Source organism: Lygodium microphyllum, chromosome 25 (genome assembly GCF_053477565.2).
Source record: "Lygodium microphyllum isolate KBCC chromosome 25, Lygodium_microphyllum_v1.1.10, whole genome shotgun sequence".
Taxonomy (NCBI): Eukaryota; Viridiplantae; Streptophyta; class Polypodiopsida; order Schizaeales; family Lygodiaceae; genus Lygodium; species Lygodium microphyllum.
Window position 1 is genome coordinate 41,316,643 of NC_141159.1, and position 72,089 is coordinate 41,388,731.

General features: G+C 40.5%; 1 protein-coding gene and 2 pseudogenes across 2 annotated transcripts; 1 reads left to right on the forward strand and 2 right to left on the reverse strand.

The window, feature by feature from the left end:
• Positions 1–7,624: 7,624 nt before the first annotated feature.
• LOC148014128 (uncharacterized) lies at positions 7,625–11,025 on the reverse strand. Of its 2 annotated transcripts, XM_087666841.1 has the most exons (4): positions 10,423–11,025; positions 9,687–10,176; positions 8,208–8,290; positions 7,625–8,116 (listed from the first exon to the last, which is right to left on the reverse strand). In XM_087666841.1, the coding sequence occupies exons 1-4, from the start codon at positions 10,921–10,923 to the stop codon at positions 7,988–7,990; spliced, it is 1,203 nt and encodes a 400-aa protein (XP_087522967.1). In that variant the 5' UTR covers positions 10,924–11,025; the 3' UTR covers positions 7,625–7,987. The 2 variants fall into 2 exon arrangements, with proteins under 2 accessions (XP_087522967.1, XP_087522968.1); XM_087666842.1 differs by lacking the exons at positions 7,625–8,116; positions 8,208–8,290 and adding an exon at positions 9,326–9,479 and having other exon boundaries at positions 10,423–11,024.
• A 7,004-nt stretch (positions 11,026–18,029) lies between these two features.
• LOC148014129 (peroxisomal acyl-coenzyme A oxidase 1-like) lies at positions 18,030–20,489 on the reverse strand (annotated as a pseudogene).
• Positions 20,490–55,669: 35,180 nt separating this feature from the next.
• Positions 55,670–56,276, forward strand: LOC148014130 (uncharacterized; annotated as a pseudogene).
• The last annotated feature ends 15,813 nt before the right edge of the window (positions 56,277–72,089 follow it).

The following is a 72,089-nucleotide window of genomic DNA, read 5'->3' on the forward strand; positions in this document are numbered from 1 at the left end:
TGGGATGGAAGAAAATTCTGCAAAATTTTCTTTTGGAAAATCTCCCAAGTAGTATGACAATCAATGCTTTTGCGAACAACAGTCCACTATAGGGATGCTCGGTCCACTAGATGATTAGTGACACACTTAATTTTGTATTTCTCAACATACTGTTCTTCATGGATATAATCATCAAATTGACTGATAAAAGCAAGTACAGTCTTTCCATCGTGTGACCCATTGAAAGTATAAAATTTGAAATTTCTTTTAGCACATTTATTGTGCCACCTCTTCTTTCCTAGCAGGTTCACACTTGGTGACCGTGTATACATATATTGTGGTACTTTTCATATTAGTCTTCAATCATATTGTAGACTTAGTTCTTTTGTGTGGACGAAAAAGAAAGAAAAAGGAGAAGATTTCAGTCATGCACTTCTTGTGTTCCATTGTATCTAGTGCCTAAGAATGCAGCCTTGATGCGATAATGTGTAGTATGTAAATTCAATTCTTTGACCAATTTTGCAAAAATAAAGTCGTGTGTGCTCCCATCATCATGTAAAATAGTCTTTTCTTTACCATGCACAAGACATTTCATCGTTAATAAAGAATGGGGATTTGGCATACCTGGTAAAGTATCTGAAGTAGTACCGATGTCGTCATCGTCTTCCATGAAATCTGACATTTCTTCATGTTCTTCATCTTCTGTTGCTCCCAAATAATTGATATGAATAGTTGGATTTTTGGATTGACAATTCGCCGCTAGATGTCCAGGTTGATGACATTTGTAACAAACTATGGGTTTGGCTTTAGATACATTATTGATAATAGCGAGAAGTTTAGGAATGTTGGGATTTGGCTGGAGAGATGGCTTAGGGTTTGGATTTGTGTTTGATGGTAAAGCAGGTGGTCGTGTCCAGGATTTACGGAATGAAGATGGAAGGAAATGGTTTTGATTGAATCTTCGAAAATTTGAATTGAATTGTTTTGAACCAAAGTTACCATTAGTTTGAAATTGTTGTGGTCGCTTCTCTCGTCCTCGAATTTTGTCTTCAGTGTCATGGGCCAAGGAAATTGCATCTTCGAGAGTCATTGGCTTGAACATGTTGACCTTCGTATTGTCCAAGTAAGCCAGACATAAGCTTGCATTTATGGGTTGTCTCAGGTACATCTTTAAGCATTCGTAGTTGTAATAAAGCATTCCAAAAACGCTCGATATATTGTGAAATAGGCTCACGATCCCTCTGTGCAGAATATCCAATTGTTTGATTGCTTTTTTGTGGAATTGGGGTGGAAGGAAATTCTGCAAATAAAAAAATTGAAAAGTCTCCCAAGTAGTAGGACAATCAATGCTTTTGCGGACAACAGTCCACCATAGGGATGCTCGGTCCACTAGATGATTAGTGACATACTTAATTTTGTCTCTCTCAACATACTATTCTTCATGAAAATAATCATCAGATTGACTGATAAAAGTAAGTACAATCTTTCCATTGTGTGACCCATTGAAAGTACGAAATTTGAAATTTCTTTTACTTATCTTTGTTTCTTTCCGAATAGATTGCGCTTTAAGTGTTGCATCGATTGTACGTCGTATAAGCTCTTCAGATTGCAATCCATCTTGGTTGGCGGTAGATCGTTGCAGATTGGTCAATTGAGCTTGCAAAGTTTGACATGCTCTTCGTTCCTCTTGAAGCTGCATTATAATCAAATCCAGTTTTTGCTCCATCATTGGTTCGGGTAGGTCACCTTCAGCCATAAAATCTTCCATGGTTTGATCGGACATCCTGTAAAATTTCAAAAGACCTCACACACTCGAAATCTTGTTAGCGGGATGAGCGTAGCTCAAATTCGGGTTTACAAGGCTTATTGCTCTTTTTTTTAAAAATGGCTTTTTGTAGTATTTCTCCTTTGCGGATGCAGAATTTGATGTCACAGTCGTCTTCCAAGAAGATAATTCATGCGTATAGACTGCGTGTTGCAAACTGTTTGCTAGAATTGAATTTTGTCATAGTGCAGGGTGAACAATGGCTTGCAGAGAGGGTAAAAACCAATTCAGAGTTAACCAGTGTGAACGCAAGTAATTGGAAGCTTCAAACCGGTTCAGGAATCCAAGTAGTGTGAACACCCATGATGGAAGGAATAATTAGTGACTTTTGTGACTAAGCTTTTCAAGCTTAGTAAAGATTATAGGCCGTCAAAATTGTTAAGAGCTTTAAGCTCTTATAAGCTTTTTAAAGCTTATCACATTAAACAACAATAATAAACTCCTCCTATCTGTGAATAGGTGACTTGATGTAGAAGCTTGTCTGCTGGTCCTCCGCCTGTAGAGGCCGGTCCTTCGCGATCTGACAACACAACAGGGGGTTTTTCACCGCCAAGGAATACGCTGGTATTGACGGATTGCCACAAGACTGACTGTAGAGCTCGATCATTCCAGGAGCTCCGCCTTCACGCAAGATGGTAAGCGATTGGAAGCTCTTGATCTCAGCTTTGCTCTGATACCACTAGTGCACAGATCGGATATTGTATGTGCACGTAGTGAGCGCCGAAATGTCCCCAAGAGCAAAAGAACTCTACTTTTGCACAAAAAACAAGAGACAAGACTTGCACGACATGAAGCAAAAGACCAATTGGGTACAATCTCCCCCCATGCCTTGTATGAGCGCTCCACAAAGCATGTATTTGATATATTATTCATCTCCAAGCTCAAAAAATAGCCCAATTTACAATTAGCACACTTTAGCTTTTGTGTTTGCTTTTGTCCCACTAAAGAATTAAAGCTATTGGGCGCCCAAAGAGTCGGGCGGTGCCCAAATACAATGTCCAATAACAAATATTTAAATCGTGCGTCCATGCGCCTATAAAATAATAAATAAATATCAAGCGCTTCAATAAATAAGCGTGTCAAAATAAATAGTGGCGCCATATCTAAGATGTGCGCCCAATATAAAAAATGATAATTTCTTCTAAATAATTTGAATACACGCTATCGCCCAGTGCTTTCCAATGCCACCGCTGCTTGCTCTACATATCAACTGAAGCATTTACAATTGTTAGAAAATATTAAAATTAAACCGATAAAAGTGAATACCTAGCAGTCTTCAGCTACAAAATAAATAAATTAATTAGAACTCAATCCTAATCTTAATTTATTACGAGTGCGCACTCTAAACTCATAAACATCTATTAATTTAAATATGTATTTTGCGGAATCACCCGCTATGGAATCACCCACTTGCACATTAAATTAACAAGATGCCCGAAAAGGACAGGCGTCCCCATTGGCTTTTTGCACAAGGAATCCACCTTGTGTATGAGCCCCGGCAACAAATATAATTTTACGGAATCCATCGCAAAACCTCATGGAATCCATCGTGGAATATGCCTCCTGACATCATTTTCATTCCTCACCGAGGAAAATTCGCCTTTAAGTGGGATTTTGTTAAGGGTAAAGGCACCTCCGCTACCTAGCCGCCCGTGTATTACTATACTAACACTACCCGCACCACCTGCACATTGCAAGCGGCAAGCGCCCATCACTATTACTTCATTCTTTATTCTTTCAATGACATTTGAATAAAGGGTGGTCACACATTGCGACTGTTGGAGTTCCCACACTGTATGTGTCTCTCTCTCTCTTGCTCTTGCTCCTGCTTATGCTTCCACTTCAGGGCTCACCTCCCTTCAAGAGACTCTTAGAAGTTTCATTCTTAGTCCCATGGACAGTCTCGTAGTAAGTCTATGAGTCTATGGCCATAAGTGTGTATTAACTTGTCACTACTGTGAAAAGTAGTGTCATATTCAGCCACAATGCCATAAAATGTGTGATAATACAAGCACAAAGAAAAGGGGAATGATAAAATGTAAGAAAAGAATGACAATCATATCATTATCCATATTAAGTTTAGTGTCAATAATTGAAGAGATTAATATTATGTAGAATAATTCTAATAATGACTACATACTTGTGCTTCCTCTCTTGATGTTTAGCAATTAATTGATGTCTTATCTATCTATGCTCAATATTGGCTATTTGATGCAAGAAGTTCATTTCATGTCACCCCTCATTAAGAGTGGTTCCACTCCTATTTGATGCAATATTGGCTATTTGATACATTGGCTATTTGATGCAAGAAGTTCATTTCATGTCACCCCTCAATAAGAGTAGTTCCACTCCAATCATAGCATGATAAGATTTTTCAAATTGAATAATGAACTGGCATTGGATATTGTTGGTATTGGAGATGTCCAACTGCAGTTTCCTTTAGGCAATATGTTTATATTACATGATGTACGCCATGTTTCAACATTCACTAAAGAATAATGCAAGTTATGCTATCTCTTTTATTTATTCCTCATGGAATCTTACCCATCAAAATCTTTTCTTGACACAAGGTGCCCTTACTTGTATGTAGGTATATCAACCATATTTTGGCAGTGCCTATAGTACCACATGTATCATTATGGCATCATCGCCTTGGGCACATGCTATTAAAGGGAATAAAAATGCTTACCTATTTTGGCAATACCTTTCACCCCGTGACTATAAGTGTTTTAATTCTTGTGATCATTGTCTTCATAGTAGGCAGACTCATAATTTACGTAAGAAGTTTGGTATTATGTGCATGGGTGAGCCTCTAGCTCTTATTCATTTTGATGTTTGTGGCCCTATGCCCTACAAGTTGTTAGGTATGCGAAGTATTTTATTTCTTTCATTAACAATTACTCACCAAGGTCTAGACATATCTTAGAAAGCAAAAATTAGAAGTCTTGGCTGCCTTTTAGCATTGACTTGCTTTTGTTGAGAACCAGTCTGAGTATAGGCTAAAATGCCTATGATTTGATAATGGAGGAAAATATGTATCTAATGCACATTAAGGTATACTATCACCTCATTAGGGAGGTGATAGAGAATAAATCTGTTGAACTTGTCTCAACTAACGAGAATCTTGCATATCTGCTCACTAAAAATCCCTCAATGGAATATTTTGCCTTACTTAGGAAAATGATGGGCATAGGATAAGATGACATCAATTCCTCATCCTTTTGTTCTTTATGTACATTTGTACTTTGTCACTTTTTCCTTATTCTCTTGTCATTAGGGGTACATTTACCTTTAAGTGAGAGGTCGTTAGGGATAAAGGCACATGTGCCTAACCGCCCATGTATTTATTACACAGATAATACCTACATACCTATACACTACGACAGGCAGGCACCCATCACTATCACTTCATTATTATTCTTTCAATGATATTTGAATAACAGAAGGCCATCCACACATCGTGACTATTGAAGTTCCCATATATGGTGTCACTCTCACCTGCTTTCTTACTCCATCCCCACCATAGCTCTCGCTTTGCTTTTGCTTTTGCTTCTATGTTTTCCCTCAGGCTCTACCTTTCAAGATTTAAAAATCATTAACAATCTTTCAAAGGATCTCATGGAAACACATCTCTAATTTATTAAGTTAATCCATATTACTATAGTATAAATAGGTTGATTATATCATGAATGTATAAATTCTTTGTTTACATATGAAGAAGCTTATAAAGTATTTCATTTTCTAGATAGAATACACCAACATAAGAAAGCACTTACGGGTTATGTATCATATTATGCTAGTTTTCTTACATAGGAAAGGAATATTATATATCAAATGATTCTATTAACTTAGGGAAATACAAAATTTTATATGGTAAAAGATAGTATAGGAAAGTTATATGAAAGAAATGGTTGGTTTTATATTGTTATATATCTAATTTTAGTGACTTGAGTTGGTATCAAAAATTGCACATTCTAACTAGGAAAAATGTACAAATGTACCAATATATAGCCATTTTTTAATGTAGCACAAGGTTATCAGCTTCTTATCAAAGGGATATAGAAAGTGGATTCAAGCTACTTCATTTTTCAAATTTTTGCTAGAAATTCTAATTATTGCCAATGAGTTTTTACAAACTTGGCCACCACTAGACTCACTAAGGATTGACAAAATGTTTTGTAGACTATGTAAAGATTGTCATGTATCCATTGTGCACGAGATATTCATTAGAATATATGTAGATCTTAGGGGGTTCACTATTTGTAGACCCTCTATATCACATGCGTTCAAGGCTTATTTTTAAATAATCTAATGTGTGAAATTTTATTGAATAAAACACACCCCTTTTCTATTCAATTTATAAATAACCCCTTAATGTGTAAAAATGGTATTTGAAAAATCCCTGATGTTGAACCCATGTGATTTGCATATACATCTATGAGTGCTCCTTAGATGCAAATATACCAAATGAGTTGGATTACTCAATATGAAATTTAGAACACATACACAAAAACATGTAATAAGTGTCAATTCGAATCCTTTTTAAGAGTACAAAGAAGAAACTTCAATCATAGAGTTTTACTTTAGAAAATTTCTTATATTTTGATCAGTCTAGATACCCTCAAAAGACATACGGTGTGAATCATTTTCAATTATTTCACACTCAATAAGCCTATTGAGCTATATAGGCTTCTTATTCATCATTTTTTTCTTACCAAGGAACATTACTCCTAACCTCTTGTTTTGTATCAAGGGCCTCAGATATGTAATGAACATGATCTTATAGAAAGTGAGCCATGAACTTGCAAAAATTGTACCCACCATGCCTCTAGCGAGCACTTGAGGGGATGCATGATAACGTTCCTTAACTCATGACCATGTATACTACACATATCACATAGTTGAAGAGAGCCCCATGTCTTGACTTTCAATAGGAAATTAAGATACCATGTATGCTACAATCAAAGTAGGAGGCCCATTAAAGCCCATTTGGTTTCGCTTCATTATACCATGGATGCAAAAATCTTTATTTTCATATAAAGAAGCTTATATAGCAAGATAGTATATTTACTAGATAGAATACACCCATATTTACTAGATAGTATTAACTAGATAGAATGCACCCATAGTAAAAAGAAATTATAGTCTATGTATGGGATTTTGCTACCTTTCTTACATAGGAAATGAGTACTATATAGAAAATGATTCTATTAACTTAAAGAAAACCCAAATTACTATATAGTAAATGATCGTAAAGAAAAATTATAGGAGAAATGGTTAGCTTGATATAGTTATATGTTTGATTTTTGGCCAAAAAACTTGCTAGCTGTAACTAGGAAACATATATAAATGTACTAGTATATAGCCATATTTAAATGTAGCACAAGGTTTGCAACATCTTGTCAAGGGGATATAGAAGTGGATTCAAGTTATTTCATTGTTCATATTTTTGCTAGAAAATCTAATGATGAGATCCAACTATATATTGCCAATGTGTGTTGCATACACTTGGCCATTAGATCACTTTAAGGATTGACAAAACGTTTTGTAGATTTTGTAAAGATCGTCATGTAGCCATTGTGCATGAGATGTTCATTAGGATATATGTAAAGCTTTTTAAAAAACGACACACAATATTAGTGAGTTTGGGAATCTCCCAATTTCCATTTTTGGAATACTAAATAGGTGGCACTTGGATAACATGCCCATAAGTTTCTCAAAACCATATGATGTGACCTATCATTGGAGAGCACTTGAAAAATGAAATCTATTGAGCTATAGAGTGCTTGATTTGGAATTATAGTGTTCAAGGGTATTACAAATCCAAAGATTTGACCACGTGTCCCAAACTTATGGGAAATTCCCATATTCCCCAAAATGGTGTTCGAGTTGGATTGCTCAACATGAAATTTAGAATACATGTGACAAAGGCATGTAATAAGTGTCAACTCAAATCCTTTTTTGGGGTATAAAGAATAGACTTTAAGTTCATGGTGTTTTGCTTAAGAAAATTTCCTACATTTTGAGTCTATATATCCCAAAAATGCATATGGTGTGAATGGTTTCAATTATTTTACACTCATTAAGCCTATGGAGCTATATAGGCTTGTTGTTCATCAAAGCACCATTTAGTCCTTTATATCATGCCAAGGAACATTAGTCCTAATCTCTTGTTTTATAATATCAATGAAGATATGTCATAAACATGACCTTATAGCAAGCTAGCCATGTACTTGCAAAAATTGTGCCCACCATGCCGCCAACGAGCACTTGAGCAGATGTGTGATAACCTTCCTTGACTCGTGACCATGCCTAAAATTGAAAAACATGCAAAGGTATTGTAAGCTAATAATATAGTTGAAGAGAGTCTCATGTCCTAAATCTCAATAGGAAATTAACATACCATGTATAGTACAATGCAAAGTAGGAGGGCCATTGAAGCCCATTTTGTTACTCTAGAATTAAAAGCTTCAAAGAGTTCTGTACCTGATTCAACCATTAAAAGAAAAAGACAAATAAGAAAACATTAAATTGAAATATGATGTATGCAAAATCTCAAAGGCCATTGAAGTCCATTTTTTCATATCAAATGTTGACACTTATTCCTGTGTCCTATTTGAGCAAACAAACATTCAAATACATGAAAATCAAAATAATGACATGTTGCATGGCCCTTGAAGGCAATTGTAGCAAACTAGATGCTATCCATCAAAAGCATGAAGATGACTACACTCACACACACACTTGCACACAATATGTACACGCATACATGTTTGCCCAATTTAAGACACATTATAGATAGCCATTCCTAACTCATTTCCTATCACATCCTAAAGCTCATTAGGTGATAAATGGGCTATTCTGTATGTGGACGTGTGTGTGTCATACGTGTGTGTGCACACACATCCTATTCTGTATGTGGACGCGTGTGTGTCATACGCGCGTGCGCACACACATCCTCAAGCTCATTAGGAGACATGAGGAGGCGCCTTATTTGTTCTCTATGTGGATGTGTGTGTGTCATGTGCGTGCACACACATCCTAAAGCTCATTATGAGACATGAGTATCTATAAGAAAGACATGAGGAGAAAAGCCTTATCTTAGATAGCCTACAAGAGAGATATAAGGGGGATCTACATTAGGGGCAATAATTTTTTGGCATTTTGAATTTGTGATAGGCATGAAGGATGAGGTTTTTCGGCTATTTTTGAATTTCACATACATTTCTTTTTGTTGTCACATAGCCTACATTTGGTATGAGTAATGTAAATCTTTTGGCTTGCACATGCGTGATGATCTTAGTAGTGAGTCTTACTTGTGCCTATCAATTTGGTTAAGGGGATAGAACTCCTTACATATGATACAATAAATTAAAATTCAATTATTTGATTCAATGTCATGAACCAAATACAAGGGGGGGCATTCAATGATTAAAATCAACGTTGTAAGGTCATATCAAATTGATCACACATATTTGTTACGAAACGAAATATTTTCTTGTAGAATAGATAGATCTTTTCCATCCTCTATGAATTCTTGTTGTGATCTAGTTCAATTTTCTAATTACAAAGATGTGCTCCTCTTTTACACCTAGAGTAAAATAAGTAGGTGCTTGCACATGCAGCTAACTCTCCGACTTTCTATGGCGACACAGCCTCTTTAGCTGAGAAGGATCTGTTGCCAAGAAATTAGATTATAATCTCAATGTGAGCTCGGTATGTCAATGCTGTATATCTATATTATGCATGTTTCACAGATTGTAGCGCATAGAGCAGGTGAGACGTTGTACAATTGATCTGTGGAGAGGATGATCAGCACGTTTAACAAAAGACAGTGCGCATTGCACTATTTCAATCTCGCAAGGAAAGTTTGAATGCGTACCGATGGTGAAGCACCAGTAGGTATACAAGAAAGCGAGGCTCTGAGCATGGGACGATGGCATCCCTAAATTGTGAACCTCACGAATGCTTCTTTGTGGGGAGGGAAGATCAGTAACCTGACTGTAAAAATATACACCCCGCGGGCGATGATCGAGTGCATCTTTGCTGGGATGATGAATGTTTTGGCGACCAACCGAAGAATTATAAGTGGGCGCTGACTGATCAGGAGGATTAATTATAGAGCAATTAGTGTTGTAATCAGCATGCAGATGATGGTGATCATGAAAATCCGGCCTGGGCTGCTTAATCACGACCTTAAGAGAGATGGATAGTATGTGGTTGATGAAGGCACCAGCCAAACCCCACACAGCAATATTATTGATCATGCCTAATTGATCGTGAGTACTCCCCATGCCGCTCACACCATAGTAAACGCCGATTGAATACAGCACCACCATGCTTGTCCAGGATGCACTGATGAGAAATTTGGACTGCATATTATAAATGATGAGATTGCAGATGATTAGTGGATTTAGCCATCGAATCAAGAATGATTAAATGATCAAGCGACAGATGTGTAGATAATCGAGCGGGGAACCAAATTAGTCTTATAATTCCAGCTAATTCAATGGTGGCAGTGTGATCAGCAATTAGAAGGTTTTAATCGTATAATCGTGAATATCAGAGTGACTGCTAACGGCGATTAACTCGAGATGATAAGAATCAGAGATCTATACCCAGTTGTTGATGGCCTTGGTAAGGGCGTCGGCATGCAAGAACACGGACCGCAATACGTGGGGCATAATTGGATTTTTACTCATGGGCGTGGGAACGGGCGCCGGATGGTCTGATGAGCATTCGTGGGAGGGCCTGCCGTAATGCCTGGCCGATACGGGGCCGTGCGACGAAACGATGGCATCCACAACCCGCAACCGGACGGTCACACGAGCGAATGATGAGCCCCTTAATATCACGACTGTCGACAAAGAATCATAGCAATCACAACAAGAGCCGGCCGCATCACGTAATAGGGCAATTAGACCGCGCGATTTCTTCTGCAAGCCGCTGCTACTCAGACTTATGCTCATGTGGCGATGATGGTAATGATGATGATGATGATGATGATGATGATGATGATGATGATCTGGTCTTAATAACATGAGCTTGCTCATTTCTGTGGATCCTGCAGCAGCTGCAGCAGCAGGAGTCGCTGCAATGGCGGTTCGCCCTCTCAGCATAGCATTAAGAAGAGACCATATTCTGTTACACTTGCTCCGTATACGTAGCTCATCGGCATTATCGGATAAGATATTGTAACTTGTAAGCCGTTGGCCGGGAACAGAGAGATGCTTTGTCGACATCATATGAGAGAGAGAGAGAGAGAGAGAGAGAGAGAGAGGAATTTTTACGAAAAGAGAGAGAGAGAGGAATATAGGGTTTGCTTGTCTACGTGCTCTTGGCACAAACCCATTCCACTAAAGACCAAAAGGGCACCCCTTAACAAGGTGCCACTCTTGGTTGACAATGTCCTTTATTCACAAACTTATGCCTTAAGATTGAGCAGTTCTCACATTTAGCCATTTGGGAATGCATCCTTAATCCTTATTTGCATTTTGACTTATCATAGAAAAGACTCGTGCCAAAAAGAAATCAATTCTATTCGTCCTTGTCATTATCATCATAAAATTAACTTAAACATACATTCAAAGAGAGTCATCTCCTTTATGTATCCTAGCACTACTATTGTACTAAATGAAGAAGTGATAATTAAGCTTTGCTTTGATTCATGCACCATGACTAGAGTACAAATAATTCCTTTTGGTAGGCCACACTTGTGGGAAGTGGTTTTCCTTCGTCATATTGGGGGAATGTTGCTCCTTCAAAACTAATCATGAAATGGGGTGTGTTTATTTCTGTGGTTCAAAGTCTTCTTACACAATCTAGTATTTTTGGTAGAGCTATGGATCCTCTATGGATCATCATTATCATTTGGCTTTGTCCCTTTCAAGTCTTAAGAAGCAAAACTCACTTTGAAAATGATGAAGTATCTTTTGCAATACAAAGTGCTATGTTGATGGGTATTATCTATAGGCCAGAAATTGCTATAAGTCTGGCCAATGTGGAGTTGATTTGGTGGGTTCTAATTCTAAATGCTAATTATCTATAGGCCAGAAATTGCTATAAGTCTAGCCAATGTGGAGTTGATTTGGTAGGCTCTAATTCTAAATGTTAAACTCGGGGGGTTCATTGAAAAATAACCAAGTCTTCATTAGCTCCACTCCCACCACGACTCATTGCCATGTTCACACTTAGTCCTACCTAATGGTAAATATTGGGACGGCATAGATAATCTATGATAATGATAAATAATTCTTGGTCTTTAGTTTTTAGTGATAAGGTTGTTGGTGACAAGAGAGTGGCCACATCACGATGTGGTTGTTTTCCTTCACTCACCAAAAATGTGAAGCGAGTGAAGCTCGGGGAAGTTACTATATGTATATCCTTTACATCACGTGTGTTCAAGGCCTATTTATAAATATCCTTATTTGTGAATTTTTCTTGAATAAAACATAACCCTTTTCTATTCAATCTGTAAATAATCCCTTTATATTACACCCTTGTATATGTAAAAAATGTATAAAAATGGTATTTTAAAAATATCTTATTTCGAACCCACGTGATGCACACATATTCATGAGCAACTTACCCGAGGAGTGGAGGCATAGCCTTGCAAGATTTGCAATGATGCCAATTGTGCAAAGCGCGGTAGCGAGCATGGCTAGTGTTAGTGGCCTACAACACCAGCCACGCCAGCTAGTATATATTCATGAGTGACGCCCCCCCATTCCCCCCCCCCCCCCCCCCCCCCCCTCCCCCCTCTTGAGATGCTAAAGAATTGTGTCTATTCTTAGATCCCATGCATGGTGCATTCTTAAGACCTTTTGAGGATTTGGCTATTCCTATCTAGCAATTTACGAAAATCTTTCCTAATTATTTCTAGGCTCTAGAATGTCATCTTATCTTTTCATATCCATGGACATAGTGATTAGTCTATTATCATATATTTTCCTATTAACACATCTAGTGCTTTGTCTTTTAGATTAGACATAGCCTTTCTAAATCTTTCTGGAAACTTCCATTGTTAGGATTGGTAAAATGCAAGACTTTGAAGCAAAGGTCTAGTCTTGTGTAGTTTATTATGAGCCTAGATAAGGCCTACTTTTAACCCCAAACAATGACAATTATGGATGACAGACAAGGCAAGGAAGAAGTGGCCAAAGAGTCGTGGTGCTAGAAGCATTAGATGTAACTTTTTGGAGCTAGATTTAATTAAGTCATTGCAAATCTACGTCTAGATAGAACACTTGGGTTTTTCTCATCTACCATTTGTGAATATGAAGCTCTACATAAGAGCTACATAAGTTGGCAAAAAATGAGAGTTGGACTCACATTGATAAAAATTGCAATAATCCCTACATTTAAGGTTAGAAGACTTGCAACTATTATAGAGGTTGTGAGCAAGGCCTATTCATTTTAAAAAGAATGGGACCACAAGTTCACCACTTGTAGACCGCAAGCTAAAGGGTAATATAAAGGAGAGGAGAACTGAGAGAAATGATTAAGGATGCCCAACAAAATAAACCCTGTGTATATTATGTGTAAAAATGAATGGAAGCTCTCATTCTTGTGCTCCAAACATTTGAGAACCTCTCCTTCTTTATCTCTCTTCTTTCTTACTTCACCATAGCTTCAATGTGAGGAACTCAAAGAGCTAAACTCAACATGAAGCTACCCATCATTCTTCTTCCTCCTTCTTCTTCTTTCTGACTTGGTGTGAGAGCATGAGAGTAAGGGATTGAGTGAGGGAGATAGTAAGAAAAATTCTGAGTGAAGGATTGGTGGGGAGAAGCTCCATTCACCATCCTCTAGTTGTTCTTCTTCTTTTTCTTACAAATTTTCTTCTTTTTCTACATCCAACATGTGTCACAATGGCAATACCCCACTAAATGAACTAGTAGTGATACATGGTTCTAGAGTGCAATCTAAAATTCTTCTAATCACAAAGCTTTGGACAAGTACAAAGCTATTAATGATCCCAACATCTGGGTTGAACTCAAGTAGGTATTTGAAACTAAGAACCTCGCACATGATGCCAAGAAGACCTAAGCCTTTGGGATTTGCTTAGGCAAGAAGGGTAGAATGCAGTCTATTAGCTTGGAAGCCGTAAAAAAAAGGATGTGTTCTCCACCCATAAAGATCTTTTTATCATGCACTTCATAGAAGATGGATATGGGGACAATCTTATGATTTGATTAATGAATGTTGACAATAGGAAGGAGAGATATTGAGTGAATATGTTTCAAATAAGAACAATCTAGTATATTTAAAAAAATTACTAGTGGGAAGATCAAATGTTGAGATTGTGACCAAAGCATTTATCAAAGGGATCAAAGGCAAAAGGATCTATGAGGCTATAGCTAGTAATTTAGTTCCTGATATATCCAACATGGCATCCTTGATGAAGCCATATGCATTGATGATCTTCATCTTGAGAGAAATAAGCAAGGCATGGGAACACAAGAGCTTATGCCAAGAAGGATTAGCTTAGTGCAGTGTAATGCACTAGCTACCTTCAGATAGTAGCAATAGAAACTCTCCAAGCTCCTTGATGCTCTAAAGCATCCCTAAACTTATTAGAAAAATATAATGGTCCTAAGTGACTACCTAATAAAGTGGACTAAGACTAAGACTATATAAAATAATTATACCCATACAATGACCAAGCTCTTGTGGGAGCCAGTCATCTCCCAAGAGTCTCTCAAATCACATTTAGGTTGTGAGTGACCAAGGAACATGTTCCATCAACCAAATGATTGAATATGTACTTTTAGTACCCTTGGTCATCCATTGAACATTGATACTCTACTAGCCTAAAAAACATGGCCAAGTGAAATTTACAAATAAGGTATTGATCAATGTTCTTAGAAAAACTATCTCAATCTCTAGGAGTGACTACAATTACAAAATCATGGCAACTTTATAGATGTATCACACTGCCTACAAGGCTATAATAAGTAGTGGCCCCAAATGCTAGACTTCCAATAGGGCTAGCGAAAAGTGGTCTATTCCAACCCCAAATCTATGCTGAATGCATAATAGGACAGAATTGCCTCAAACACGAATAGAGTAAACTACATTAGGTAGTGCAAAAAATACCTAATACTTCATCAAGTAACTAGTAAGAAAATAAAAAATAATGACATAGAGACATAGAACTACACTCTACAACACTCATAATGGCAAATCAAAGATGGAAATTAGAATGTATGCTAGAAATAAGATAGAAATAGAGATATAATGGCAAATAAGAGATAGAAATTAGAATATATGCTAGAAATAAGATAGAAATAGAGATATGAATCATGGCACCCACTATCATATTGCATTGCTAATCAAGAAACTCTATTATATAACTAGTCATGATCAAGAATAATGATCCATACATGAGAAAGACACACAATATCTCTTCAAGTCATGTTTTACAACACTGCCTACAAATTGCACTTCATGAAGCATATAGCTTCATGGGGCATTTTAAGACTGCTTTATACATAGAACTACTATGAGTAAAGTTCTAAACCATGCTAAGGGTAAACATAGTGTGTCAAGTAAATGCCTCACACCTAGCACAACCCAATGGTGGATAGCTGGTACAGCCATGACCCAAACCCTTACATTTCATATCATAGTGTCAAATGCCTTATCCAAAATTGATATACCAAATGAGAAAAAATATGTCTTACTCACATCCTTGCACCATGAAGTAAGCCACAAAGAGTGTGGGAGCCTTCACTTGACCGCCAACACCCATGGACCACTTATTGCTTCAAGTGTTTCAAGCCGAATGCTATGGCTACCTCTCACATAGCCATTTGACCTCTCAATCCTATGAGTGTAGTGAGCTTACCTTGATGCCCGATTGGTAGCTCCACGATTTGAGATGTGAGCTCAAACAAGCTCAATCCTCTACCTCCAAGCTCCATCCTCCATACTTGCAAAGAAGATCAAATACCTCTTTAACACCCTCTCTTCCTACCTATCTCAAGCACCATTTCGGGAAAAACCCTACTTCAATGCTCGATTTGGAGTGCACAAGCACTCAAAACTTGAATCCATTGGTCCCAATGACAACGGAACCAAAATGTGGGAGCCTTGGCTCGACCACCAAGACCCATGGACCACTTATTGCTTCAAGTATTTCAAGTCGAATGTTATGGCTACCTCTCACATAGCCATACAAGCTCTTGATCCTACTAGTGTAGTGAGATTACCTTGATGCCCGATTGAGTAGCCTTCTCCCTCAAGCACTCCAATAGCTCCATGATCCAATATGCGAGCTCAAGCAAGCTAAATCCTCTACCTCCAAGCTCCATCCTCCATAGCTGCGTGTGCAAGACAAGAGAAGAGAAGAGAAGAGAAGAAGAGAGGAGAAGATGGAAAGCTTCTCCACCACAATCCCTCACCCTCACTCACTCACTCCCTCAGACTCTCACACTCCCTCTCTCAAACACAAGCATAAGCACAAGTAAGGAGAAGAAAATAAGAGAAGAAGGGAGCACTTTAGCCACACACCAAGAATGAGATTTTTCATTCACTTTTTTACTTTTATACATGTCCTCATCCCTTTGGGCACCCATCCCCTTTTTTACATGACCGGCCATCTTAGCCAAATTGTTATTTTCTCATGTCTTCCTTCTTTTCACAATTCTTTTGCTCTTGCAGTTCTACATTTACAATTTGCACACAAGGGAGCTTGATGCTCTTTTATAAAATGAATTACATTGTGCCTTGTGCTTTCCTTGCTTCTCCACATCTCCATCATCAATCACTTGGTAATCTGTAGTCTCCAAGCTTAAGTCTGATCTAAGGTATGAAAGACGTATATCTCTCACTGTAACGGTACTCATGATAATCTTCTCTATCATGATAGTCATAATAACTAGTTGATCCTATGAGGTTATACTAATGTTTCTGTTGTACTATAATCTCATTGGTGCAGCTGTAATTTCACACAGTGTGATTAGGCACAAGAGTCAAGACATTATAAATTCAATCCATCACCATTAGTACAACCACTCCTTAATAGCTCAGGTACTATTTTACGAGAAACTTCAAGATTCTTCTTTAACTGTTTTTAAAATATAGTATGGTTGTAAGAATGTCATGTCCTCATAAGCATAGCCGGGCATTTAGAAACTTACAATCTCAGAAATTGAAGGCTACAAAAATATGGTGCATCTACTAACACATAATTAATATACATTACAAAAAATGTATCAAAAGAAGTATTTATTGTTATCCTTCACAGCACAAGCATCTAATCCTAAGTTTGAACTTGCCCATAGTCATCTAGGATTAAGATCAGTTACCTGGACAATGTACCTAAGTCCAGCATTTGCACTACAGCATTTGATGCAGATTTCTTTAGGTTTGTTCTGAGGGAGTGAGATACCAGTCTTGGGATTGACTATTTTCACAACCGCATTCTGCACAACTGTTCCACTAGACCCTGCTTTAATAGGAAATGGATGCTTTGCAAATGCAAGTGTGAAATGGCTAGCACAGGTCTTGCCTCAATCATCACATAGCCCTGCACAATGTAATCACCCCTCTATTGTTGTGTCATCACCCCTCTAACTTCAAGGTTGTAAACTCTGAGCAGACTTGCTATCTCAAGCTGTATCTCTGAGCAGACTTGCTTGGAACAGCTTATCAATGTATGAATGTTATATATAGATAAGCTTATCAATGTATGAATGATATATATAGATAAGCTTATCAATGTTTGAATGATATATATAGATAAGCTGACTTGAGGGTTGTAAACTCTGAGCAGACTTGCTTGGAATAGCTTATCAATGTATGAATGATATATATAGATAAGCTGCAAGGCAAGCTCCAACTATGTCTACCAACAATATCTTCACATGAATTTTCACATGAATCTAGGCTCTTGAACATTCAAGAGAAAGATCAGCACTGACAAGCAAGGTAGCTGGTAGAGTCTTATATAGATACCCCTCTTTTGCACATCATTATGATTACCTCAGCCCCATTCACACCCTACAAGCTGGCAAGGCATGTATGAAGAATATGTTTCTTCACAGACAACAGGGAAAGGCATCAAAATTGTTAATGTTAAGTACATACCTGCCCAATGATTGCATGGGGGACTCTGGCCTTGAATGCATCTTCAAGATCTTTGCCAAGGGGAGTAGACCCTGACATGAGCATTTTGATGCTGCAGACTCTGATCAACACATTCAATGCAGTGATGTGGATGTTACATTGCCACCACAGCAACCAAAGCCTCATCAGAGTATCTTTGTAGAAGACTAATGCCACCTGTAGTAATCTGAAGATGGTGAGTATCTCTGCAGAAGACTAATGCCACCTGCAGTAATCTGAAAACTGTGAGAGCTGGTTTGTCCATTTCTGTTGCTAGCCAAGGGTTGTGTGATTCACCACGGGTCATTGAAAATGTTGGAGATGCGATTGATTGACAAACATTACATACTAGAAAATCATACCTTTGATATTCTTGACAAACATTACATACTAGCCCGCTAGTCCCCCTCAGAGCATCATGGTGAACCAGCCGCAGTCCATGGTTGAATCCAGCTCCTTCCACTTATTGGATGAACCTGAATCTAGATTAGATAGTGGATTAGCTCTCAATGTGGTGGATATGCTGCATTCCATGGCTAAAACACGGTTAAGAACAATCATTCTAGCTATAGGTGTAGTACCTGCTCCTTTACTTGCGATAATTTGAACTTGCACTTCATCGAAGCCACTGGAGTAGAGCCGCTTGTCCATGAGGTCCATCTAGAGTCAACTTAGCCACTAGAAGGTTTTGACATTTCCTGACATGGGAAAAAGAACTCTTTTCCCTTCATGTTTTTCCCTATAATAATGTTCAACATCATGAGCCTATACTTGAGAGGGACCACATACCTAGCTAGGTGCGATTGGGGGCAGGGGACCTCAAGGCCTCCATCTCCCTGCCCCCAACCACACATAGCTAGGTATGCAATCCCTCTCATGTAGAAGTTCATGATGTTGTCATAATTCACAATGTGGGAATTGAAGTGGGAATTTGTCTAAAACTTCTTGTGGGCTTCCACATAATATAAGCATTCACCAATTCCCAACATTGGCATTTTATTTTGGTTTATCCTTCATCCCAATCCATTCCTCCTCACGTCCTTATTAACTAGGATAATATTGTAGCCTGTCTTTTATTTTGAATTCTTTCTTATAACAAAACCATTTAATACAAATAGCTGGCAACTTACATCAGCTGCAAATGTGGTAATTGATTTCAGTCCAGCTGTACAAGCGTGCATTTTAGATAATGTTGAAAAATCATTGATATCTAGTCGAGCCATTACATCTGAGTAGAGCCATGATAATCAGTCCCCCAAAAAGCGGTATGCATAGGCAGTTGCAAGAAGTGGGAATAACCTGCTCTATTGTGTCATGTAGTCAATCACCTGTTGAAAGCAACAAAAATCTCTCCTAATTAATTCTATATGGATCAGGTGTTTCGCATGGACTCAATAACCTGGAGATTAAGAAAGGACCACTCAAACTATGAGTCTGCATATAATATTACCTGTACTTCAAGCTACCCTTTTTGAGATCCAAATTGTTGTCTCACTGCACTATATCTGACTACTATAGTGACAACCCTTGAAAGATAATTTGATGCCTGTAACACGATGAACTTTCTCACAAATACCATTGCCCCATAACCTAGTTGCCGTGGTACACCAAATGGTATATACTTCCCCTCTTTTGTTACTGTTGCCAACCTGCAAGATATGAGTAAGTCACGCATGACACAGCATAGTAATTACCTTATCTACATTGTGTATGCACATGTGAATGTGAAAATTAAGCGGAGAAATGCACATACATCAACTTAGCCCCTTAATCAGCTCAAATGTTCCACTTACACACAGAGTAGTCTCATATAAAGCATGTTATAATCATAGATTTCAAACTCAAGCATGGCCATGAGTCAACTCAGATGCTGCAAATGGTAAATTCTTATAAAGCAATAAGACCTCATAAGCATGTTTTCCTGTGGAATCCGACACTGGTCAAATCGCAGCAGGCCATTATCCATTGTGTTGTATGCTCCATTTCCAAACTTCATTCCAATATCAGCAACAATAACCCCACGTAAAGGTTGATGGTCATCGAGGCTACGGATTTGAATAATGAAACCTGTTTTCGGAGAAAATTTTAGGATATGAGTCCTTAATCTAGAGTTATTGACACATGTTTTTGAAGACATAGCCAAAATTGAGTTGTCATTTGCTAACCATGGATGCCATAGTCATGGCCATCTGTCAGCAGACATGCATAGACGATTGCATGTGTTGACACCTTTCCCAAGCCTCCTGGCCACTACTGCCCAAAACAATTAAATAAAGAAGACGATATTCTAAGTTGCATATGTAGACGGCCAGTGCCTGTTGATAAAATAAAACAGAAATGCCCGACTCAGTGAAAAACTTGATCTTACTTTGGTAGCTGTTAGAGTAGGACTATGTATGACAAACTCATCCATTGAAGGATCGAATGTTGCTGTAGTTTCCAACCCTTGCACATCTGATCCATGGCCAAGTTCCGTTTGGGCATAGCATCCTAAGATGGATTGTCGGCATGCAAGTGGTAACCACTTCTTTTGTTGCTCATCAGTTGCCCGATCTTTCAATGCAGGAATAAACATACCCTGCAAAATGAAAGCTACATTTTTTAATCTTCACATCGTGATCTTGATAGGGCAAAAGAATTACAAACAAAGGCAGTAAACCAAAAAGTCAATTTCAAACAATGATTGAGAACAACCGTACAGAACAGAAGGTAGCTTGAAGAAATATATGTTGGTGCGCAGATCGGATGCTGTACGCTTGCATAGTGAATGCCAGAAGGTCCCCAAGAACAAAAGAACTCTACTTTTTGCACAAAACTCAAGGTAAAAAGCATGCACGACATGAACAAGAGACCAATTGGGTGCAATCTCCCCCCATGCCTTGTGTGAGCACTCCACAAAGCATGTATTTTATGTATTAATCATCTTCAAGCTCAAATAATAGCCCAAATTACAAAATAGCACGCTTTTGGCTTTTTGAGTTTGCTTTAGCACAAAATAGAAATAAAGCTAATGGGCGGGCGCCCAAAGAGTCAGGCGTACCCAATACAATGTCCAAATACAAATATCATAATCGTGCACACTGGTGCGCAGATCGGATGTTGTTCCCCCATGCCTTGTGTGAGCGCTCCACAAAGCATACAAAATAGCACGCTTTTGGCTTTTTGAGTTTCCTTTAGCACAAAATAGAAATAAAGCTAATGGGCGGGCGCCCAAAGAGTCAGGTGTACCCAATACAATGTCTAAATACAAATATCATAATCATGCGCCCATGCGCATACAAAATAATAAATAAATATCCAACGCCCTATTTATAGGCGCGATAAAATATAGGCGCCATGCCTAAGGTATGCGCCCATCAAAATATAAATGATAACTCGAATACACGCTATCCTCCAATGCTGTCCTCCGCCACTCTGTTATCTCTACACATCAACTGAAGCATTCACAATCATTAGTAAAATAATACAATTAAACCGACAAAAGTGAATACCTAGCAGTCTTCAGCTATATAAATAAATCAACTAGTTAGAAATCAATCCTAACCTTAATTTATTACGAGTGTGCACTCTAAACTCATAAACGTTTATTAATTTAATATGTATTTTGCGGAATCACCCACTATGGAATCACCCATGTACACACCAAATTAATGAAACGCCCGAAAAGGATAGGCGTCCCCATCAACTTCTCGCACAAAGAATCCACTTTGTGTATGAGCCCCGGCAACAAAGTTTACGGAATCCACCGTAAAACCTCACGGAATCCACCGTGGCATGGAATCCACCGTGAAATATGCCTCTTGGCATCATATGTAGCCCGAGGTTCCCCTAACCTCTGTCATCACTGCCGAGATGTCTCTCTACAACAACCGGGACATGCCAAAATCAGATATCTTAGCCACAAAAGCATCATCCAAGAGGATGTTCTAAAGCTTGATGTTGAAATGCAAGATGGCTTGCTCGCACCCCTCGTGTAAGTAATGCAAGCCTCGAGCAAATTCCCAGTGGCGCTATATATATCATGGCGCTTATGCCAATCCAAGCACATTTTGGGCCCCTCAAAGAGCCAACGGTCGAGTGAGCCTCTCTCCAGATACTGATCGTACACAAGAAGGTGATGTGAAGCTTGCCACGCCCCACCAGTGCGGCTATCTCTACAAAAAATTATTTGCATTGACATGCTCCTTGCCTTATCATTAATGTAGTACTTTCCAACACCTTCACTGCCACTTCTCTACCATCCGGGAGTATGCCCGCATATACAAAGCCACATCCGCCTACACCCAAGAGCACGCCCGCATATACAGAGCCACATCTGCCTGCGCCCAAGAGCTTGCTGAAGCTCTTTGTTGCAACTCTAGGAAAGTGGTATTTAAGGGCTGACTGCGGCCACTACAAAGAGGCTGCAAGCTGGTATGGTTGGAGCATGCTAAATAGGTCGCCCCCATCACAAAACTCCACTGCTTTTCAAGTCAAAGCTGCTAGTAGATGGAGATCGATCACTGTTGGTAAAACCCATCGCATGTCTTACAGAGAGGAGGAAGATACTGTCAGAACTGCATGCAGTAGAGTACTCTGCATGCAGTAGTGATCTTAGTGTCCTTCCACTAAAATCGTACCCATGGGCCTACCTTTAATCTTGCTAGAAAATCGTCTCATTCTATGCATCATGAAAATTTTGGTTAGATAACTAATAGTAGTTAATTACTAATCTTTATTACCTTATGTGATGGGAATGTTTGGCATCTAGAGATGTGCCTAGAACAAAAAATAAACTTACTTAGATATGTTGTAGCATTTCTTTCTTATGATCAAGGTTTAATACAAAATCGTACCCATAGTGCGAGGCTCTCTTCTCTTGCAATCTTCATTCTCATAGTGTAAGGTTCTCATGTCCCTCACGAACCCTCTTTTCTTCTTGCTCTTGAGATCAAGGCTAGGACGAGAAGAACAAACTAGTATAGACTATGATATTAACTGCGCAACTAAAATATGTTATTAACGTAAACTATGTTATGGGCAGGTTTTTTGCAATCTTGGAGTTTTAATTGTGGAGCTCATAATTTCATCAACCTTGGATTGAAGATTGAAGATACTCAAGTAAGGGATGTCTTCTTCTACAAGCACATTAAGAAAATGTACATGTAACTATAAGTGTGCACATAGTACTGAAGGTTGGCAATTAGTGAATCGTAGTACTTATTTTAGACACGCTAAAAATGACATTCTTGGGATTACGCATTCTTCTCACTACAAGGAAAGAGAGGTATAGCGACGGCGGGTAGCGATGCAGGAATAGCGGCATCGCTATCTGCGTCGCTATTTGTGACGCAAATAGCAACGCCCCACAGGGAAAAAAAAGAGGGCTGAAACCCGAGCTCGTTTCATTTCGCGTATTTTCATGAGACATTTCAAGAGGGAGAGAGAGAGAGAGAGAGAGAGAGAGAGAGAGAGAGAGAGAGAGAGAGAGAGAGAGAGAGAGAGAGAGAGAGAGAGGAAGAAGGCTTGCCGTCGCCGCTGTTCGCGAAGGAGAGGAGCCGCCAAAGCCTCGTAAAATCTTTACGGTGAGTCCATTCTCTCTCTCTTTTGCTTGTTTAGGGTTTAATTTGTGTACATTGGAGAGAGAGGAAATGAGAGAGAAAGAGAGGGAGAGGGAGAGGGAGGGAGAGAAAGAGAAAGAGAAAGAGAAAGAGAAAGAGAGAGAGAGGGAGAGGGAGGGAGAGAAAGAGAGGGAGAGGGAGAGGGAGAGGGAGAGGGAGAGGGAGAGGGAGAGGGAGAGGGAGAGGGATGAGAGGAAATGAGAGAGGGAGAGGGAGGGAGAGTGCATTCTTTGTCTCTCTTTTACTTTTGCTTATATGATTTGTGTATATATATTGAGAGAGGGAAAGGAAATGAGAGAGAAAGAGAGGGAGAGGGAGAGGGAGGGGAAGGGAGGGAGAGAGAGAGAAAGAGAGGGAGAGGGAGAGGGAGAGGGAGAAAATGGAAGAGGGAGGGGGAGGGGGAGGGGGAGGGGGATGAAATAAGAAAACGAGAGGGAGAGAGAGTGTATTCTCTCTCTTTTTTATTTATTTTTTGTATAATGTGTGTATAATGAGAGAGGGAGAAGAAATGAGGAAGAGGGAGAGGGAGAGGGAGAGATAGAAAGAGAGGGAAATTAAAGAGAGGGGGAGGGAGGGGAAGGAAATGAGAGAGGGAGAGGGAGGGAGAGGGAGACGGAGAGGGAGAGGGAGAGGGAGGGGAGAAGAAAACATAATAGGAAAATGAGAGAGGGAGAGGGAGGAAAAAGAAATGAGAGAAGGAGAGGAAGAGAGCAAAAGGAAATGAGAGAGGGAGAGGAGAGAGAAAAAAGAGAGAATGAGAGGAGAGAGAAAAAGAGATAAGATGTTAAACATAATAGGATAAGAGAGAAAGAGAGGGTGTGGGTGAGGGTGAGGGCGAGGGAGGGAGAGGAAATGAGAGAGGGAGAGGAAGAGAGAAAAGGAAGGAGAGAGAAAAGGAAATGAGAGAGAGAGGAGAGAGAAAAAGAGAGAAAGATCATTAAACCTAATGGAAAAAGAGAGAAAGAGAGGGTCACGGTGAGAGAGGGAGAGAAAATGAGAGAGGGAGAGAAAGAAAGAAAGGGAAATGAGAGAGGGAGAGGAGAGAGAAAAGGAGAAAAAAATCATTAAATCTAATAGAGAAAGAGAGAAAGAGAGAGTCAGGGTGAGGGAGGGACAGGAAATAAGAGAGGGAGAGAAAGAGAGAAAGGGAAATGAGAGAGGGAGAGGAGAGAGAAAAAGGAATGAGAGATAGAGGAGAGAGAAAAAGAGAGAAAGATCATTAAGCCTAATGGGAAAAGAGAGAAAGAGAGGGTCAGGGTGAGGGAGGAAATGAGAGAGGGAGAGGAGAGAGAAAAAGAGAAAAAAATCATTAAATCTAATAGAGAAAGAGAGAAAGAGAGGGTTAGGGTGAGGAAGGGACAGGAAATGAGAGAGGGAGAGAAAGAGAGAAAGGGAAATGAGAGAGGGAGAGGAGAGAGAAAAAGAAATGAGAGAGAGAGAGAGAGGAGAGAGAAAAAGAGAAAAATCATTAAACCTAATAGGGAAAGAGAGAAAGAGAGGGTTAGGATGAGGGAGGGAGAGGAAATGACAGAGGGGGAGAAAGAGAGAAAGGGAAATGAGAGAGGGAGAGGAGAGAGAAAAATGAGATAGAGAGAGGAGAGAGAAAAAGAGAAAAAATCATTAAATCTAATAGAGAAAGACAGAAAGAGAGGGTGAGGGTGAGGGAGGGATAGGAAATGAGAGAGGGAGAGAAAGAGAGAAAGGGAAATGAGAGAGGGAGAGGAGAGAGAAAAGAAATGAGTGAGAGAGAAGAGAGAAAAAGAGAAAAATCATTAAACCTAATAGGAAAAGAGAAAAAGAGAGGGTTAGGGTGAGAGAGGGAGAGGAAATGAGAGAGGGGGAGAAAGAGAGAAAGGGAAATGAGAGAGGGAGAGGAGAGAGAAAAAGAGAAAAAATCATTAAACCTAATAGGAAAAGAGAGAGAGAGGGTGAGGGTGAGAGAGGAAGAGGAAATGAAAGAGGGAGAAAGAGAGAAAGGGAAATGAGAGATGGTGAGGAGAGAGAAAAAGAAATATGAGAGAGAGAGGAGAGAGAAAAATAGATAAAAATCATTAAACCTAATAGGAAAAGAGAGAAAGAGAAGGTCAGCGTGAGGGAGGGAGAGGAAATGAGGGAGGGAGAAAAAGAGAGAAAAGTAAATAGGACCTTACAATAAGCTTAGGGTACTATGATAGTGTGTACTAAGAATGAGTCCACCTCACTAATAATAGGACTGGCGATTCACCTCACTAAGAATGAGTCCATCTAGGTACAAAGGGTCCAAATACATTATCCTAGAAACTACATTATAGAAGCTTCCACTTGTGTTGGCACAAGGGTACCATCATATTTCACCCTCCCCCTCTCTATATTTGTGTATGCATCTACGTACAAAGGGTACAAATAAAAACAGTCAGAAGAGAAGCCAAATAGACAAATGTAACAATATGTGGGTATAATAGGCAGTGTTACAGCTTCTCTTCTTCTTTACTACCCATATTTGCTATTGTACCCAAGTATTATGAAGGTAGATAGATAGATAGTATCATAGTACCCTAGTATGCTTAAGGTACCCTAGCACTTGCTACATAGTATCATTGGTACTGGGTACTTGGCACTATGATACTAGAATACTAGGTGCTAGATACTAAGATGATATGATATTATGTGCTAGGTACTACATACTAGTGTTCTATGATACTATATGCTAGGTCATAGAAAGAGATGGAAGGAGAGGATAACAATCTAAGAAAAGAAAAGAATGATAATTAAAAAAAATTATTTGTTGTAACGTAGACAAAATGGAAAACGAAGAAGGTCCTGTTGTTCAAGATCGCGAGACGTATCTTAATCAGTGTGTCCCATGTCCTTGCTCTCAATGCAAGCTGGCAATTAGACGAAAATGTCGATTGTCTATAGAACACATACGATGATTTGGTGAGTTTCAATCTGAGATCATTGATCAAGCAATTGTGGATTTTCAGCACACAGTAAGAAAAGTTGATATCAATCATGCATTGTACTCGCAAACTAATTGAATACCATACATAATAAGATTGGGTCTCGCTGGCAAATTTTCTATCCAGGGAGGTGATGTCTCATCCCAAGGAGGAGTGCACCCTTTGCGGCCAATTAGAAGAGTACATGGGCATGCGATGGATGGAGTGCAGGACCCAATCCACCACTTGCAAGGCCAATCTATACCGTCAATACTAGAGGAGATAGGCAACCTTCCAGACCTACCTACAATCTTGGAGCCTGAGATGGAGGCAATGATTGATGCATTGATTTCCATAGATGTCGAGACTTCTGATCCGCTTAGAGAGGAAGCATCGATACCATTATATGATGGGTACCAAGTATCTCGCCTAAAGACGCTGCTTGCACTCTTAAGTGTGCAAGCAAAATACGGGTGGAGCGATACGAGTGTGACCGAGTTGTTCAGGTACCTTGTACATACGCTTCGTTGAAATTTTTTTTCGACACTATTATTACAAACATTTGTGCTTTTTCAATGTGTTTATGATTTTTTCAAGTTATTGAAATATCATATATTACCAGCTGCAAATACCATGCCCGAGTCTCGTGATGATGCACGACATGTTTTACGAAAGCTTGGCATGGACTACAATAACATCCATGCTTGTATCAACAATTGCATACTGTTCGAGGAGAATACGAGACTATGGAGACATGTCCAAAGTGTGATGCTCACAGGTATCGACAGGACTTGTAAGGGCAAACCATCCCTCAAAAAGTTCTCAGATACTTTCTGCTTCTCCCCCGAATAAACCACATGTTTCGTACATCCGGCATGGCGAGCTTGACAATTATCTTCAGCTCGGTCTTGCAATGAATGGCGTGAACCCATTCGGTCTGTGCTCAACTTCTTACAGTGTGTGGCCTATAGTCCTTGTCAACTACAATATCCCTCCATGGCTTTCTACGAAGAAAGGACATCTCATCCTTAGCTTACTCATCCTCGGCCGCTACAAAGTAAAAAATATGGACGTGTATCTTCGTCCATTAGTCGATGAGCTTAAGATTTTGTGGGAGGAGGGGATCACCGTGCAAGATATGAGTAGGCGCGATGGACGGCGGTCAACCAATATTCGAGCCATTCTCATGTGGACGATGCATGACTTTTCGGGATTCGAAGAGTGCTCAGGTGAATAGGCCTCCGTTCTCGTTGGTAATATCTATATTTTATCTTGTTCAAGCAAGTATTCACTGGGTCGTGGTGTTGGAACAGGTCTGGTTACCTTAGGTTATCATGCATGTCCATTGTGCAAGCCACAGTTAGACTCCCGAAGGTCACGAACCATGAAGAAGATGGTAAATCAAGGACATGCTACTTTCTTGCCAGAGGATCATGAACTTAGGGAAGGTTTCCTTGGACAACCTCCAACACGTATGAATGCTGCAAGCTGGTACGAGCTGAAAATGGTCCATGCGAAATCACATCCAAACAGAATGCAGTGGTTCTCAGTTTTCTATGAGTTGCCATATATTGGACCCACTTACAGGTCAACCACTTGTTGAATCCCATGCATATTTTCAAGAATGTGGGAAACTTGCTATGGGACCACATCATAGGAAAGAGAGACACTATAGGGGCATGAATGGATTTGGAGGTAGGTAAGATGGAGGCGCTTTGGCTGCAGTCGAGTGCTGATGGCCGCGTGTAGTTTCCTCGCACTCCTTGGGTTTTTTCCACTAAAGAAGAGCGCATTGTAAAGCAAGTAATCAAGTCTATCCGCACTCCGATGGGTATGATGCATTCTCTCAAGTCTGCATTTTCTAAAGACGACGAATTATCAAGGCTAAAATCACATGACTGGCATAGATTCTCTACGGGCTGGATGATGCATTGCATGCGTGCATATATGTCACACAAACAATCCGACGCACGCAAGGCAATCAAGAGTGGGGCTGCAAAGCTTGAGTGGTTAGATACAGATGATTGGCACCGACTGAGGGAGGAGGCTACAGATTCTCTAGGACGTTGGAGTCAGCAGCGTGAGGCAGCGGGGGCACGACTCGAGGCCGGAGTGGTCCATCATCTTGGGAGTGGTGGCCACATGACATATTTGGAGGACTTTGTAAGTTTTTCTTTTTTTTTTTGCTTGTTTATTTTTTTACAATATTCTTTGTATTGACAATCATGTTTCTAACAGTTAGCATTTTGTTTTCTTTGCAACACTCCATTACAAATCGCGATCCAACTGGCCTTGAGACTCGATATGCAGAGAGGCATGCTCTCACTTCATTGATCGACCGATTATATAGACACAACGGCCCTGTAAGTCACTCATCTTTCTTGTCCGTAGTTGCCATGTTTAATTAGAATGCATTATTGTATACTGGATTGATGTGTTGTTTCTTTTTCTGCAGAGTCCGTTCGATGCTCCTTTGTAGCGAGATGAGCTTTCAGAGGGCGAGGATATGTAGCTCGCCCTTGGATCCCTGGAGCTCACACACCTTTATTTTTGAGTCACCTGATCTATGTAGACATTTTCTATGTATTACTGATATCTTGTCATGATTGTACCAATCGCTTATTATGCGATCATGTATTTATTTTATGTATTAGTGTTATGATTTTAGTATACATTGTTTTTGTTTGCAAGCACATTGTACACAGTGCAAAAACTATTTTGTATGGCTCTAATAAAGCACACAGTGCTATATGTGGCAGGGCAGCCACAAAAATAAAATTTTTCCCTGTTACCGTCGCTATTAGCGTCGTAAATTTTACTGCTTGCGTCGTTATTGGTGTCATTATGTACATCGCAAACCATCGCTAGTGAGTTCAAAATAAGGGGTTTTTAAAACATCATTTTTATACATTTTTTACATACAGAAGAGTGTCATATAAAGGGGTTACTTACAAATTGAATAGAAAACGATTGTGTTTTATTCAAGAAAAATTCACAGATTAGGATATTTATAAATAGGCCATGAATACACATTATATAGAGAATTTATATATAGTGAACCCCCCGAGAGAATCATCTCCAATGCATGGTGAAACTAACATAGATGATTTAAATAGATAACGTAGGTGATGTGATTCCCTTGCATATTGTAATGGTGGAAGGAGTGTTGGTCCACAAACTTTTCTTAGGTACCAGGAGTTGAAGGCCAAATATGATGCACTAAGTATGCAAATTGGTCTTACTCCTTCTAATGAAAGGCGACATGATCAAACTATCAATAATTCTATAAGTCCCCCCTTTAGTCATGAAAATAACTCAATTAACCATGCTGAGTCTCCTCAAATAGATCCTTCTATAGACAATCACATATCTATTACTGGGCCATCATTATATCAACAAACTATACAAAAAATAATTGAGCTTCAAGATCTTTGGGATGAGAACCAAATATCAATTAGTGCACAAGAGAAGAGACATGGGCAATCCAAGGGCTAGGACTCAAAGAGTTGAAGAGTGCAAGCCAAGTCTAAGTAAGCTATTAGTGCAACTACCTGATACATGGGATGGAAACTTTGATGGAGTGAGAGTCTCGACATCTTGGGAGCAACTTGACTCTATGTATCATGGTCTTGGCATGGTCCAACCTGAGCACTATAGGTTTTGCATGGGAAATAAAAACAATGATTATGAAATTGAACTTCTTACACCTAGTAAAGAAGATTCTTATGCCAAAGTCTTGTGTTCTTGCAAACAAAATATGCGAAAAAGAATACTAAACCATGATTGTATTGAATGTTGTGAAAAGTGTAAAAAATGCAATAAACCAAGGAGAGAAATATTAGCTATTGATTATTTACCTCTAAAGAAACAATTAGAGCTTTTAGTGCGATCTAGGACACTTTATCATGATTTCCTAAGCATGTGGCATCATGAAACAAGATGGTTAGGGAAAGATAACCATATGCAACTAGAATTCATAAACGAGTTTTGGGATGGAACAAAGTGTCGTGAGTATCAAGATTTTTGGAATCATGATGCTGAGTATGAGATGGTTGTTGCGTGCAACAACCCTACATGTGGGAAAGTATATACAACTTTTCCAAGGTCTTGTTTTTCAATAGTTCTAGAACAAGGTTTTGACCAAGATATGCAAGAGTATAATTTTGTTTGTAAAAAATGTCGACATCTCAACAAATGTAAAAAAAAAATGTGTAGAGATAATCCTCGGAACTTGGCACTTCTTTTACATTGGGATGGCTTCCAAGCCTCTCGTACCACTCAAAAGGACTGTATTGTGGTTGAAATTAAAGTCCCCAATGGTGGGAAGGGTTCCATATTAGGCATTATTCTTGTTTTATTCATACCTTTTAGTTGCTCTAAATTTATTCGTAATACTGCTGATGTATTTCAAACTTTTGAAAGACCACTTATTAGTGAGCTACAAGACCTTTACATAAATGGTATGCAAGTGTCATACAACTATCCTATAGAAAAGATTTTTGAAAATCCAATGGGACAATCAAAATTTTGTGTTGTTAGATCAATGCTAATGATGGTTACAGGGGATCATCCTATACAATGCAAAATAGGATCCTTCAAAGATGGTGGGCAATTCTTTTATCGTAGAGACAAAGCCCAAGCTACTCTTGATACTGGTAATCCCTCATTCCAAGGACATTACCTTTACAATGGTAGTCGATATCAAGCAAGATATCCTCCAACCCAATGGTCCATAGGTGAAATGATTGATGCCTTATCAAGTTCAAATAGGGATGTTAACCCCAACACGAAGGAAGCAAAAGGAAATAAAAGAGATGCAGGGCAAAGGCGGAAAAAGGTAGCCCGACTGAAGAAAGAATAGGAGAAAAGGCCAAAAGCGCAAGGGCAACCTTAAAAGGCCAAGGCAAATACAAAAGGGAAAAGGCGCATTTTAAAATAAAAAGGCGCACCCTGAAATCTTGTAAAAGAGCGTCGGGCTCTCACCCGTGCAATTTGTAAATATAGATGGGCGGTGAAAAGGAAGCTAGGAAGATAGAAGGACAATGGGAAAAAGGGCCTAGGCTATGGCCGGTCATGTAAAAAGGGGGAAAAGGGGATGACTGCCCAAAAGGGATTTAGGGTTTTGTATATAAAGTTGAAAAGTGAATGAGAAGCTCATTCTTGTGTGTGGCCAAAAGTAGCTCTCCTCTTCTTCTTCTTCTTCTTCTTCTTCTTCTTCTTCTTCTTCTTCTTGCTTGCTTGAGCTTGTGCTTGAGAGAGGGAGTGTGAGAGTGTGAGGGAGTGAGTGTGTGAGGGTGAGGGACTGAGGAGGAGAAGCTCTCCATCTTCTCCTCTCTTCTCCTCTTCTCTTCTCTTCTCTTGTCTTGCTCGTGGCAATGGAGCTTGGAGTGTGGAGCTTGGAGTGTGGAACTTGAGGATGGAGCTTGCTTGAAGCTTGCACTTGGATCGTGGAGTTACCGAAGTGCGCGAGAGAGGAGGTAACTCGAACGGCACGGAGGTAAGCTCACTACACCCGTAGATATGGATGGCGTGTCGGTTATATGAGAGGTAGCCATTAGTGCTCGGCTTGGAACGCTTGAAACAATAAGCGGTCCGTGGGTCTTGGCGGTTGAGTGAACGCTCCCACATTTTGGTTCCGTTGCCGGGACCACGGATTCAAGCCTTAAGCACTTCCGCGCTTCGAATCGAGCGTTGGAGTAGGGATTTCCCCGAACCGGTGCTTGAGATAGGTAGGAAGCGAGGGGGTTGAAGATGGTATTCGATCTCCTTGGCAAGTAGGTTTGTTGTTTATCTTGAGATTTATGTTGTGAGATGGAGTAGTGTAGGTATTTACTTTGTGATTTGGATGCATTAGAGTAGGAGAAAACAAAGAAAAACAAAGAAAATAAGCATTAGGGTTACTGTTGCAAAACAGGGCAAGAATCGTGCAAAAGGGGTAAAAAACTTACTTGTGATGCCTAAGGTCGGTAAGTGAGTTATTGGGGGTGCCAATACCATACCCGAAAGAGGGTATAAGGGCCAGAAGTCGCAAGAAAGGCCACAGTGTGCATTGCAGGGTTTCAGGAGAGCAGGAGAGAATAGGAAATCTTGGCGAGGAAATCCGCTTCAATCTTGACATCAGGGAGATCTTTGGCTAGCCCAGGTAATTCTACACCTCCCCCTACAATAGTAGGACCAATCTGGAGTGGCTCGACATGGGGGGAGACCCCCAGCGCCTTGCACGACGAATTTTGCGAGCTTCGGTAAAAAAACACGCGCGGCGTTCGGTGCATCCGAGTCACGTCGACCCTGGTCCGAGGCCCAAACTCGGCCCTCGAACCACCCGGTCCACTCGGCCAAACCCTAGTCGACCTCGGACCGTCCGAAGAAAAACCCATCTGAGACTCAAATTCGGCCCTCGGCACATGCGCCTCGGCCCGTCCGAGTGACCCACTCGGACCCTGCAATTCAGACCTGTTAGGCCGAATTTAGATTTTCTCAAATTTTAACCTGAAGACAATGAAATTAACCGAGAAACCATATAGAGCCGAAACCGTATCATGGATCCATTACCGGGCTAAAACTTAGAGTAAGTGGTTCAAATTTGGCTACAAACGGTCCTCCAAATTGTGCATGGCTTTTACCGTAACGGCCCTGCGGGCCGGGGGCGACTACCCCCCCCCCCCCCCCCCCCCCCCCGGCCCTCCGCAGAGGGGGCTCTGCCCCCTCCACACCTCCCCCGAGTAGGTTGGAGAGAAAACACGCACTGTGACAAGTCCTTCAAATTGGACCCTAGTGTAGCAATGGCTCTACACGAGCATGGAGTCTCACTTGCAATAGAGCAACCAAAAACCCATACCCGAACAGAGAGAAACAGAGACCCTAGAACATCAATGTGCCAATCTAGCCATCAAGGGAAAAAAGGCCACACCACGAGAACACAAAGACATTGTGCTCAAACCATGTCTAGCCAGAGCAAAATGCAACTTCAGCAAGCTACAAATGCGAGGATGACTAGACACGACACTTTGGAAGAGAGTACCGTGAATAGCACTGACGATCCAAGACAGCAGTGGAGAATCCACATCTGGTTGTGCAGTCGAGAGCTCAAGGGCATCTGTCAAAAGGCTTAAATTTACAAGCCAAGACCCGGAAGATGAAGACATAGTACCACTTGCTTGTCTTAGGGTCAAACTCACCGCAAAAAGAGAGCATACTATTGATGCTCTAATTGATGAAGGAGCAGATTTTAATATCTTGACCTATGAATCATGGACCCTACTAGGCCAACCAGAGCTCACACCAACTGATGCAACTCTTAATCCTTACGGGGAATACCCACAAGCACTTCTAGGGAAGTGTAGAATCCTTGTAATAATTGAAACAGAAAGCTTGCCACTCCTGTTCTATGTTCCTCCCAATAGCGAGAATGGTGGAAAGGAAAACCTCCTAGGAAGGCCCTTCAAAAAGGCTACCAAGTGTGAGGCAGACTACGTAGCTCAGAGAATACACTTGACACTACCGGGTGTGAGGATAGTCACGACCTTTAGTAAGGGTGACCTCAGCAAACCTCGAAGGAAAGACAAGGAAGGTGCTGACATAATAGTCAAGCCCATTAACGAGAGCAAGGACTTGTTGGAAGAGTTAATACAAGCACAGGTCGAACAATGAGAGCCAATGAGTGAGGCCATGCCTGAACCAAGAAGGTCAAGAGACAATGCCAAGGACAGGCTTTGGACTTATAAATATCGTAGAAGACCCAAAAGAAGCCCAAGCCTTATAGACGCAAGCATCGATGGAGAGCTAGCACAACGCCACGATGAATATCCAAGGCGTGGCTTCGGGCTCAAGGGTATTATGCAGGCAACCGATGGATTTGGGTGCCAAAACCCCTTGCTAAACCTCCGTGGTCGACTGAAGGCCGGATCGTATCAAGAGCAAAGAAGCGTGGGAGGAGATCTAAGCGAAAAACCAAGTCTCGAGTCAACAACAGTGGAGTGACCGAGCCCCTCATGGTCGAAATCAAGAAACCAAACGGGACCAATCAGAGGGTAGATCCTCGGCCTAGCGTGCTTGACAAGCAGATGCCAGATGTAATCGTCGAGGATACGCAGGAGCCGCTAGTGCCCAAGGAGCTTTTGGTTTCCCAAGGGGAGAACAAACATCATAGGCACAACATTGCTCATGGCAAGGCTACTCACTCAACAAAGCAAATGGCACAATCATCTAATAGCCTTGAGAAAATCATTCAGCTAGTGCCACATCCACCTATGAGTCCTAGATCTCCTATGCCCTCTTCTCCCAAACAGACACAGGAAGTGCTACAGCAGTTGTCAAGGGCAACTGCTCAATTCCAATCTCTATCTCCATCTAAGCTTCCAACCATCCAAGAGGTGGGACATGACACCATCTGTAGCTCTCGACCCAAGGATATGCATGAGCCACCTAATGTGACTAGATCAACTCATGTTCGATCTACACAGATGAGTGCTCAAAGGCCAACAAAAGACACAACCACTCACTACAAGGATTTGGGCCATTAGCGATGCCGATTAGCGACGGCGGATAGCGGCGTCGCTATTGGCGTCACTATTGGCGTCGCTAATAGCGTCGCTATTTGCGTCGCAGGGAAAAAACGCGGTCGAAAAAATAGCGACGCCGCAGGGAAAAAACGCGGTCGAAACCCGAGTGCGGTTTTCATTTCTTTTGCTTCGAGTTTTGAGAGCGAGAGCGAGGAAGAGAGCGAAGGCTTTGTGACAGAAGAAGAGGAAGAAGACTTGCCGCCGCCGCCGCCACCGCCGTTGTTCGCGAAGGAGAGGAGGAGCCTTCATCGCAAAGAGAAGCCGCCCCACGCTTGCCATATCTCATTAGTGAGTCTCCCTCTCTCTTTCTTTTGCTTGTTCAAGGTTTAAATCACTCTCTTTTGCTTGTTTAGGAAAGGAAATGAAAGAGAAGGAGAGGGAGAGGGAGAGAGAGGGAGAGAAAGAGAGGGAGAGGGAGAGGGAGAGGGAGAGAAAGAGAAAGAGAAAGAGAGGGAGAGTGCATTCTCTCTCCCTCTCCCTTTTGCTTGTTTAATGTTTAAATCACTTTCTTTTTTGCTTATTTAGGAGAGGAAATGAGAGAGTAAGAGAGAAAGATAGGGAGAGGGAGAGGGAGAGGGAGAGGGAGAGGGAGGGGGAGGAAATGAGAGAGGGAGAGAAAGAGAAAGAGATGGAGAGGGAGAGAGAGTGCATTCTCTCTCTCCCTCTCCCTTTTGCTTGTTTAATGTTTAAATCACTTTCTTTTTTGCTTGTTTAGGAGAGGAAATGAGAGAGAAAGAGAGGGAGAGAAAGAGAGGGAGAGGGAGAGGGAGGGGAAGGAAATGAGAGAGGGAGAGAAAGAAAAAGAGAGGGAGAGTGCATTGTCTCTCTCCCTCTCCCTTTTGTTTGTTTAATGTTTAAATCACTTTATTTTTTGATTGTTTAGGAAATGAGAGAGAAAGAGAGATAGAGAGGGAGAGAAAGAGAAAGAGAGGGAGAGGGAGGGGAAGGAAATGAGAGAGGGAGAGAAAGAGAAAGAGAGGGAGAGAAAGAGAAAGAGAAAGAGAGGGAGAGTGCATTCTCTCTCTCCCTCTTCCTTTTGCTTGTTTAATGTTTAAATCACTTTCTTTTTTGCTTGTTTAGGAGAGGAAACGAGAGAGTAAGAGAGAAAGAGAGGGAGAGGGAGAGGGAGAGGGAGAGGGAGAGGGAGGGGAAGGAAATTTAAGATAATAGACTTATCGATAATGGTATGCAATGTGCTTTGCCATGGGCCACGTATATTGGTGACTCTTTAAGATGGCTTAAAAATGGTCAATTCCTTCATAATGTCCAAGTAGGGGATCTAATTGTGATATGCATAATTCATTGTTTTTGTATTAACTTTATAGGCATACCAAATTAGAAATCATGCCAACTAGTCAACGGAAGGACTAAAAGAAAATGATACCCTAGCTAATGGTCATTACGGTACTTCATCAAAATGAACCCAAAAGTATTGTTATAGAAGAAGAAACCCTTAAATTGAGTATAGGATATTTTCTCTCAGGTTTTATGACTATGAGTAGAATTGATTGAAATAAATTTTATTACTATAGTTATTAAATTTCATAGATGGCGCGCATTAATTTTAAAATGGATTACTTATACTCAAAGCCGAGATATAACAAATAATTATCTACTGAGACAAACAAATCCTTGAGCATGATACAAGGCCGAGATATAAAATCGGAAAATCTCTCAACTACTATATACAATGCAAGATTTATGGTCAACTTGCAACTTGACGTACATCTCCATAAAGCTATCCATTTAAGCCTCGTTTGCTGTAATGTAGATAAGATGGAAAACGAAGAATGTCTTATTGTTCAAGACCGCGAGATGTATCTTAATCAGCGTGTCCCATGTCCTTGCTCTCAATGCAAGTTGGCAATTAGACGAAAACGCCGATTGTCTATAGAACACGTACGACGATTTGGCGAGTTTTTATCTGAGATCATTGATCAGGCGATTGCGGATTTTCAGCAAATGGTAATTTGAAGTTAATATTAATCATGCATTGTACTCTCAAGCTAATTGAAAACCATACACAATAAGATTGGGTCTTGTTGGTAAATTTTCTATCCAGGGATGATGTCTCGACCCAAGGGGGAGTGCACCCTTTGCGGCCAATTAGAAGATTTCATGGATGTGCGATGGATGGATTGCAGGAGCCAATCGACCACTCGCAAGGCCCATCTATACCGTCAATGCCAGAGGAGACAGACAACCTTCCCGACCTACCTACAATCTTGGAGCTTGAGATGGAGGCAATGATCGATGCATTGATTCCCATGGATGTTGAGACATCTGACCCGCTTAGAGAGGAAGCATCCATACCATTATATGATGGGTGCCGAGTATCTCGATTGAAGACATTGCTTGCACTCTTAAGTGTGCAAGAAAAATACGGTTGGAGCGATACGAATGTGACTGAGTTATTCAGGTACCTTGCACACAGGCTTCATTGAATTTTTTTTTTAACAGTATTATTGTAAACATTTATGTTTTTTCAAGGTGTTTTATGATTTTTTTCAGGTTATTGAAATATCATATATTACCACCTGCAAATACCATGCCTGAGTCTCGTGATGATGCACGACATGTTTTACGGAAGCTTGGCATGGACTACAATAACATCCATGCATGTATCAACGACTGCATATTGTTTCGAGATGAATACGAGACTATGGAGACATGTCCAAAGTGTGGTGCTCACAGGTATCGACAGGACTTGCAAGGGCAAACCATCCCTCAAAAAGTTCTCAGACACTTTCCACTCATCCCCCGCATAAACCACATGTTTCTCACGTCTGCCATGGCAAGCTTGACAACGTGGCATGTGCAGAATAGGTCCACGGATGGAGTGCAACAAATATCAGTGGATTCGCGCGCATGGAGCCACATTGACTCTATCTTCCCAGGCTTTGCGCGAGAGCCAAGGAATCTTCGGCTCGGTCTCACCATGGATGGTGTGAACCCATTCGGTCTGCGCTCGACTTCTTACAGTGTGTGGCCTATAGTGCTTGTCAACTACAACATCCCTCCATGGCTTTCTACGAAGAAAGGACATCTCATCCTTAGCTTGCTCGTCCCGGGCCGCTACAAAGTAAAAAATATGGACATGTATCTTCGTCCATTAGTCGATGAGCTTAAGATTTTTTGGGAGGAGGGGGTCACGGTGCAAGATATGAGCAAGCGCGATAGTCGGTGATCAGCCAACATTCGAGCCATTCTCATGTGGATAATGCATGACTTTCCGGGATTGGGAGAGTGCTCAGGTGAGCAGACCTTTGTTCTCGCTAGTGATATCTATATTTTATTTCATTCAATCAAGTATTCACTAGGTCGTGGCTCGCCTTACAGGTCTAGTTACCTCAGGTTATCATGCATGTCCATTGTGTGGGCCACAGTTAGACTCCCGAAGGTCACGAACCATGAAGAAGATGGTATATCAAGGACACGCCGCTTTCTTGCCGGAGGATCATGAACTCAGGGACCTGTCCATACGCGATGGATGTTCTTCTTGGAGCGCTTCATGAAAACCCTGAAAGGCTTTGTGCGACAACGAGCTCGTCTAGAAGGTAGCATGGCGGAAGGTTGGTTGGTGTCAGAGGCGTTAGTGCATATCTCACAATGGCTACCAACTGTGGAACCAGACAATGAAATGCTATGGATGCTCAAGGACGATGATAGGCTGACTGGAGATGTGGTGGTTGAAAATGGGGTAGAAAAAAGAATGGATGCCTCAATGGAAGAGAAGGTGAATCGCTTTTGTATGTTGCACCATGCCTCCATGGAGACGTGGCTCGCCAAGTACCAGATTGCAAGGCAAGATCGTGAGGAAGCGCGAGCTGAATTCCGACGCAGTACGCGTCACCGATCGATTCGATATCCCGAAGGCATGGAGGAGATGCCGCGGTTTATGTCAACACGATGGTTGCATGGAGCCTTGACCGCAGCATCCAGTGAAGGGACAGAGGTCTCAATGGAGGAGTGGGAGTTCTCGAGGGGATGTAGTCCAAAGATAATGAGGGGTTTAGAATGTGTCGTATCTAAATTTGCTTGCTACATCTAATTTGAGTGTTTCAATGTACAGTACAAAATATATAGTGCAGCGTGGTCGTGCGGATGGCATTTTCGGGTGGAGCATATTGACAAAATGCACTCCACAATGGACTGTGGTGTCATGGCAAGGTTTGAGCAAGAGAGCCGGCGACGAGCAAGGGATCCGAACACGGTTGTGGATGAGATGGAGTATTTTGGAAACTTGTAAAGTATTATTACGGTGGATTACCGTAGCTTCTCCATGATACTATTCGATGTGCAGTGGTTCAAAGTGGTACTTGGAGGAGCTGGAGCAACAGTTCGACGAGGTCCATCTGGATTTCTCGAAATAGATTCCGAAAAAAAAGGGACAGATTTGCGTGACACCTTTGTGTTGCCGGCCCATTGTGAACAGGTGCAAATAGTCATTTGCTTGCTAATTGTAATACGACATGGTTTATGTCACAATGGTTTGAACTCGCTTTGTAAGTGTTTGTGAAGAGGTAATCTTCTATCCAAACCCCCGACAACCTCGATGGTGGTATGTTATACCTTCAAATCCTCGAGGTGCGAGAGTATATGATCAAAGCGATGTTCCAGGCATAGATGAAGAAAATATGCAAATAGAGGGGTCGATATTACAAGGGGTGGAGGCCACCGCAAGCTTGGAGCCCGCATCGGCTAACAATGATGGAAATACAGAAGTCGTAGAATTTTTTGAGAACGAGGCAGACTCGTTCTTTTGTGGTGACATGTCTATCGACCTTCCAGTATATGCAGAGTTGTGTCAGGAGATTAACATGGGACCATAGAATACTTCATTCTTGGAGAATTGTATTACTCAATTCGTTGTTTAGATCTTCCATAAAGGTAGATAAGATATGCATTTTAAGAGGGATTTTTCAAAATTTATTTATATTATTGTGCTTTGTATAGTTTAAATTGATTATTCTAACATCATTTTTTATCTGTGCAGGTGACATTTTCAGGATGAGTCGAGGGATGAGCGATGAGGAGTTTTAGGACATGATGGCACGCATGTCTCCAGATCAGCTCGCGAGATTCAGAGAGATGGCAGACCAGGAGCTGTCTCCTTCTTCGTCAGGGCGCTCTGCTAGATCTACTTCAGCGCGATCAGATGCTTCAGCTTCGAGCAGACGATCTCGACGCTCACGACTTGGGCTAGAGGGAGGGACTGCAAGAGGATCAGGGGGTGCTGCTGTGGAGACACGGACGTGGTGTCTCCGTCTCGTGGTTCAACTGGAGCTGCGTCACCTCCAGGATTTGTCACACCTGTGGGGACGTCTACTCCAGTTACTCCAGCTTTTGCGCAGCCGTTGGCAGAAGGCACGCCTTTTGGTGGCGCTCCTTTTGGTGGCACCCCTTTGAGTAGCACTCCGGGAGAGGGTACCCCCGTCGGTACACCGGATGTACAGGGGTCTCCTGGATATGCCCAGGAGCGTGGACGGAGATGGGAGAGGGCCCATCTTATGCAGACTCCTAGGGGTTATGGATACCTAGTGGATAGTAGGTCAGGAGCCATCATCATGAATGATGAGGGGAAGAGGGTGATGGCTCGCATGAGGGAGTTGTGCCAACAAGTTTTTCGGCACAACGTCCTGGATCATTGGAGGAACATACCAGAGGGGAGCAAGGACTACATAGTAGCATCCTTGCATGAGGAGTTCCCGGTGCCAGCCGCAGTAGATAGATTCTGTACGGGCTGGATGATGGATTGCATGCGTGCATACATGTCACATAGACGATCCGACGCACGCAAGGCAATCAAGAGTGGGGCTCCAAAGCCCGAGTGGTTAGATGCAGACGATTGGCGCCGACTGAGGGAGGAGGCTACAGATTCGCCAGGACGTTGGAGTCAGCAGCGGGAGGCGGCGAGGGCACGAATCGAGGCCGGATCAGTGCATCATCTTGGGAGTGGCGGCCACAGGACATATTTGGAGGACTTTGTAAGTTTCTCTTTTGTTTTGCTTATTTGTTTTTTTGAGATATTCTTTGTACTGACAATCATGTTTCTAACAGTTAGCATTTTGTTTTCTTTGCAGCACTCCATTACAAATCGCGATCTGCAAGGCCTTGAGACTCGATATGCAGAGAGGCACGGTCTCAGGGCATTGATCGACCGATTGTATAGACGCGGCGGCCCTGTAAGTCACTCATCTTTCTTGTCCGTAGTTACCATGAGATATTTGAATGCATTATTGTATGGTGGATTCTGCAGAATCCATTTGATGCTCCTTTACGGCGGGACGAGCTTTCGGGGGACGAGGATTTGTAGCTCGCCCTTGGATCCTTAGAGCTCACACACCTTTAGTTTTTAGTCGCCTGATCTATATAGACATTTTCTATGTATTAGTGATATCGTTTCATGATTGTACCAATCACATTTTATGCGATCATGTATTTATTTCATGTATCAGTTTTATGATTTCAGTATACATTCTTTTTGTTTGCAAGCGCTTTGTATGCAGAAGTGCAGAAACTATTTTGTATGGCTCTCATACAGCACACAGTGCTATATGTGGCAGGGCAGCTTGCTACCCTGCCACAAAAAAAAAATTCTCTGTTACCGTCGCTATTTGCGTCGCAAATTTACTGCTCGTGTCGCTATTGGCGTCGCTATGAGCATCGCAAATTCTCTGTAACCGTCGCTATATGCGTCGCAATAGCGACGCAAATAGCGACGCAAAAGTGTTGTTATTGACGACGTCATAGAATCGACGCTATATGCATCGCTATCTGCGTCGCTATATGCGTCGCTATCTGCGTCGCTAGCGACGCATATAGCGACGATTCTATGGCGTCATCAATAACGACACTTTTTGCGACGACGGGGGTAAATTTTGTTGTTTGTATTTTCGTCGCTTTAAACGTCGGTATAAGGTCTATATCTTGTAGTGACTTCTGATCGTCCTAGGGACTTGACACCGCAATCCACCAAGGGTAGCCAGCCCACTAAACCAGTTGCTACTACTTCCAATCAGGGATCACAACAGTCACAGCCCTTGGCCGTGACAATGCCCCTTGTGGAACATGTCCTTAGAAGTTTACATGTGGAGGAGGTGTCACAACCAACTTCCCCGACAACTCCAGTGTTTCCAAAGTGCCTAAACCCTAGGCTGGAGGAGCTACACACAAGGGAGTTGGCTGAAGGGCTAGACTCTCCGAAAAGGGAGACAATTGTACCCACGCAACCTGGCAAGGCTATTCCACAGGCCACAACTAAGTCTCATGAGGACACATCAGCGGTCGATCTAGCCCAAGGTCCTAAGCCGTTAGATGCACCTGCACTGACCAAGAAAAAGAGGAGAAAACAGCGAAAACAACAACAGTTGCAGGTGGTTGTGGACCCCAAGAACATTGAGACGAAGGGCGCTGGAGAGCTGATGAATAAAGCATCGAGTCCATCCACCAATGAGCCCACTGATGCCTCTCCTAATAGCGGTGAAACCTTAGACACATCTGTGTGCTCTAAAAAACCAAAGCAACCGTTGCCATCAACAGTTGCTTGCAACACTCTATCCATTGACAATAGAACTCGCATTGACCAATCAAGAGTGGATACAATGTCGTCACAACAGGGTGACAAATCTATACCAGTCATATCTGAGAAGAACCATGACAAAATAGTAGCAAAACCTCAGGAAAAAAGTGAGAACCCCAAGAGCATAAGAAATCCTAGTGCTAACCAATCTTGCTCATCTAGGCCTGAGCCCCCAGCCATGCTAAAGCCTAAGGAAACTCTTAGAACTTTTCATGAGATAGCAACCGAGCAAGCCCTCGTTGAACATAGAAGTGTCACAGAATGCTTAACTGAGTTGGATGCTAAGCTCAAAGTGGTCGCACGTGTCTACGTCCTTGCGGACATGGGCACAATCCCCAAGGAGCAGCTTGGAGATTACTTGACATTTCCTCCATCATGGGAAGAGCAAGAACATCTTAACAAGCACTACGACAGGCTTCTGCATGAACGCATGCGACTCATCTCTGACGAGGAAGCTGACGAACTGTGCTTAACCGTCGCGTTCAATGAAATGCTCTACCGACCGAATCTCGTAGACATAGAGCAACTAAAGCGACTGTCAGCAGGCCAGAGTCAATTTGAGCAGCGTTGGTGCGAAAGCCGCATTGTAATGGCCGAACTAGGGGCTCAGATCATGACAGTCTCAGAGGAGCGATTGGCCAAATGGCGGTCTCAAAGAGACCCAACCTATGTGGCACCAACTTCCCTTCGAGTGCTGACTGCCATTCAGGGTATGGACTTAGTTGGAACTAGACTAGAGAGCCCTTTGATTGATAAGGTTCTCACTGAGGAGAAGTTACATATTGCCAGTAGACTCGGTCAAGGTTCCATACTACTCGACGTGGCAAAATATCTATCGGTATTAGGTAAGCTGCCGTGAATACTAGATGCGTGTGCCACGCTCCAGTACAACCCCAAGTTCTACAATTGGTTCTTATCCTCGTGAAGTGACATTATGTATATAAATAAACACTGATTCTTGTGTCACCTTATATAAACAATATCAACACACACAAGTAATGATAGTCAAGCGCAGGGAGAAGAGTTGGGTCTGACAGGCTAAACTCCTCGAGTCGCCCTCTCATCACACATTTAAAAGTTGTATGACCATCCCCACCTCCAAGTGAAGGGCATGCAACCCACATTGCCGCTATAGGAAGCCATGACCAACAACACTAATGGTGTAGACAAGGTGCAGCCCCTTTCTATACACCTTCTTCCCTTTTTGGTCTATCCTTCCGAGGATGTACCCTGTCCCACTCCATGACAACTAGTCCACGCAACTCAGCATAAGCCAATATCTGCTAATGACTGGAGGCAAAGCGAACATTAGCATGGGGGCCATCCCTCTACAATAAACACTGCATGCCTCACCCCTCCCCTCCTTGTCATATGCGCTTGATAACCCACACTAAAATCCCTTCCTACAAACAGTTGTATCCTGTATCAAGGTCTAACCCTTGGGTTGCATCTTGCAGGCTTCTAGACGGAACACATGGAGAACCATGGACACGTGGCATGCAAGGACGCTCTTCACAGACGTTGGGAGCATGTGGCGCACACCCCTCCACCGGAGCGCTATGTGCCCACCCTCAAGAGGTATGCCAAGAAGCGAGGCCCTAAGCGACACTGTCCAGGACGAAGACCGAAGAATCCTCGAGTCAAGAAAGTCGAGACTCAAAACGCGCAATAGATAGCAACACTAATGGCACAAACCCCCAACTCACGCTCGGGCACCAGATGCTCAAGGGCAGAAAGAGCAGCTCGGGAAAGGGAAGAATTTAATGAATTGTTTAAAGACATTCTGGAAACGGTAGCGGCCCGGGACTACACCATTCATGTCCCGGCCGACATGTTCCCTGCCCAACCCCACGGGAGCCCCACACCAGTAGAGTCCCAATCACCCAGCCACCCAGACTCGCCCCGCCTCATACAAATAGACTAGCCCCATGCTGTATAAAGGGCTTATCAAATGCTACCTGGCCATGACTTTTTTTCTTTAAATGGTTAAGTATTGACATGTTCCCGAATTGTACGAACTTTTCATATCTGCGTTTAATATATTTCACGTCTTTAGCAAAAGAAAAAGCTAATCAAGCGCAGGTGATAAATATCTAAGTCAACACCATAGAATTCAGATAAGTGATGTCTCCTTGCATTGCACTGGTTTATTATAGTTGCGGCATATACCATGCATGTACTCTCATGAAGCGACAAGTGGATACAGGATGAGACAGGTCTTTGAGCGAAAGTGTTCAATGCCCGATCACCGCAAGACCATCGACCCCACAAGGAGCCGCGGCAAAGCCACGCTGCCGAAAGCACGAATCACCCTTGCCAACCGCCCACATCACATGGCCCAAAGCACATTCATGGGCCACGCTCCCTTTCTGGGTCAAGCTCTATAGTTGGCTCACGGTAGTCGTTACCTCAATCGTACCAACATCGCATGTATCGCAAGGAGGTTTGCAATATCTCAAGTGTGCCTCCCCATCTCAACCACTGCTTCTCTAACAACGAGGCTAGGGCACAATAGTCATTGTACTATCCATTTCCTGAGCCTTCGAAGCTTGACATTTTCCAACCCATTAAAAGGCTGATAGCCTCAACATATTGTAATGGTTGTACTTCGGCAAGTCCAAAAAAAAAAACGAATGAACAGATAAGAAGCACCCACGATCACAGCACAACACCTAGGGGTCCTCAAATTAGGTACGTCTAGTGACCTTGGTCGACTGGCTCCCTCCCTAGTTCCCTAGCCCTTTACCATTACCCACAATTTTTCAGGGCACATCAAGGGCAGGACATACCTAGAGAGCTTGTCTCGCCTATGGTTAGACCTGTCACCCTGACCCACTTGCACAACTCTCTCTTGCACTCTGCCTTAGTACCATTGCAATCAGTGGTGATAAGCACCGCACGATTGGCCATGAAAAGTACACCGTACTCATCAAGCAAGTCCAATAGTTTCTAGCTACTGAAAGTGCGGTGTCCTTGTATTCAATTATGCTACATCATGCAGTCACAACGCAAAGGATGTCTCATATACCTTCACGTGTACTTCTTCTCCACATTGACAACTTTGCTTCATCCACGCATTGTTAAGAGAAACTAGCCCACGGTCTTCTAACTACGTAATATCTAAGTATGCACGAGCACTCACATAATATCTGCACCGAAGTATATACACGGTTTGGGTCCTCAAGTGCAGGACAATACTCGAGGCTTGCTTGGAGTTCAACCTATCTCCCAACCTAATCAAAATATATATTGTGCACGATAAGAGGAGTAGCACTATCCCTTCGGGAGAGACCACATGAGAGGTTTTCAATTGCAAGTATTGACGACTCCAACGAAAGTGTCATTTGCTCTTCATCAATAACCACCTCTGAATACTTATCCCTTACCAACCGACACGCCCGCAAACAATCTCATGTGCAGTATCCCCAACCAACCCACACTTGTGCTGGCCATCAATGCAATCTCCAACACAGTATAGCCCTACCACCAACTCCAACAACCTTCCACCAGCCACCTTGGCACCAACAGGCCCCTAGGACCTTTTGCCACACTGCCACCAACACTCCTCCACGGAAACCACAGGAGTCCTTGTCACAACATGTCTTCGGTGCATGCTAAACGCTTGCTACCTACGACGGTGAGTGCCATGGGACTGGCACTCGTCTAGGAGGGGGATAATGTTAACCCCAACACGAAGGAAGCAAAAGGAAATAAAAGAGACACAGGGCAAAGGCGGAAAAAGGTAGCCCGACTGAAGAAAGAATAGGAGAAAAGGCCAAAAGCGCAAGGGCAACCTTAAAAGGCCAAGGCAAATACAAAAGGGGAAAGGCGCATTTTAAAATAAAAAGGCGCACCCTGAAATCTTGTAAAAGAGCGCCGGGCTCTCACCCGTGCAATTTGTAAATATAGATGGGCGGTGGAAAGGAAGCTAGGAAGATAGAAGGACAATGGGAAAAAGGGCCTAGGCTATGGCCGGTCATGTAAAAAGGGGGAAAAGGGGATGACCGCCCAAAAGGGATTTAGGGCTTTGTATATAAAGTTGAAAAGTGAATGAGAAGCTCATTCTTGTGTGTGGCCAAAAGTAGCTCTCCTCTTCTTCTTCTTCTTCTTCTTCTTCTTGCTTGCTTGAGCTTGTGCTTGAGAGAGGGAGTGTGAGAGTGTGAGGGAGTGAGTGTGAGGGTGAGGGACCGAGGAGGAGAAGCTCTCCATCTTCTCCTCTCTTCTCCTCTCTTCTCCTCTTCTCTTCTCTTCTCTTGTCTTGCTCGTGGCAATGGAGCTTGGAGTGTGAAGCTTGAGGATGGAGCTTGCTTGAAGCTTGCACTTGGATCGTGGAGCTACCGGAGTGCGCGGGAGAGGAGGTAACTCGAACGGCACGGAGGTAAGCTCACTACACCCGTAGATATGGATGGTGTGTCAGCTATGTGAGAGATAGCCATTAGTGCTTGGCTTGGAACGCTTGAATCAATAAGTGGTCCGTGGGTCTTGATGGTTGAGTGAAGGCGCCCATCATTTTGGTTCCGTTGAGTTCTTTATTGCATAAGTTTGTTCCTTTACCTTTACATAATAGACTTGTTGCATATGAGGTAAAAGATCTAATTCAAAGAACAAGATTATTACAAATAGGGGCAGTTGGTTGTATACCTCCTTGGTTAAAAAAATATGATCTTGTGTTGGCAAGAAAACATGATGATGACATGGATGGGGAGTACATTCATGCAATGATAAGAGAGGTAAATTATGAAGAAAAAAGGTGCAAATTGTCATGGTTGAAGTGTGATCATAATAGAAGTACATGGAGAATTGATATTGATGAAGATATTTGGAGGGATTGGAACTTGTGTAGCATGGTAATATCAAACTTTAAAGTTACAAAGAGAATGAGAGTAACATTATCAATTGGAGAGTCTATAGATGTTCCAATAGTGTGGAGATCACGTGATGTAACTTGACTGCTTTAGAGAGAGAGAGAGTGTGTGTGTGTGTGTGTTGCATTCTTGGAGATCCAAATGGGTGCTAGTAGCATTGGTCATAATGGACATCATTATCTGATCGCCATCCCATTGTGTATATCATAATGCTTTATCTATGGGTGTTTGTATATTAGGACGGTATCTCGTGGATATAGCTCATGGTGTGTCTCATGTATAGGTAGTTGGACCTTTGTGTGTATGTGTGTATGTGTGGATGTGTGATTATTGTTATTTCTTTTTATAAAGAATGAGGAAATTTCTTGCTTTAAGAAGATTAATGTATGGATATAATCTCTTGTTTGAGGAATACTAGCATATAAAGTTGTAAATTTGATTTTAGCTTGTATCTTATTTGATTTTAGCTTGTCTCATGGTTTGTAAAGTTGTATATTGTATTGTTGTATGGTGTTTTTGTTTAAAACTTAAAAGCCCATTAAAATCATTGAGAGAGAGAGAGAAAGAGAGTGCGATCATTGTTGTATCCTTTTTATATGATTGATTGATTCTTTATTGGTTGAATATTAACATAGTTTCTTGATTTAATTTTAGCTTGTCTCATGGCCTCCCCAAGTCAACAAACTCTAGATTCAATGATGCAAACTATCATCACTCTGCAAAAAACAATGGAGGAACTGAAATCAACGAATGATAGTTCCGAATAAACAGTGAGCATGAGCAAACCAGTTTCAATACACAAAGTAAAAAAGTCTAGTTGCCACCTCAAAAGCAAATCAAGAGTATACAAATAGGGGATGTATCTCTGATGAAGACTCCTATATATGACCAGATTTTCAAACCACCTAAAAGGATTAGTCAAGAAGTCCAAGATGAGTTTGGAAAACCAGTTTTACTAAAATACTATCGAGATACGCAAAATGTTAGGTGTTGTGCTAATCACAGAAAAGTGTATAATTGGGTCAAGAGCCATGAGATTGGCAAGGATTTGCGGTTTCATAATAATAAAGATGACAAACATAGAATTTTAGAGCTCATAGATCAAAACTATGATCAAATTTTACCCCTTGAGTTTCCTTGTGCTACTTACCTTTGGAAAAAGGAGGATGTATATATGTACTATCTTTTTGTTGCTCAAAATCTCAAAAAGAAACTCAAGAGGAAAAGATCATCTTTGGTGGATATATCTTTGGTAAGCATACTTATTTATCAAAATTTTCTCACCATAGATTATATACATAAGAAATTGGTATTGATTGGCACAACTATGTTTTTTTAATAGAAGAAACATAGCCTCGAGCAAGTAGATATGCAACAAAAACCGGTAAGATTTGCAACTTTCATCTCAAGTTCTATTTTTTCTATTGTATAATTTTTATTATCTTTATATTTATTATAATCATTTCACTTTAAGTTTCTTAGATATATTTACCTTTCATTATATTTTCTCTAAAATTTTAGGATATAAGTGACGAGGTGTATTATCCACAACTTATGGTGGAAGAACAATGTATCTTTTCTGAGAATAGTGCAACACATGTATGTACATCCTCCACTCATTTAAATATTTTAATATTTGAAATTTTTAGTTTTTGATATTGACTTTAATTTTCTTGCTTGTACTAGTTGGAATCTCACAATGATGGTCTGCCTCTTGTTTCAATTTCTGCTTCCGAAAAATGTCCAAAAAATAATGAAATGGCTAGTATACCTTGGTTTATAGTCTTTTTCCATTTGATTGTCTCTAACACTTAACCTATGTTTCAGGACTATTTAAACTCAAATCATAGTTTTATGGAGCTACTACAAGGAATTCCATCTATATGAGGAATACATACATATATTCTTAATTTTTATATACTTTTAAATTAAAAGATATTCTCTTTTCAAGTTTTACTTTTCTTATATTATAGGGTTCATGTAGTAGTGAACACTCTCTTCCACAAGATATGATCCAAGATCTTGAGGAGGTTGAAGTAGCACAGAAAAGTCTTCGTGTACGAAAGCTATGCTTAGCCATCACTTGATATTTTATTTTAATATATGCATTTAATAAATTATATCTAATTATAAACTTATTATGATAAGATGAGCGAGAAAATGCAGCAAAGCAAGCAACAACAAAAGGAGAGTAAGGACAAAAATACGAAATTGTCTAAGGTAGTTCTTTGCAATTCTTTTTACTAAATGTGGCATAATTTAATTTTGTTACCTTTATTTTCTTGTCTATACTATAGGCTCTCGACCATGTTGAGCCATCAAAAAGTGTGGATCCTACTAATATAGAATTGCCATCAAGAACTTCATCGGTAACTAAATGTTATTAAATATTAAGACAATAGAGTAGCTTATAATTAACTTATGATGTAGTAGGACACTAATCTATGTTGTATTTCTAAAATGCAGGTTGTTAATGCCTTTGAAGAGAAAGACCAAGAAACCATTCTCCTCAGATATTTACATATCGAATCCATTGATGAGCTATATGCATCATTAAAATCTACATATGGTGTTATTAAGAGAGATACTACTTTTTTAGGAGGACGCAATGAGCAAACATTGCCAGCCATGAGAAAAGCTCTCGTGGATTGGTTACTCGATAGAGAGAAAATTCACGTCACAAAAAATCACAATAAACCTTTGAGTATTGATTATATATGCATCTTGAATTGACCTCTTTATTAATGAAGATAACATCTTTTAATTCTTTCTATTATTTCAATTTATATTGTTTACCATAATGGTAATTCTTAAAACTATCTATATGATTGCAACTAGTTTTCTTATATATAAAAAAATACTATATGATTAGTTTGTTTATATAGTAAAATTTCACTACATGGATAACTAGAGAATTTTGAAATTCCTATACATAAATATTTTACTATATCACTAAGTTGTAAAGTGTGAGACTTTTTCTAGATACTTTGATAAGTATCTAGAAAATTTCTCTTTTTTTCTATATGGATAGGTGTAAAGTTCCTTGTGTCTAGGCCTGGGAATCACCCATCTCGCCAATTCTTCCGTGGCATCACATCCATGCATGATGCCTCCATCACGTGGAATAGAAGCAGGCCACCCGAAACCGGCTACTAAATTTGGCTGTGATTCATCTCACTGACAAAGTTGGAAGAGTCGCCTGTAACGCTGCGTAGGTTGTAGGTTGTTGGTGGAATCGTGTTGCCCACGCTATCTAGGCCTGTAGATGATCATAGATCCCAAGCTTCTCCCTTTGTCGTCTTGTACACGAGCGCATTTGCATGGAGCCCACCCTCCCCGTACGGCTCGCCACCGGGGTCTCAATGTTGACGTATGGCTCGCCACCGGAGACCCACTTGGCACTGACTGAAGCTACACGTCAACTTTCAAGCAGCTTCAGACCCCACCCTTGCATGTTCTCTGCCATAATTAGTGAATTCGGCTGCCAATGACCCCACCCGCAGCTACACTCATTCATAACATTTCTTGATGTCCAGCAAAGAAGCATTAAAAATATTATCAATGAGGTTAACAACAAGTTCAATGGAATAGTCAATGATCAGATATGATTAGCTACATAGACCTGAGGTTGAGAAAGTTTTATGATTGAAGGCTCCACACAAAAAGCATGAACATAGACCTCAGGTTGAGAAAGTTTTATGATTTAAGGCTCCACACAAAAAGCATGAAGTGTTTACTTTGCACATGTTTATGAATGAGGTGAATAGAATGGTGATTTCAAAATAGAGGTAAGACACGACATTTGTAAGATGATCAATGTACATCGACTTGATCGTTAAAAATTGATGATTCAAGTTACTTCTTAAACCTTAATTAGTCTTCATGTTTGAAGTATCTCACTTTTGAAGGCATTATGTTTCAGTAGCTATTGTGTTCGATGTAGGTTTGTAATACTTTTGGATTGACATGTATGTCTTCTAGTTTTTTGGGTATTTTATTTTAGAGAAGGAGCTCAAGCTAGCTAGCTATGATCATACCAAAGCATCCATCTTCACAGAATCACATTGAGCATATCTTCTCTTTATCTCACCCTCACTCTTCTTGGATGTTGCAAGATAGAGTAGTTAGCACCAAGATCTCTTGCCTAATGCTACTGCCAAAGTCCATGAAATTGTTGTAGATGTTATCTTTTTTATATCGAATACTAGTTTCACATTTGTTTGGATGACTAAAGCATATAGGGTAGTTTGGTTATGTGTCACGACTACTAGAGTCAAAAGTTGATCCACATATGAAAATCTTGTTTGACATAAAGCCCCAGTCTTGGCCCAATTCTATATTGTAGCTAATGGTTACGAAATGAAGGCTTGAACCAATGAGCTTTTGCCCTTGCACACAATAGTTTGCAACAAGCCAATTAGATATCATTGAATGTTTTTCCTTTTTCAAAGTTTTATCTTCATCTGGTCAAGTGTGAAGCAATAGTTACCTTTCTGTGTCGTAGCAACACAATCGTGTCTAGAGAAGTGTGTAAATGGCCTAAATTGACATGTTCAGCTTATAGATGGGATACTTGACTAAGCAATAATTTAAACTTTTGGATCCTACCATGCTTGTTGTGTTAAAACTTGTAGATGCACATGTTTTGGCCTTTCGACATTAGGTTAGGTTGATAAATTAACAAACACAAGCTCAAGGTATGTCAATGTAGACTAATTACCCAATATGCATAAGTATAATTATGCTTAGTTTGAATTGACACATTGTAAAGGAAGAGATATTAAAAAAATGGTTGACTATTATCTTAAGTTTTCATTTCTCATTATAAAAGAAATGATATACTATTATATTGGAAGTTGGCACCCACCTTTCTTGACAAGCTCGCACGTTTTGGCCATTGATATCACTCTCCATACATTGGCCATCACCATCTTGGTTCATCTTCATTGTCTACTAAAATCTGCCAAGCTTTGTCACTCTCTCTATCTCTATCTCTCATGTAGATACAGGATTTGTGTTATATTGAAATAGAGCACCTTCACAATAAATCCTCTCTCTCTCTCTCTCTCTCTCTCTCTCTCTCTCTCTCTCTCTCTCTCTCTCTCTCTCTCTCTCTCTCTCTCTCTCTCTCTCTCTCTCTCTCTCTCTCTCTCTCTCTCTCTCTCTCTCTCTCTCTCTCTCTCTCTCTCTCTCTCTCTCTCTCTCTCTCTCTCTCTCTCTCTCTCTCTCTCTCTCTCTCTCTCTCTCTCAACAATAAGGCTTGATAAAGATATTTCCAAAGATACAAAACTAGTAGATATCACAATGAATTCTAAAACATTCCTTGAGGTATATCAAATAATACTTGTTGTATGCAACCTTCACTTGCCCCATCTTGCTAATCACGCTGGCCATCTATTAGGGGTGATGTGGAAAATATTGTATAACCTCAATCAAGTTATGTAATATTATGTTTAATAAATTTTAAACCTCAATCGACGTGTATAACAGTATTCATTATGTGTCAAGACCTATATTAAGTTACATTAAATATATCATTATTTATTATATGTGTTATGACCTTGATCGAGGTATATAAAACCTTGATCGAGTTACATTAAACCTCGATTGAGGTATATAAAACTTGGATCAATGTATATTAAATCTCAATCAAGGTCATAACACACCTCGATCAAGGTATGTAAAACTTGGATTGAGGTATATTAAATTTTAATGAGGTATACAAAACCCCCATTGAGGTACATAATATAATTTATAATAGTTATTAAGACCTTGATTGAGGTGTATAATATAATTTATAATACCTATTACAACCTCAATCAAGGTATTTAAAGTTAATATTTTCAAATATCACCAACCCATGACCTCCATCAAGATAAGAAATAAAAATATTTCTTGCATGATGATATTGCATGGGTGATGTGATGTGATGTACATGAGGGGTGGGACGATTGTATGAATACCTTGATCAAGGTCGTTATGGGTGATGGTATTGCACCAGGTCAATGACCATGTCCATGCATAAATCACAAGGCTTTTTTTCTTATGTGGAAACATGTTTCTATGTCATCTCACTAACATAGAAGTACTTTTCCACATCTTTTTGCTTATGTGGTTGCCACATACCTTGATCAAGGTTGTTGGTGTGGCATATCCATGGTAGCATGATCTAGGTAGTCATCCACTTGATTATCTGACATGGCATTAGAGTCAAAAACACTTCAAAAAAGGCACTTGTAAGAAAATGATTAAGTTGCTAATTAGAAGAGGTTTAGAAAGAAAAAACCCTCCAAATTTTGCTATCTAGATGTGATTAATGAGAGAATATATAATTCATTGAAGAGATTGGCCATTAGATAGCTTCATTCTTTAATGAACGTTAAGGGTCACCTTTTCAGTCTTATTCTCTTGGAACTTGCAAAATTTTGTATTTTTGAATGTTCGCACCAAAAGACGCTTGTTTGTTCCTCGACATTCATTGTCTACACCTCTGTTATTTTTCCTTCTCTGTGACATTATTGTCCCATTAAGGATTCTCCACCAAAATGTTTACAATTACCTCTTCTAGCAACACAAGCGCAGCCCCACCATGCAAGTATAAATTTACTATTCAAGTAGATCATGTTTATTCATCTTGGAGGATATACACCATCGAGCATTGTTGGACAAGGATGAAGCTAATAGGTTATGATTACAAGGAAAGAAGCATGTAGACTTATGGGTGGATGGAAATATTTATCCACTAGACCCTTCTACATGTAAACATCCTCCTTTTTCACGACTTCATAAGGTACATTGGAGATGGTTGTGATGGGATGCTTGGCTATTGCATGAGGTTATATTCTGCATCTTATGCATTTAGAGAATAGATACATGAAATGAAGGAATCATTAACATTGGCACAAAAAACTATTTCTAAGTTGATGAACAAGAATGATATTCTAGAAAATTCTAACAAGTCATTGCAAGAAAATTTACTACACTTGAAGGAAACTCCAATAGGATTTAGAGAGAGAAAAAGACCACTAAAAAATACAATGGGCTTGTGTAGTCAGGTGAAAAAAGGAGTCTAAATCTTGCGAAGAGATGTGTCTTTAATATTTCAGGCATTAATATTCGAGAGAACAATGAGAGAATTAAGCTTATTAAAGAAACCATGACAAAGAAGGACATTTTTAGGATTCCAAAATCACTTGAAAATATAGACTTGAGAAGCCAAACTCTAAAAGAGTTAGTGAAAGATTTGAAAGAAACTGTCAAACCAAATGAAATACTGGAGATGTGTGATAGTATGGGTATCAACTGTAAAGGTTATCATGCTCTCTCAAAATTTTAGTTTATAAACCTTAGATGTCATAGGATAAGTGCATTTGGTTTGCCTCACCCTTTTGTATTTTCAATTGCTAAGACAACCATGAATCATAGGATTCCAGATATCTTCGGGAAGTATATTCATATAGAAGGATCCATACCCTATGAAAAGCATAAAACAAAGTCTTTTTTTGAATACAACACATTTAATAATATTTGGATTGATCTTAAAAGAGTCCAAATTGCAATGAACAGGACATTGGATTATAGTAATGGTAGGGGACAAGAACAACAATTTAAGATACAATCCGAGATGGAACTTTGGTGGATTTGTGTGGCCCAAATACCAAGTGAAAGTCATGAAATCATGAAATGGTTATTCTCTCATATAGGTATTCTTCATATTATAAAGTCTCAAAGTGAAGGAGAAATGTTAATAGTTATGATGGTGTTGGTAGTTTTAATGTTGACTGACATATGAGTGCTGACTTGAAAACTATCAAATGTATGCTTGAAGTAAGTAATGGGACCAATGCAAAATATCCTTGTATTTATTGCATGGAGAGTTTGGGATCCAAAGAATGTACTTTGCGGCCAGTAAGAAGGGTTTCGACTACTAGGAACTCCATAGATTTGAGAAAGTTCAAAAATGTGGATGGCTTACAAGATCCTATTCTTTTAATCTCTTTAAGGAATGTTCATATTTGTACATTGCACGCAAAGATTAGAATAATTGATAAGTTGCTTAGGTTGCATCTTGACTATGCATGTTCAATAAAACCAATATCTTTGTCAGATGACTGCATTGATAAATGTGAGGCTTTGCTCTCAAAAATGGGTTTTCATGGAGGTCAATTTCACCTAAGAAAGGATCCAATAGTCTCAGGAAAAATAAGAGATGTCTTAGCATATGTCTCTATGGGGGGTGCAAAAGCTAGATGATTTCTAGGAAATCATACAGGTAAACAAATGAGTGCATTGTGGGAGTGCTGGAGAGAGTTGTGTGCAATCACAACAAATGTGGCTAGTACACCACAAGTGGCATTCCTACGAATGGAGGTTTGGAGACATCTTGACATATTTTTAAAAGTACTTGGGGAACAAAAGATAACATCCAATTATTTGGAAGAGTACAAACGTTCAATTGTAAATCTTGTTCAAACAATCAAGGAAGCTTGGGGAGAAAAGGATATTACTTTCTACTTGGTAAGATAAACATAAATTTGAGTCTTTGTGCTTTGAAAACAAGGTTTAATGGTTCAAACTGATTTTTTTATTTTATGGGTTGTCAGAGCATATTCTTCTGGTTGACGGTCCTTATTTTGTGGAAGAGCAAGGGCCGCTAGCAACTTACAGTAGCCAAGGTATGGAGAAATCCCACTACCAAGCACGTACATGTTTCTTTTAGAGCACTAGACGCGAAGGAGAAGTAATTAAAACCAATGCCCTTGAGGAGTTATTCAATTGGTTTTTTTGAAGACAATTGCAAAGACTGAAGAACACAACAAATTGCGATGGAATCTAGAATACACGTACTATTTTCAAAATAATCTATACATGGCTAGCTTTCAAGAGCCTTTACATCCTCATCCTCCTCATGCATTTTTCCTCTATAATGTAAAAACTTTATTCTCTTATATCTAGCTATGGACTTGATATCTGTTTTATTTGCTACTAAAGCATAAGATGAGAATGCTAGGAAGTATCCAACCCTAGAGGCAAAGAAGCCACGACCATAACCAAATATTCGGACGGCTGATGTCTTTTCTAGGAACATGACTGTGTGCATTGTATTGCAAACCTAAGTACCCAAGGAGCCTTGTAAGTGCTTTGACACAAACAATCGGCCATGAGGCCTCCTCTCCGAGAACATGCTATGCAAAACCAATAGAACACTCAGATCAATCCTTGATATGTAATGCCCAAGTGCAACATCCTTTAGGGAACTACCACCAATTCTTGATTGTTTTTCTCTTCCCAATAAATTATCCTCATCTGTAATCTCCAACTATAACACCAAATGTCAAAATTAAAAAAATGAAAATATGTATGTGGTTTCACAAAAATAGAAGAAAGCATTACCATTTGATTTTCATCACTCTCAAGTTTACTTGGATTCCATAAACTAATTGATGTCTCCTTTATATCCTTGAGTTCCTTAACATATTCTGACTCCTCCCTTCCAAAATTGGAGATTCCAAGCTTCTCTTGAAATTGGTCAAACTCATTATTAGCAATATGTAACTCTCTCTCAACATCTCTTACCTTGCTTAAACATAGGAAAAATGCATCTGATGCATCTATAAACTTATCATCTAACACTTGAGTATCTAGTTTTAGTAAGTCCTCCTTGGATTCATTCTCAACATCCATTATGCCTTCTACATCTATGCAAATGCCGCTACAATAACTACCAAGCAATAATCCTCCCTCGAATTGAAAAGGATTTGTAGATCATGCAATAATATGTACTCTTTGTCTTTAATTGGGGAAATTGGCAAGGATTGAACAATAAGGTTGGAAGGGGCGTCATATACTTCATCAACCTCTACATTGCTCTCTTTAATTACTGTCTGTGCTTTAAATTGAGCAACATCTAGGTCTTTTGCAATTGATGCTTGCATTTGTGGGTCTACTTGCTCCTCAACATCCACATCGCCTGCTAACTCTTTAAGAAGACAACAGCTTGACAATTTTGAGGTTTCCTTAAGATTTTCATCAGATTTGATGTGGTACTTCACAAGAGAAAATACAATAAATGCAGCAAACTTAAGCATAAGCTTGCATTTTTTTTGTGTGTAAAGAGCATAACTCAGATGCATAGAATCTACCAAGAGAATGATAACCACATTTCTTGGTGAAGGAAGACTTCACAATGGCCGACCTCCCAATAGGAGTGTGAACATAATCCTTGGAGTCCAACTGAACAATAGGATATGCCAACTCTTCAAACTCTGTAAATTTTTCCCTGCAAAAGTCCTTTGAGTAATTCACAACTTGATCAAGATCCCACTCTAGATTGAAAATCTCCCTAACTGTTGCAAAGAAGGACAAGTCACTATTATTTTCAATAAGGAAATCCAAAAGTCTCTTTAAGGCTCTGACCTCTATAATCATACTAAAGCCTTGGGTCCTCACAAAAGAATTTCCCTTTTTTGAAGCCTTCTTTGTAGTCATAGCACTTGTCACTGACACATGAGATGCAGCTAAAACTTCTGGGGCAACTGACTCCCGGGACAATGTGGATTTAAGCCTTTTTTTACCTTTCCCAACTATGGGGGGTGACAGGGGTGGGTTCTCACTTGACATTTTGAAGTAGCACAATTACGGAGCTGATACAATGCAAAGAGATATTGGCAGGACCTAGAATGTATACCTATCACACCATATCAGACCAACCTCAAAACGGCGTAATCATCACATGAAAAAAGACATAGCACCATGCTATCATGCCATATCAGAAGCTACCACACATAAGCACAAAGGAGCATGAACATGTCGAACACTCTTGATGAAGAAGACCAAGTGGACAAGAAGAGGTGACAGGAGAGGACAATGACGGTAGGAAGATGATGTAAAAGGGAGGCGGATATGGTAAGGAGGATAATGGGAGTAGGACGGGGAGGTCAGACTGGAGGTCAGACAATGACAGTAGAAAATCACGAAAAGAGTGCGAAGTGAGAGCTCGATTCATTATATTGGCCATGTGGAACAGTCTCGAACCCTTGGGAAACCCTAATTGGAGAATGAATAGAAAAATTATGCATGTCTAAAAACTCTCGCGTATATATAAGGGCCCCCATTTTTCATGAAGATCGTTTCATACTTTTCATCTTCCTTGTCATATGTCCGACCCTCCTACCAATTTCCTCCTATCGCGTGGTATAGGTATTTCTTCTGATATGGTGCGATTGTGGGATTTTTGCATGAGGAGGCTTTCATCATCGCACCATATTAGCTTCTTCTTTATACGGAGTGATTGTGCTATGTCTTCATCAGCACATCGTGATCTTATCACGCCGTTACGAGGTTTCAATCTAAAAGTTCCTTGCTCTTGCATCGCACTAGTGTTGTTTCTCTTTAACATCAATGTTTCCTATTGTTCTAGCATTTTTCCGATATGGCATGATAGTGTTAGTTAGATATTAGGAGCCTCATCTCATCGTACTGTATTTTCAAATCTATTACAAGTACTCCTAACCCTTAGCCTGCACAAATGATGGCTAGGACAGAGCAAACTGCAAGGAAGGTTTACATGAAGAAACATTCAAGGGAAGGTGAAGAGGAAACAGTTGAGGAGACACGTGAAGATATTGTTTGCCCTGCTACCCCTGCTAGTGTTGGAGGTGAAGGTGAATCCTCATAGAACTCCAAGTCAGCTCTGGTGAGGTTCACAACCTTCAAGTTTCCTTCTTAATCCTGCGCCCAAGAAACCCCTTTTAAGAGAAATAGAAAATCTAGGTGGTTCTACATGCAGAGATGTTTTAAAGAGGTAAGGAAATCTCAAAAGACCACCAGTCATCTCATTCCTAAGGCTCCTTTTTTTAGAGTGGTCAAGGAGATATCTGACAAGTTGTCTTCAATTGATGCTGTGGAGGGCCTCAATAAGAAATGGCAATTGTTTACCCTACTCCACTTATAGGAGGCAGTAGAGGATTTTTTAATTGATTTTTTGAATGATGTTGTGCATACATTGTAGTTACTCATGCACATTGAATTACATTGATGAATAAGGACTTTAGTATGGTAAGTAGACTTAGGTATAGGTTTGAAAAAGTTTTGAAGCCTCTGCCAAGTACTGATCAAAAGGCATTTGAAATCCTCAATATTCCACCCAAGGTATCTAGAAAATGGAAGGAGCCACGTGCGGCCAAGGTTGTGGATGTTAGTCACTTATATTCTACAAGGATTGCAAGTGAGCGAGAAGTTTTCTTGGAGGAGAATAGGAAAGAGATAATAGAGAACGAAGATGTGATTTGGCGAAGAAAGATCAAGTCTCTTGGTCTTGTGAACTTCGAGAGGATGGGCAAAGTGTATGGCCAAATGGTCGTAAATGTTTCTATTAATCTTGAAATTTAAGAAGAGTAAATCAGTATATCTCCTAAAGATAAGGCCCTATTCGAGAAAAAGGATTGTCAAACTAACAGATTCAGTAATTTTACGTTGTTTGAGGTAAGGTATTTTTCTTCTCTTTGTTTATATTGAATTTTTTCAAAGGTCCTTACATTGCATTCATTCTCTTATTTGTTCTTTACTTTGTATATAGGTCATATATTACTTCTCTTAGCAATTATATTGCTAAGAGTATATATGTTGTTGATCCACTTCTTTTTGTGGGTTTGTTTTTAAAATCTAGTTCAAATATTACAATTTTTTAAAAGCACTTTGATAGTGTCACAAACCATCATATGATTTTTCCAAATGTTGAAAAGTACATCCCTTCAACATTCTATCTATTGATGATTTGTCTTTAGGGTTTTTGGTCACTAGTGTTTTGATTCCCAGAGAGAACTGGAGCCTAAATCTATATCGACATTTCTACAAGATAGGTCATCTTTATGAATTCTCTTTCAAAAATTCACGGGGCCAATCAAAGATGTATTGTCGATGGGCACTCTTTATTTTGACTTTTATTGGTTAAAGTGTATACTATTTGCTTATAAGTTAATATTTACAATGCTACTAAACTTGTTACTACCCACTTGGATAGCAACTTTGAAAATATTGCTGATCCTCAAAGGCCTTTCAAGTTTCTCCTTCAAGAGGTCCCATTGCAAAATGACATATATAATTGTGGGCTGAGAGTGATTTCAAATGCTTCCACGACAATAGATTCAAAGTTATTTGAATGTAGGGGGGGTGAATGCAAGTCTCCTATGTCTTGTCTTTTTTATTTTGAAAGTCTCTTTCTAATTCAAATAGCTTATATACTTTGTTGTAGTGCAGAGACTACCCTGAGTCATACATGTGGTGGATACGAGAGAGGTGTATCTAACTAGTTTTGGATAGGGAAATTATTCCAGTGGACCGCAACTCCCCTCTCCCACCTAAAACTTCCAAGGAAGAGGCAAAAACAAAGGGCAAAGGCAAGGAAAAGACAACCACCAAAAACAAGTCCTCAAGGTCGAAAAGGAAGGGGTCCAAAAAGAAGGGGATGCCGCCTTTTTCTCCTGGTTGACAATGTGGAGAGCATCTGAAGATTGCATTTTTTTTTTCCTCCTGGTTGATAGCACGGATAGCATCTGAGCTATTATGATACTTGACTGCATCACTACAAGGTGTTACTCTTGTGTTGAGGATTTCTTATGAAGAGGAGCTAATGGCTGAAGATAAAGCACTTGTGTATGCTTGTTGAAGTCAGGGTCAAGCAAGGGCAAATCTGTGTTTCCTGGGTTGACTTGACACCTATTTCAGAAGTAATCCTGATCTATGATGTATGAGTTATCTGATTCTTGGTGAGTGGTGAAAGTACAATGCTTGTTAAGCAAGAATACTTGAGTGGTATGTCACTTGCATTGACCAAGGTTATGGATTGAAATGTATATGTTTTCAGAGCTGAATCTGACTAGAGTATGAATGGTACTATGCCTTGGGAGCATAAGGCACTAGCTCATGGAGTACTTGGGCATGAGATTCAAAGTCCTTTTTTTTTTAGTGGAATGTTAAGTCAATGATCAGGTTGTGAGCTGTAACAACATGCTTGTTTGAAGTTTATGAATCATCCTGAGGGCTGAATACCTTTTGAGAATACATTGTTTGCATACTGAAGTTAGTACTTGTGTTGTCTCCAATGTATGGGCAGCATTACTGTCAATAAATCAAGCTTCTCTGTGTCTACAATGGGTATATGTGTCAATAGTTGGTTGGCATCATTGAAAACCTATTAGAGCTTAATGGCTACAATTCAGGAGAGTGACATGATCAGAATCTGAAAGGTCTATCCATATTCAGTGATTAATGCAAAAAGGAATAGAACTTGGAAGCTGAGCACAAATGTTGGCATTGAACTTATCATGCAACTTATGTGGTTGAATATTCGGGCAAACAAATTGAAGGAATAGTGCAGGTCATATGCTGTAAGGAAGTCTGGACATGGTTTTTTACTAAAAATAGCTCAGTACAGCATGCCTTGATGCTCACACATGTGTGAATGCTGCTATATGATTATGCCTTGCTATTTGAGTTGCTATGAGCACAAACTGTGAAATAAGGTTGTGATGAATACTGCAATTTTTTGCAATTTTAGATTGCTGAAAGTTCTTTTCTTACATGAATACGAGAAGCCTGTGTTACTATTATGATCACAATGCTTACGTGTTGATGCTCAACTAAGAGTATACATGTTGAAACATGTTTGGACAAGTTTGGAAGCCTAGATAATGTGTATATTGTAGTGAATTTACTGCTGAAAACAGGAGGACTAAAATTGTCCTAAACATACAGTGAATAGAATAATTGTTCTGAGTAAAGTGTTGCTGAAAATCGTCATTGCATTGGAAGGCTGAAACTGATCAGTAAAAAAGACTTGGTTTACAGGGAGTCAGGCAGAGTTTGCAATATGGCAAATGAAGACAGAACGGACAACATTACCCAGATTGTGGGGGAAAAGGTCGACAGCAACAATTATGCCATATGGAAGTTCTGCATGGAGAACTTCTTGATAGGGAAAGGCTATTGGAGCTAGTGACTGGAGCTGACAAGCTGCCTACATCGAGCACAAGACCAGTTGTGAGCTCATTGAGCATGGACAGAGAGAGCATCCAGGGTTTTGCATTGGTTGTCCCTATGTATATCCAATGCCATGGTAATGCAGATAATGAATTGCAGCTCTCCTAAGGATGCGTTGGACATTTTGATCAGGTACTATGGAACCACTACAAGTGCCAAGAAGATACAATTAAAGCAGAAATTTAACAACATGGAGAGAAAGGGTAGGTCCATACAAGACTATGTGATAGAGATCAAGACCATTGCGGATTAACTGGCATCTGTTAGTACTCAGGTTGAAGATGATGACATGGTTGCTATGATTTTGAATGGTTTGGGTCCAGAGTATAAGAATTTTGATACTTTTGTGTCTGTATGGGTTGAAATGCCGGATTTCAACGAGCTGGTTGCATTACCTTTCCATGAGGAGGTTAAACTTGGCTTGTGTACATGCTCTAGCAGTACAAAAAGCAAGGATGCAGACTTTTATTCCAATCAACACGGCCATGACAATCGTGGTAGAGGCTATGGTTCTGGCAGAGGAGGCCAGCAAAATGCATCCTATGGCAATAATAACTAGTAGGAATCAAATGCAAGAGGAGGTGGAAACTTTAGAGGTAGGAGGAGATCTAGCTCTCGTGGTAGAGGCTGCAGCACCCATCCGACAATCAGAATAAGAACAAGGTTTTCCATTACTGCAAAAACTATGGTCATATTGCAAAGGACTGTTGGAAGAAGTATGGCAATCAAAAGGGCAAACAACATGGATACTTTGCTTCATCCAATCAGGCAGATGATGCTTCAGGAGATAAACTGTTTGCCATGCAGTATGTGAAAGATAGGGTTGCTAAAAAATCCATTGATGATGCAGTATGGTACATTAATTCAGGGGCATCGAATCACATGACCCCTCATGGTGATTGGTTCACTGACATGGTGGCTGAGAGAAATGGCTATGTATGCACAGGTGATGACACGCAGCATAGCATTGAGCATAAAGGCAAAGTGCCTCTTGTGATTCATGATGGCAAGAAGAAGCATTTACATGATGTACTACATGTCCCATCGATTACAAAGAACTTATTGTATGTGGGCCAAATGACTTAGCAGAACTTGCAAGTTAAGTTCAATAAGCATGGGTGCTTTATTGAAGAATTTGGCAATGGATGCAAGTTGATTGCTCGTGGTCATAGGAATGGTAGGATGTTTGATCGATGCCACTTTGCTAGAGCTAAATTCAGTTATGTTTGCCCATGGTTCTGGCAATATTAGAGATTTGGAAATTTGGCATAAGAAAGTGGGGCATATTAACTTGCAAAGGCTGCAAATGATGCAGAAAAAACAGCTTGTTATAGGTTTACTCAAGTTTGCATAGTCTAACATTGGTCATGTCTACAATGCTTGCCAGTTTGGTAAACAATCTAGGTTGCAATTTGTCAAGCATGTAAGGGAGAGCACATGTCTGTTGCAATTAGTGCACTCTAATGTCTGGGGACCTCAGCCCATAATGCATCTATGGGAGGCTCTAGGTACTATGTGATATTTATTGATGATTACAACCACTATACTTGGGTGTATATATTGAATGAAAAAGATGAAGTACTGAATATTTTTTAGCAGTTTAAGAAGTAGGTAGAGCAAGAGTTTGACTGCTATATCTCTTGCTTGAGATCAGACAGTGATGGTATGTGTCAAATGCTTTTGACAGTTTTTTGACTGAAAATGGCATACGCAGGCAGCTTACCTATAGCTATACTCCATAGTAGAATGGAGTAGCTGAACGTAATAACAAGGTGTTGATAGAAGCTACTTGTGCGATGATGAATGAGAAGAGTATGCCATTGTATTATTGGCTAGAGGCTATTATGATAGCCATGTACATTCTTAACAGGACTCCCACTACAGGTATTCATGATGCGACGCCTTTTCAGAGGCTGTATGGCTACAAGCTGAATGTAAGTCACATGAAGCTATTTGATTGCATAGCTTATGTGCATATCCTTGATGAGAAGAGGAGGAAGTTGGATCCTAGAGCACATAAGTGTGTCTTTCTTGGATATTCATAGGAGAAGAAGGCATACAGATGTTGTGATCCCTCTACGTGTGAGACCTTGTGAGTAGGGATGTGATTTTTTATGAGATGGCCTCTTGGTATGCATCACCTACTGCAGTGCCATCTGATATGCCTTCTACACAGGTGTCTACAGTTGATTTGTAGTAGAGTATTGCATTGTCACCATCTTGTTTGATGACACCTAGTATCATGACTTTAGGCTATGACTCTACTAGTAGTTTAGATAGTGAGCTTGGCATTCTGACTATTTATACGCCTAGCACGAGGCATAGCAGGTACGTTCTACCTCATGAGAGAGGGGAATCAAGTAATCCACCATAGCTTAGACGCTTGCAGAGAGTCAGGTACCCTGTTGACAGGTTGACTTACAGTGGTTACTCTATGAAGCACTATGCTTATATGACAAAGGTGATGGAGATTAAAGAACCAGGTACATGTGCTAAAGTAGTGAAAGATGAGCATTGGTGCACAGCTATGGATGAGGAAATTGATGCCTTGTTGGCTGAAAATGAAACATGGAATCTTGTGCCACTGCGTGCAGGGAAAAAGACCATTGGTTGCAAATGGGTCTATAAGATCAAATGCAAGTTGGATGGCAGTGTTGAAAGGTACAAAGCCAGGTTGGTTGCTAAGGGGTATGCTCAATAGTACGAGCTTGATTATGAGTAAACATTCAGTCATATTGCCAAGATGGCAACCATATGCACAGTGATTGCATTTGCTATTGCTAAAGGTTGGAAATTGCAGCAAATAGACGTTAAGAATGCATTTCTTAACGGTGACTTGGCAAAGGATGTCTACATAGATCAGCCCCGAAGAGTATGTTCACCCTGATTTTTCAGCATTATGTGTACAAGCTTAAAAAAGTATTGTATGGGCTGAAGCAAGCTCCGAGAGCCTAGCATGCAAGGATCAGTAACTACTTGTAGAGCTTGGGATTTACTATTGGTAGGGCTGATCACAGCCTATTTATGAAAAAGACCAACAGTGGCTTGGTAATGATGGTCATATATGTTGATGATTTGATCATCACTAGGGATGATGACTTGGGCATACATCGTGTTATGGAAATGCTGAAATCAAAATTTGACATGAAAGACTTAGGTGATTTGAAGTATTTCTTGGGCATTGAGGTGGTCAAAGCTAAAAATGGTTTAGAAAAGCAAGCCCCTTTTTTCTTTCTCAGAAAAGCGGCTTTCTCCCTTTCCTTTTGCATTAGCCTAATCAGGCCCATAGCTTTCTCGACTTCACCATGCTCAATATATACTGAAAGCATTGCATTCCAGGACACAATTTCAGCATTCCAGGACACAATATCACACAGAGCTAGCCCCTTAAACACTTTTCTACATCGACAATGCTCCCACTCTTACCATACATGCTTACCAGTGTGTTGCCAATAAACTTAAGCTTCCACAAGCTTTGAATAAATAAACATAAGAGAATTCATTTAGCTCTGTACTTTCTTTTTGCATGGACTGGTACAACAACAATGCCTTCTGGCATTCCCTAGGATCCACATAAGCAGAGATAATCGCATTCCATGGCAGGATGTTCTGACATGGTAACATTGGAAACACAGCAATTGCATGTTCAAGACTTCCACAATTGACCATTGAGTACATCAGATAATCACCCGGGCAGGTATAGTGATCCAACCCAAGATGCATAATATACACTAAGGACTTGTAGTCATTGCAAGGCTTCAAGAAGGAAGAATACAGATTTCCCACCAGAATCAGCTCAGGTTGCACTATCAGAACCAAGACTTCCAATGCTTGATTCAAGTGTCCATCCTCTCACAGACAATGGAACTACTGATGCACTTATGATGGATGTGCTTTCAGATAATACTGGTGTGTATTATAAACTATGTAAGCTCAAATGGACTGCTTTAAAGAAACAGAGCCTATCTATAGCTATGACTTTTGGCTCTCCAACATTGGACCTCACTGTTCACATTGGATTGATACTCTGCATTGTCCATACCCATCAGTATCATTTGTTCCTGAACTACTTGGGCTGCTATAAACTTAAAAGTGCTCAGGCACCTGCACTAAAGCTAAACAAGACACCAGTAGAAGTCAGGTCCAGTCACTCATCCACTAAGTAGGTCCTCTACCTTGGATAACATCACTGGTTTCCGACCCCCTCTTTAGCTAATAAAGAAGCACATGAATGTTCATGTTCAAGTTGTGTACCCAAAAAGCCTAAACTAGACTCTGCTTGACCAGAAAACCCACCTAACACATTTTGTACCAAGATAGTCTTTCCAAGGGTATCTTCAGCACAGTCAGGGTTATCTTTCAACATGCAAGCTCTGGATCTTAGCCCATTTCTTGAGCATATAGTACTGGATGTCAAGTCTTTCTCAACCTTTAAACAAGACTTGCAAGGATCATCAGAGGTAACCTATCTTGGTGCATGTGTGTTGCTTGTAAACAGTATTTTCTGGTGCTCAGGCGATTCCAAAACTCTTATTCCCAAATTTTTCCCTTCTGGCAGTGACCCCTCTGTTCTAGATTCTTTAAATGCTGATCTTTTTGCATTCCGTGATGCACTCTGTTGTGCAAAATTCTCAGCCTCCAAGTCAACCACATTTCTGTTTTGGATCTGCATACCTGATCTCTTAAGTTTCCTGATACCTGAATTTGATGAATATCTCGGGGTTCTTTTGTAAGTCAAGAGCTGTGTCATGTCAAGTACTATAGTTTGGAGATTATAAAGCTGACAGAAACTTCACACAAATGGACATCAACAAGTCCGGATGGCTTCTCGGCTCCTCCCCTTCATGTTTCCAGACCCTCTCCACTATACTGCCCACGCAGAACAAAAATGCAAACACAATGACTAAGTATGTACAAAGTAACAAATGTCGCACACACAACTTTTTGGTGGATTCCACACCTCTAATGTGCAGCAGTACGACATCCACCCCCTCTGATCCTGCGCATCCTCCGGATGGGCCAACTACCCATGATCATTATTGTCAAGATCCACAAACAGATCAATCTCTTCATTGTATATTTTTTGTATATCAACAAGATTATCTGTCATATCATCTGTCTCTTCTACTGGAGTTTCTTCTCGTTGCTCTTCTCTTGCAAATTCTTCCAATGCATAATCCTCATCATCTCTTTTCTTGAAAATCTTGATTCTTTTTCCTGCAATGGGCACTCTAAGCACTGTCCCATCCAATTCTGTCAGCTCATATGTTGCATTATCAAAGACATGTCTATATGGCCCAAACCATCTTTTCACCATCTTCCGAAGTGCAGTATGCTGATTTTCAAGTTGCTATCAAAGACTAATACCCAATCTCCCTCTTCTATTGCTCTAGGCCGCAAGCGATGCCTGCTGTCAAACCTATCCTTATTTCTAAGTCTAGCAACCTTCAACCTATCAATAGCTAGCTGAATATCCTCTGGTCTTCTCTCCAACTACTGGATCGAAAGAGCTAAGAGCTCCTCTCTTGTCAAATCCTCCTGCCAAGGTAAAACTGACCAAGTCAAAGCACAAGTCTCAGTCGGCATAACCGGTTTCTGACCATACATCAACTTTGCGGGCATATATCCTGTGGTAACACTGTGAGTCGTACGATCAGCCCACAAAGCAAATGGTAGAAGTCTCGGCCATTCTCCAATCTGTCCTCTGCATGCTTTGGCTAATGCTTTCACTATCGGCGGCAGATGCCCTCTTTCACTCTTTACATTTCCCTCTGGATTGTATGATGTGGTTAGAGCCAACTTGATTCCTAGTTGAGAGAAAAACTCCCTAGCTTCATTTGCATCCAATTCACCACGATCTGCAGTGATCTTACCCACACAGCCATACCTGCAGAATATTTCTTCCAATAAGAACTTACACACTGCACTAGTGGTCTTTGTTCTCAAAGGTCTACCCTCAACATGATTAGTAGGATCCTCTCTAGCCAAAACAATATATCTCATCTGCCATAGACCCATCGGCATAGTAACCGAGTCAACTACCCACTTATAATGAATACATAGCGGATAGGTCGGATGAAGCTCATCTCGATGATGCACTACGGAATACATCTAACAGCCTCTGCAAGTCTCTACAAAGTGAGAAACATCTCTATACATGCCTTTCCACCAATATTTTTCCTTGATTTTCTCATAAGTAGCCCACACTCCTCTATGACCAACCCAAGGACTCTCATGAAAATCCCTCATCACCTATAGCTGGGTCTCTTTATCGCAGACAACCCGTAAGGGTAATCAACCTCTCTTTTTTGGGTGCTTCCAAAGAAATCTGTCCTTGAGAAAATAACCATAGGCTTTTCTTCTGATCTTCTTGAACTCTTCATCTGTCCATTCATCTCTTTTTCTTAGTGTACTAAGATACTTGCCAATCTGCAACTAATCTCCAATATAGAGTTCTTCTATAAAAGCCACAATATCATAGACATGGCAAACATGATCAACCATAGTGGCTGAAATTTCTGCATCATCCTCTTCTCCAAGTAGTGTCTCCTCATCATCATATCTGGCTCTAGACGGCATATCCACCACTGGATTATCCTTCCCTGCTATGTGTTTAAATTCTAGATTTAATGACTTGATGTATGCAATCCATCTCAGCATAGCTATATCCGAAGTAGAGCAACTCGTAATCATACCTATCAATGGCAAGCAATCTATCTCTACCACAACTGAGGCTCCAATAAAGTACTCCTTGTCACATTTGAGAGCCGTAACAATTCCCAGTAATTCCCTCTTGATTTGCGGATACCTCCTCTGTCTCTCATTTAGGACTTTCGCCCCAAACCGAATAGCATATCTGTTTCCATCTGCATCATCTTGACCCATAGCCCAACCTATGCCAATTGGATTAGTGTCAACTGTCAATACAATAGGCCTTCCGCAATTATAATCTGCTTTCCTGAGAGTAGGAGCAATCTGCAATAACTTCTTCAATTTTCGCATGGCTCTAGTGTGGCTCTCATCCCAATAAAATTTCTGCCCCTTTCGAAGCAGCTGATATAAACAATCTACTATGTGTGCAAAATGGGGTATCCAAATCATGTAAAACACACAGGCTCCAATAAATCTCCGTACCTCTGAAGTGCTAGAACAATACTCGGTAATCTTGCCTATAGCATCCACCTTCTCAAGTGAAGGTTTCCTGCCATAATACCCACACATATGTCCAACAATGCCAACCTCATTTACTCCAAAAACAGATTTTTTCCCTAATAGTGTCAAGTTCACTTCGTCTAACCTGGCCAAAATCTTTTCACAAGCTAAAATATGATCAGCCACAAAGTATCTGCATCCCTGCTCATTTAGACTCTCATTCTTCTCTTCTTCTACACACCCCTTAATGGGCACATCATCCAAGAAAGGCATGGTAAGCTGAGGTATGTACTCACGAAGGACCTTATGCATGGCATTCATCATATGTGCAATAGAATTAGTGGCACCTTGAGGCAAGGTACACATCCTGACAAGCCCAATAGGAGTTCTCATAGTGGTTATGTCCCTGCTTTCCAAAGCCAGCTGAAACTAATCATATCCTGAATACAAGTCACCTAAAGAATAGATGGCACGTCCAGCAAATGCTTCTACAAACTCATCCACAACTGGACCTATACCAACATTCCTGATAGTAACTCTGTTTACTGGCTGCATGTCCTGTATAAAATGGAGAGTACCATTTTTCTTCAGAACCGTAAACCACCTATTTGAGTATGGTGCAGATGATGGCTCTAGGATTCCCATCCTAATTTTCTCATTCAACAGGTCAATTAGCTTTGGCAGGTGTGCCTTAGGCACTAGAATTGATCGGAGGTTCCATGGAATATGAGGAATAGTAAAGATCACTATGGGAGCAACAATATCTGGATTCACACATCCAATCTCATGCGAGAAAAAGCAAACCCCCTTCCATATCGCTCAAGCATATCCTGAAAGCATTTCTTCTCTGAAGGTAGCAAGAAATCACCATTTCCAATTTTTAATTCAGCAAGAGTCTCTGCTGAAAATTTATGGCCTATATGCTCTAGATTCCTCAAAATTGGCTGTTTGGCAGCCCTCTCCATTTGCTAATCACTGTCAGGTGGAAGCAGTCCAGCTATCGGCTTCACCTTCTTATCCACAGTCTTGTATTTCATGTCAACCCTGGCTTCATTATGATCCTTTGCATTACTCAAATCTTGCTGTAAATCAGCAATTCTACACTCTGGTGTGGCTGAATATCCTCAGCCCTCTCCTCTATGGACTGCATAGGAATAGCCCTAAACTCTGGATGCTGAAATATTTCAACAGTAAACTCTGTTGGCTAAAAGTTTTCAGTCCTCTGTGTCTCTGTAGGCTGATCATAATTAGCCAGAAACTCTATTTGCTGAATTTCTTCAGCATTCAACGCTTTTTGCTGAGTCACCTCAGCCTCTGACTCTATCTGTGACACAAAATTTGAAATTTCATGAAACATGTCCAAGGACTCCACTGATACATTACTGTGGCAACTCTGCATATCAGTTTTTAGCATATTTTCCATCTCTGTCATCGTATCTGCACACACCATACTATCATACATCCCATCTATATGCTCATTATCCTCTAAAATACTTGCATTTTTCAAATCTTTCTCCTTCCTGCATATGTACTGCCTGGCAGCTCTAGGCAACTTAGAAATCTTCTAATAACTCATTGAACTATTTGCTGAAATTCCAACAAAATTGGAGGAGAAAACACTGCTGCTAGGAGGCGAGAACTCCAATCTCCTCTGCTCTGTACCACCGTCGTCTCCCGAAACAGTGGTACCTAATGAAAACCCGAATCCCTCATAGTGGGCAAAGGTGCATCTCGAAGAGTATCTCTGTTTCTAGCATGGTTCACACACATAGTCATAAACTGGACTGCTCTCATACCATCTTTACTGCGAATCCGTGCATAAGTAGATCCATCATCCATTACTTTCATCTCCATGCGTATCTCTGTGATGAATGGCTGTCCAAGAATTATGGGGTAAGAGCGTGAATCCTGCACAAAGAAGTGGAAATCCTCCTCTACATCTATAATAGAAATCCTGACACTGGGACAGGCAGCATACAAATCACCTACAGTGTTGTTGGAGGCTCTCATACACCACCCATGCTCAGCATCCATAGGCCATCTATTACTTTCATAAACTCCACGAACTATGAGATTAATCTCTGAACCATGATCCACCAAAGCAACATAAGGCACCTGTTTCTCTCCAATTTTTACCATTGTTTCTGTAGTTTCCCTAGCCCAATGGCTCTGCGAAAAATGACTACGTGGTACCAAGATAGGCTCATCAATTTCAGCATAATGCATAGGCTGAACCCTCTTCTCTGTCTGCAGAAAAACAGAAGCATTCTCAACCATAACCTCATCCTCATCCTCATCCAACTCCCCAATCAAAACTCCATGTGTATCAGTAGTAGGAAATGCATGTCTTTTCCTCTTCAAGACTTCTTGGAACTGATCTTGAAACTCTCTTTTCAAGTTGCCCAAAACCTCAGAAATAGTAAAAGTCACCTCACTGCCAAGTATCTTATCATTAAAA

Excerpts from the sequence above, each read along its gene's own strand:
- LOC148014128 (XM_087666841.1), bottom strand. The coding sequence starts at position 10,923 with ATGCTGAGAGGGCGAACCGCCATTGCAGCGACTCCTGCTGCTGCAGCT. Across the intron at positions 10,177-10,422 it reads CCAAGGCCATCAACAACTGG|TCCAAATTTCTCATCAGTGC; the intron begins GTATAGATCTCT and ends TATAATATGCAG. Across the intron at positions 8,291-9,686 it reads CTACTGGTGCTTCACCATCG|GTACAGAACTCTTTGAAGCT; the intron begins GTACGCATTCAA and ends TGGTTGAATCAG.